General features: G+C 42.4%; 1 protein-coding gene across 1 annotated transcript; it reads left to right on the plus strand.

Annotated features, from left to right (window-relative positions):
* Positions 1-2,166: 2,166 nt before the first annotated feature.
* Positions 2,167-41,906, plus strand: GPR139 (G protein-coupled receptor 139). The gene is made up of 2 exons (XM_042921936.1): positions 2,167-2,290; positions 40,972-41,906. Exons 1-2 carry the CDS (start codon positions 2,167-2,169, stop codon positions 41,904-41,906), a joined length of 1,059 nt encoding a protein of 352 aa, XP_042777870.1.
* The last annotated feature ends 30,183 nt before the right edge of the window (positions 41,907-72,089 follow it).

Genomic DNA, 72,089 nt, shown 5'->3' on the forward strand with positions numbered 1-72,089 from the left:
CAGAGGAAGTGAGCATTTGGGAGGGTAGGAGCGGAGATTTCAATTTTAAATAGGACTGATTGGGAAAGACTTGAAGAAAGTGAAGAAGCTGCTTAATACAGCTTTCTGGAGAAAGAGCATTGCAGGCAGAAGGAACAGACAGTGCAAAGCCCTGAGGCATTATCCCTGACTCATAATGTTGAGAGATACCTGAATAGACTGGAGCACTTAGCCAAACCATACACACTCCCCCTCCCAGCCCCAGCTTCTCATCTCAGTTTTGTTGCCTATAGACAAATCTAATCTATAGGGTTTTGAACCATTAGGTATTGAATTTCTGCAATAGTACTACTTTGTTTATCAACACAGTGGGGTTTTCATTTTGTTTTTGTTTGGGGTAGTCACATTTAAATGAAAGAGTTCACAACAAAATTTCAATATCCAACTTGGCTTGAAATATCAGACCTGTGCTCACTGGGCCCACATGACTCTTTGTAATAATCTGTCCCTTCAGGGGGCATAAGCCCCCCTATTCACCACAAACCCACCCAGAATGCCTCCCTTATGCAGAATGCCTGGCCCTGAATGCATTGTGGTTTACCACCAGCCCCACCCCCAACGCCTGCCTTGGAAAGCCCCTAACAATGATGGAGATTGGACACATGCCCCTTGCTGGGCATGAGAAGCAGGGGTCTCCTCCATCTTGGGAGACTGAAAGAGGCTGGGGAGATCCCTGTCAGTTCCTTCTCCCCAGGAATAGATAGATGTGAGTGGGGAGGGGCTGGGAAGCCAAGAGAGAGGTCTAAGGCTTCTCTGAGCTCATCACATGCTCTTGCATTGATCCCCCTGGAAATGCTTCTCCTCCTATTTCTGCAGAACCTAATTCTCACACATGCTGTCTTGAGCCCTGATTTCTCCCCCTGCCCAAATCTGTTGTGGCCTCTAGAAGAGCTACACTAGGAACTCTCCACCCTCCTACACTCAAGAAAAAGGGGGGTGTCTATGCACCAAAAATTTCCAAGATTGCCTAGGTCCCACCTGTTTACCTCTCCTATACTTCACTCAACTTTCAAACTAGACCACCCTCAAATGACACCCACGTGAATTTGTATGTGTTTGAGTTGTCACCTGAGTGTGGTCTTTGTGCATGTTGATTAGGGTGCTCCTGTGTTTTCACGTGTCTTGCTGAGGGATGAGAGGGCCTCCGCGTGCCTGTGAGTGTGTGTGTGTGTGCACCCTCATAACCGGGTATTGTGTGTCTTTGTGTGAGCGCGGGTGAGTCTGTGTGTGAGTGGTTGCAACATCTTTACTCCCGACAGAAGGTCTTTGCGGCACACTTCTCTCAGCCAGCCTGCATCCTCTTCAAAGGCACTCCAGCTCAGGGACAGTCCACCTCTGGCCTTCCCCAAAATCAACACACGCATTGAGACGCACGCACACTTCCTTTCAAGCGCTGTTCCTTTGGCCCAAGAGAACCGACAAACCTTGAGCATCCTTGCTCCGACAGCCTCCTCCCCACCCCCCAACCCCACCCTCCGATGCCCTGGCTGAAGGATCCTCTACATGGAGATGGACTCGGAGCACTGACAACGGGGAAAAAAAGTGACTGGAAGGAGAATCGAGCAAGGCAAACTGAGGACACGCTGAAGGATTACGGAGCCAGAGCCGCTGCGGGGAAGCAGGTCCCACCCACACCACGCCCCTCCCGCAGAGGGATAGCTTGTTCCCACCCCGGTCTTCCTCTGGGGCTTCCAGGTCTCACTCTTCTCCTCAAACTGGAGCTGTGAGAGGCAGCTGGGACCCCCTCCTCCCATGCATCCCCCTCGCCCCACCATCCGCGTCCAGGCAGCTGCTGATTGGCTGCGGGGAGCAGCGCCCCAGCTCCCCGTCTCCGAGGCGGGAGCGGAGCGGGTCCGAGGTGGGAGGCGCACGAACCGGCTCTGGGAGCCCCTCCCAAGTCCCTGTGCCCAGCGCCCTGTGCCCTACGCGACGGCCGTGCCAGGACTCCAGGAGGGCAGGTGTAGAGTGAGCAAAGGGGACCACGGCCAAAGGTAGAAGCAAGTCCTGCAGAAAGAAAGGCGCTGCTGCTCCGGCTGCTGCCTCCGCCACTGCCGCCACCACCGAACCAGCGTCCAGAGCGGGGCTGGCAGGCCAGGCGCGGAGACGAGGGGAGCGAGGGGCGAGCTCATGGAGCACACGCACGCCCACCTCGTAGCCAACAGCTCGTTGTCCTGGTCCCCCGGCTCGACCTGCGGCTTGGGCTTCGTGCCCGTGGTTTATTACAGCCTCTTGCTGTGCCTCGGTTTACCAGGTGAGGAGCGTGGGGGAGAGGGAGGAAGCCGGGACCCCCGAATGCGGAGAGACCCTGTCTAGAACCCCCAGGCCTAGACATCCTCGGCGCGTGATCCCTGGCGCCCCTTCTGAAAAAGTTTAAGCCTAAGGGCAACAGCGGACATTTCCAGACTGGGGAGAAAGGAAGTTGCTGTGCCTGTCAGGGACTCGTGTGTGTGTGTGTGTGTGTGTGTGTGTGTGTGTGTGTGTGTGTGCGCGCGCGCGCGTGCGCGTCTCGAGCGTGCGTGGCAGGTGATGGGCATGGTGAAGGTGTTGGTGTGAGTGTGCGTGTGGACTCGAGTATTTGCATGAGCAACTGAAGCGATGCTCCCTGATCCGCGTCCCTGAAGGTGTCCAGTGGGGGCTGTGTGTGTGACTTGACCGCACTTCCCCACGGCTTTCTGGGGTTTCACTTCTCTTGTGGCCCCCCCACATCCACTCCAGCCTGAGAAAACCTCTGTCCCCTCCCCCACCGCGCGTGTCACCCCTGATTGGAGGTGAAGCCAGAGGTTCTGATGCCCAGCACTCTTTCTCTGGGGCTGCTGGGATGGAGAAAAGGATGAGCCCCTGTGACCCCTAAGCAAGGAAGGGGTCTCCAGGGAGGCTAGGAAGAGTCTGGGTGGGTCTGGGACCATGCCTTGGCCAGGGTAAGGGTCCAGAGACACCCACAGGCTTCAGAAGCCACCACTTCAGGGGGTCACAGTCTCCTTGAGGACATGCCTTGCCCCCTGGCTTTGCTTCCCTGTCCATCCATTCTGGGCAGCTGATGACCACTGCGGATGTCTGGCTGGTCCCACATCTTAACGTCCTCTCCAAAGTGTGACTGAGACTTGTGCTGAATTCCTGAAGAGAGCTGGGCTGCTGGGGGCTGGGGGTGCTTGCTGTTTGTGAGAGAGGGGGAGGGGGTTCCTGGGGCTCCAGCTTGAGATAACCCCTTCTTCCAGATAGTCTCTGAGATGGTCTGTGTGGCAGAAAGATTCCTAAAGATCACTTGCAAGCAGACAAGAGAGGGACAAAAGGAAACAGAAAGAAAAAAATCCAGCATACAGCCTAGAATCACAACATCATCTACCCTGCCATTCCGCATCCTGGGAACTTGGGAGCTGGATTTCTGAAAGCCTTGTTGACATTTCCTTTTCAAAACATTCAACTTGGTGGTCAGGGCCCCTGATAAGGTTGTTTATATAAATTCCCCCTCCCAAATTTTGGAAGGGATGAGAAAGCATAAGTTTACAATCACCAAGCCTCTCTCCCAGCGAGTGATGAGGTTTTTATTACTAACTAATCGTTCTGGCTGCCCTGGGAGAGACGCTCAGCCTCTGATTCACCCTGCTGGGGCAGCAGCACGTGTCCTATAATTACCTTGAGCAGGAATTGATTTGTCCAGTCCCCACCTCCCCATCAGCCCCCCTGAGCCTCTCCCAGAGCTCTCTTTTAGGGAGTGAGTTTTTGAGGAGGTTGGTTATTGGTGACACTTGCTGAACCAGAGAAGTGATAGCCGCCCCTTTTCCCTTCGGCTCTCACATCAGAATGTCTGACCCCTCTGCCTTCAACCCTCCATCTCCTCTGCTGACTAAAGAAGCTACTCTCTCAGGCTTTCCTTCTGAAAACCCTTTAAGGGACAGAGACATAAAGACGGGGAGGCTCCAAGGGCCCAGAGCAGGGATATGAAGATGAGTAGAACAGGGGAAAGCTCAGACCTTCAAACACCTCAAGGTGGAAAACAAGATACCTCACATCTTTACAGCGTAACTCCTATGCCAGACATGGCCTTCCTGACCCATAGCATTGGCACCTATTGTGTGCCAAGCAGTCCTAGGCACAGGCTCATCATGGCTGAGCCCAGGGTTAGGAGACAAAGAGAGAGGGATTAGGATGAAAACTTGGAAGGCACTAATAGGTTCTTATGCTCCACTAAAAGCTGTGACCACCTACTGTGTGTCAAGTGCTAAAGAGGTGCCTACAGGATTCAAGGAGCTCACAAGTGGAGCTTGTGGTGGATGCAGAAGGACCAAGCATTCTGGAAAAGGATGATTGAAGAGGGCAGGCTTGCAGGAAGATGATAGGTTGATAAGTGTTTTGTTAATTGCTTGCAAGGTGGTTCAGAAGGTGAAATCCTTAAGTCATTCTCTTAGAACCATAAGGGCAGGCAAGTATGTCCTAGTGACTAAGAATGCAGACTGTAGAATGAAGCAGAGCTGGTTGTTAACATGTGGACCTTCTGTGTTTCTGTGCCTCAGTTTCCACATCTGTAAAACAGGCATTAGGACAGCAGCCACCTCCCGGAATGATGGCAAGAAGGAAAGACGTTGATGGAGATGATGGTGCAGGTTAAGCGCTCAGCTCAGTGCCTGACACACCACACACTGACTGATTGCTGCTGTGACACTGCAGTTGTGGTCATCATGAAGCTGATCTGGTTGTAAGGAGGGGGACTGCGTGGCATGGGAGTCAGAGAAGGGACTGGGAGCACACAAGAAAAGCACTTAGCTCAGCGCCTGAGCTCACTACAGTATTCCCCTCCCCACCCCCAGCTACCGGCAATTAGCAAACCCTCATTACCCTGCTACTGACCAGGATGCACAGCTATGCTGAGTGTGAAGTAACAGACCACAGAGCTTGGTCATATTGTTGAAAACTGAGATTTTAATTGAATCACTTTTCCTGGCAGTGAACTCACCCCCATTTCCAAATTCTCACAGTGATTGGAAACTGAGGGGTGGATGAGGAGTGGCTGTTTGGCAACAAGGGAGCTAGTGACTAGGAGAAAGCACAGATGTTTCTTACCTCCTTCAGTATCTAAACTAAAAGGAAGAGCTTGGGAAAAGCCATGTGGTCCAATCCCCTGCCTCTAGGAATCACCTCAGTCTAACTTAACTGCTTTGGAGTGGGACCCGGGGGTCCTAATGTGAAGTATGGTAACAGCTCTGCCACTTAAGAATTCTTAACATTTCTGTACCACAAATTACCCCACTTGTAAAATGGGGGTAACAGCACTACCTACTACCCACACAGATAATGTATATTAAATAAGATCATCCATATAAAAATGGCTAAGCACAGTGCCTGGACTGAGGAAAACACTTATTAGTGCTTTCTCTGCACGGGATCTTTTTCTATGCTAAATGCTTAGATTATTGCACTTAATCTTCACCACATCCCTGTGACCTGTACATGTCCCTGAACCCATTTTACAGATGAGCAAACTGAGATTCTGAGCAATGGAGCATCCTGTCCACAGTCACACAATCCAACCAGTATGTAAACACCTGCTCTTTCCATTGTACCACGGTGCCTTCATTATTGCCAGGAAGTTCTTCTAACTAACCCCAGTCCTTTATGCTGTGTACTCAGTGGAGAACATTGGTGTGTCCCAGCTGTTCCTAAAACTATGTCTCTTTTCTCTTCCTTTTAAGTAAGCAAGATGTTTCTAGCTTTTCCAAATGCATACAATAAGCCAGTAAAGCTAACAAGGTGCAGTTGGGGACCCTGATGGGGCCAAATGGGACAAGATAGTCCAAAGCAGAAGGCAGTACAGGAAGAAGAGATGAGCCTGATGCCTGAGGGAAGAGAGTGGCAGGGAGGACGGGTGAGCCTGGCTGATAAGGAAGGAGCAGCACGAAATTAAACTGAGATATGAAAGATATTTTTTTAAATTTTACCTTCTAAAAGGCACCAGGGATGTTACGGGAGACAAGGTAAGGAAGACGATAGCCTGACACCACACACAGCCCAGCAGATAGGAGCATTTCTGTAACTGCCATGTGAGGATGGTAATACCTGCCTGTGAGGATCGGTGCACAATGAAGGAGATGATGAGTCTGTCACCTGTCAGATAGTGCTTTGACACATGGTGGTTACAGTTGCTGCTAACAAGAGGTGAGAAAATGGTGCCTAGCAAGCTGGACTGAGCCCTCAGATGCATTCTCTTTTGAGAACCGGTAAACATCTTTTGAGAAAATATAGTAAACAGGTTAACAGTACAAGGTCTGGAGTTAGACCTCTGGGGTTTGAGTCCTGGCTTTGCTATTTATATGCTGTGTAACCTTAGGCAAGTGACTTTACTCTCTGCCTCAGTTTCCCCATCTGTAAAATTGGATGATGATAATAATGGCACATACCTCATAGAGTTGCTGTGAAAATTCAGTGGGTTATATATTTAACACAATGTCTGCCACACAGTAAGCACTCCATAAGTCATATTTTTCATCATTTAAAAATTAGGAAAATTAGGGGCGCCTGGGTGGCTCAGTCGGTTAAGCGTCTGACTTCAGCTCAGGTCACGATCTCACGGTCGTGAGTTCGAGCCCCGCGTCGGGCTCTGGGCTGATGGCTCAGAGCCTGGAGCCTGCTTCAATTCTGTGTCTCCCTCTCTCTCTGCCCCTCCCCCGTTCATGCTCTGTCTCTCTCTGTCTCAAAAATAAATAAAAACGGTAAAAAAAAAATTAGGAAAATTAAGGAAAAATTCTCAACTTGTCTTATGACACCAGCTTTACACTAATACCAAAGCAGACAAAGATATTACAAGAAAACTACCAATCAATATTCCCCATGAACATAGACACAAAAGATCCTCAACAAAATATTACCAAATCTAACTCAGGAATATATAAGAATGATAACAAATCAAGATAAAGTTGGGTTTATCCCAGGAATGTAAGGCTGGCTCAACATCTGAAAATCATTCAGTGTGATCCACCATAATAAAAAACCTAAAAAAGGAAATCCATATGATCTTCTCAATAGATATAAAAAAGTATTTGACAAAATTCAACATCCATTCATGATAAAAATTCATCACACTAGAGAACTTCTTTAGCCTGATAAAGGTTATCAATAGGTAACCTATAGCTAACATCACATGTGATGATAAAAGATGGAATGTTTCCCCTCTAAGATCTAGAACAAGGCAAGGAGATCTGTTCTTGCTACTCCAATTCAACATCATACTGGAAGTTCTAGCCAGGAAAGAAAACGAAATAAAAGGTACACTGGAAAGGGGCACCTGGGTGGCTCAGTCAACTGAGGGTCTGGTTCTTGATTTCAGCTCAGGTCATGATCTCACAGTTTGTGAGTTTGAGCCCCAAGTTAGGCTCTGCACTGATGGTGCAGAGCCTGCTTGGGATTCTCTCTCTCTGCCCCTCACCCACTTGCACTCTCTCTCAAAATAAATAAACATAAAAAGTTGTTTAAAAAAAGGTATACTAGAAGGAAGAAATTAAACTGTTTCTATTCACAAATGATACAATTACCTTCATAGAAAATCACAAAGACTCCACACAAAAAAAGCTCCTCAGAATAAGTGAGTTCACCATGTTTGCACATGTTGCACCATGTTCACACTGTTAATATGCAAAAACCTACTGTATTTCTATGCATTAGCAATGAACAATTTAAAACTAAAAATTGGAATTAAAAAAATAGATTTCCAAGTTTCCTTGAAAAGCCAGAGGAACTAACATTAGGCACATATTCCTGGAAGGTTGGCTGCAGATGAGGAATGGACTGCTTTCCTATGTAGCTGCTTTTTGGAAAGAGAGAGAGAGAGAGAGAGACAGAGAGAGAGAGAGAGAGAGAGAGAGACAGAGAGAGAGAGAGAGAGAGAGAGAGTGCGTGCGCATGCGCCTTAAATAGGCAATGACATTCATATTATTCAAAAACCTAGTAATATAAAAAGGCACACATTGCGAAATCTCCCTCCCATCCATTTCCCCCGCTCACCAATTCCTAAATCCACCCCATCATCACTACTACACAGATAACAAGGGCATCAGTATCTTGGTTTCTTATTTGTTCTTTCAGAATGTTTTAGTTTATATACAAGCAAGTATGAATAGAGGATCTCAACTCTTCATTTTTTTTTTTTACTGTTCTCAAAATGAGCACATTATACACACTGTCCTCCATTTTGCTCTTTTTCACTTAATATATTAATCATCCATCATGGTATATTGAAGCTTTTTCATTCTTTTATGAAGCTGCATAGTATTCCATTGTATATTTGTACCATAATTTAATGGGTGCCCCTTTCAAAATCACATGGGCACTCTTATGTGAAAGTCCCTATATGCGACACCTCACTGTTCTCTGTAACATGTATGGCCCCTCTTTATGCACATTTGGCCCTAGGATCCCTGTTATAACAGTGGGAGAAAGAGCACTGCATGAGGAGTCCTGGATTCCAGGCTATTCTCTAGCAATAACTCACAGTGTGGGTCTGTCAGAGGCCTGAGAGAGCTGGGCTCTGCTTGTATAGCTCAGTTGGAGACATGGCCCATAAATGGGACACAAGCGCTGACCAGTGAAGTAGCTATGCTGGAGGCTGGCCGGGTTGGCCTTGGGCTGGGGTCCAGAACAGTAGCTTTGTTGTCCTTGCCCCTGCACAATTTCTGTCGTGATCCCATGTGTAATTTCTGCTTTTGAGGTTGTGTATAAAATGCATTGCACTGGAACTGAATGGACATGGATTTGGATCCTGTATCCTACCCGTGTTTGTTGTGTGATCTCAGATATGATACTGTACCTCTGAGTCCCAGTTTTCATTTGTAATAAAATAATCAGCCAAGTTCAGCATTTAAGGAAGAGGTCTCTGATGTTAGACTGAATGGGTTTGAATCCTAGCTTCCCTACTTACCAGTCTGTGACCTTGAGCCAATTTCTCACCCTCTATGAGTCGCAGCCTCATCAATGAGGTGGGGCCATACTAATACCTATCTCATAGGGTTGTTGTGAGGATTAAATGAAAATGTAAAAATACTTAGCACCATTCTTGGCACATGTTTGCTCTTGTATAGAGTAAGAGTTCAGTAAGTGTTATTAACCTTCTGTGCCCTGCATTGTTACTGTGGTGATCCAAAATAAAATATGCAAAGGCTTCTCACAATCCCTCAAACATTGTAGGGGCTCAATAAAGAGTACCTGGTGTTGTTTTTATTGTTTAACATGTCAACAAGCCTTGTTGACCAAGGTCTTTCCCATACAATTCCACTCAGAGTGCACCCACCAGGAATGAAACTCCTTGCCCTGGAAAACTAAGAAAGAATTATCCAATGGATTAAACAATCAATTCCATCATAAGCCTAAGGAATTTGTACCTCTCAAAGAGTTGCCTGTGGTTCAGTGAAACCTCCAGAAATACCATCAGTCCAGAACATGAAACCTTCTTCAGCTAAAGTTGATAAAGGGACTGACAAGCACCAGAAGAGTGCCCTGCATGCTGCAGCCAGGATCATAAACAGAAGTGATGCAGGGAGGTGAACACAGATCCTGCCACTGAACCTCCATGTGATCTGAACTGTGTGGGCAATGCTGATAGGGGATGCTAGCCCTGCACAGGGTGCCATGAAACGCTGGGGGCAGGGAAGGGCAGGTGTCTTGAATTCAAATACTTGCTAGAGGCAGTCAGATAGCATAAATAAACAAAGTGGCCCAGTTTTAAGAAATATTTCACTTACCCAAAGAATCATCCTTCCCTGCTGTTTTTCTGAAAACATGTGGCCCTTTTGGTCTCTCTAATCTTCCCTCAGTGATAGACGTATGTACCAAAACCACTGCACTCTCTTAACAACTGCTAGCACGTTTGTTGCACTTACTATGTACTAGGGATTCTTCAAAGCATTTACAGGCACTAGCTCATTTAATTCCCACAACGACCCTTTGAGGTGTGCATACTTATCATGCCCATTTTTCAGAAGAGAATGATGAGATGCCCATGGTCACATAGCTAGAAATCAACAGAGTGATACTCATTACTGCTATCCAGCTTTATGATAGGAAAATGGCAACACACACACAATGACAGCTGACAAGCAACACTTGGACTAGATCACTAGGGACAGGGGTAACAAACAATAGGGAGGAGTGGGGAGGAGTAGGGACTGGAGGAGGTTACAAAGTACCATCACCACTCAGCTCTCTAGCCAATGCAGTGTTGCCAAATTCTTCCAAAAATCTACAAATCTAGATTTTTATATGAAATATCCTAATGTTTCAATGTTGGCAACTAATTCAAAAATTTTAAAAAACACTGTGCGAGCTAGCACTGCATGAGCCAAACCAAACATATCTTCAGGCTTGATACAGCCCACCAGGCTGCCAATTCACAAACTCCAGAGTGGGTAAAGCTTTAAGAGGTACAAAGAAATGCCAACACAGTGCACAGTGTGTGGAGAATAAAAACAAGAAGCTAGGGGGAGGAGTAAGGAATAAAAGAGAGGGAGACCCAAAGAAACACATGACTAAAAAAAAAAAACAAGCATGCCAACTCAGGAAACCAGGGGTTTGGCATGACTAGAAGAAAGGGCTCCAAGTAGTACCACAAATTGCATGTTGACAATGTCCTGGAACACAAATCCACCATTTTTTTTTGTAAATGGGAAGAGCCCTTAGAACCTGACAGCACGGTGGATTAGGATGTGGGCTCATGGTCTCCCACTGACCTGGATTCAAGTTCCAGCCTCGTGACTTCCTAGTGGCAGGGCTCTGGCAAGTTGCTTAAACCTCTCTGAGCGTCAGTGATCGTCTCTGCAGAATGGGTATAACAGTGCCTTTTTCACAGGGTGTATGTACAGACAAAATGAAGCAATTCATGGCTAGCAGGGGTCCCAATGTCTGCCACTCCATGGCTGCTGTTTTTTAATCAATGTCAGCACCATCATTTTATAACATGAGGAAACTGACACCTTAGCCAATGTCACAGAGCTAGGAATGGCAGAATCTAAACCAGAACTTAACTTTCCCAACTTTAATTTAGTTCCCTTTTTATAAAATCACACCGCTAGTGATTTCTTGAGGAAGCAAAGTGATAGGAGTAAAGGAGAAACAGGCTGTGGAATTTTAGAACTCAGAGTAATCATCTAGATTTGGGGGCATTTTGTTGTTGTTATTGTTGTTTTATGTAGGATTATTTTAGGTGGCACAAGACTGCATCATCATTTAATCCCTTTTCAGTTTTCTCAACCTTTCTGATTCTATCAAAGGGAAAGTCTCATCTTGGTGCTAGTATGTCTTTAACACCTTTTCACGCATGCTAAACCTCCCTTATTAACAGACACAGAGCAGGCCTAGAGCTCGGCCTTGGGAAGCAGCAGTATCTACCTAAAATTTAATGTCACCCTTGCACTGTCATTATATTTATGTTTAAGGCTATCTTCTGTTTACAACAGGGAGGTGGGTTTGGGATTCAGGGTTGCTATATATGCTGTCCAATATAGTAACCACCAGCCTCACATGGCTATTGAGCACTTGACATTTGAGTAGCACAACTGAGGAACTGATTTTTTCATTCAATTTCATTTCAATTCATTTACAATTAAGACCTGATACTTGATTCAGTTATTGGACAATAACTGTATATTGGAACAACTTGGGTATGTGAATCTACTCTGAAATTTTCAACTGTATATTTTATGACATCTAAACAGAAATCAGGATTTCCACTGAAAAATTTAGCATCCTTAGAGAAATGTGCTCAGAATGTAAAATACATGCCAGACTTTGGACATTTAGTATGAAAAAAAATTAAATATCTCATTAATAATTTATATTGATTACATTTTTGGATGAACACAGTTAAATAAAATATATTTTTAAAATTAATTTCACCCGTTTCTTATTTTGTTAATGTGGCTGCTAGAAAAATCAAGATTGCATATGTGGTTCACATTACATTTATATTGGACAGCAGTATTGTATAAAGTATAAATTCAGGGGGAAAAAGACAAGTCACTTTAAAACAAAATGTTAATAGCACAGGGGACACAAGAATATGGCAAAAAATCATAATATTGGTGGCCAATCACTAAAATCTGGGGAGCCCTGATATAGTACAATGCTCTTAATACAAAAACTGAAGCCCTGGAGAGGACAAGAAATTTCCCCAAGGTTACACAGCTAATCAGGTGTGATCTTGACCCCAAATCTTCCAGATTCTGAATCCAGTGTGCTTTGGCCATTGCAACAGCCCTACCATCTGACCCCCACCAAGAGAAATGTAAGGAAAGGGGTTTGGGGCATGGGGAGGATGTGGCTACCTTGAATCCCATTGGTATTCAAACGGAGAGGACTTCTAAGTATGGATAGCCCAGGATCTTTGCTTTTCTATCAAGTGAAGCTGAATGACTTGGGCTCCTCTTGAGTAAAAGTCATGACCAGCTGAACTACAGTGAGAGTTGTGACTTTCAACCCAAATACATGTTTTCATTTTGCCCCATGGCAAAGAAGGATGAGACAAGAAACCAGAAAGCACAATTAGGCAAATGAATCTGCATTTTTTTAAAATTTTTTTTAACATTTATGTATTATTGAGAGACAGAAAGAGACAGAGCATGAGCATGGAGGGGCAGAGAGAGGGGAAAACACAGAATGTGAAGCAGGCTCCAGGCTCCGAGCTGTCAGCACAGAGCCCAACGCGGGGCTCGATCTCACAAACCATGAGATCATGACCTAAGCCGAAGTCAGACACTTAACCGACTGAGCCACCCAGGAGCCCCTGAATCTGCATTTATTGATTCACTTATCCCTCCCTCTCTCCTTCCATCCATCTATCCATGTGCCTGGCACTGCCAAGTAGGCTCATGGCAAGTCTGTGGTAGGCTCAAGGCAAGTCTAAAAAGACCCATTCGATGTCTGCATGTTCGTGTGGGGAAGACCAGCATGACCAGAAGCCTGAATAAATGTAAATAGTCCCATGTGAGAAGAACATGAAGGAGAGACACAGGGTGATAAGAGAGCTTTTTGTGGGGGGACTTGCCCAGTGGGGAAGACCTAGAACCTGAAGACTGAGGAAGGAAAGAATGGAAAGAAGAGGCAAGGGGGACAGGCTTCACGAAGACTCTTAGGCAAGAGAGGACTGGTGCACCATATAGGAACAAAAAGAGGACAAGTCTGGAGTGCCAAAAGGTGGTCTGAGGACAGGAGGAAAACAAGGCATGAGATGTAAGCAGAGGAAACAGGAAATCAGAGCTTTACAGAAACCACACAAAGTGACCCTGAATTGGGAGAACACATTCTACAGTGTTGACTCCTTTTGACTTCTGGTATTAACCAATGATTTCTTTTCTTTCCCCCTTTGTTTACCAGAATATTTGGCAGTTGAAGACCTGGGGCAATTGCTTTTCCACCACAGACATTTCTTATCATTTACAGCTAGGTGCAGGGAAAACTATCTACCACATGACTTCACAGGAGGGACTATCCACAGACCCACACAGAGAGACGTGCGCGCGCGCGCGCACACACACACACACACACACACACAGAGATGCATGCATGCGCATGTGCACACACACACACAGATGTGTGCACACAAACATACACAGGCATATACACAGACACCACATAGACACACAGATGCACAGACATGCAAACACACAGACATACACCCACAGGGATACACACACAGAGACATGCATACACATACATACACACACACACACACACACACACACACACACACACACACTCCTCCCACAGTCAAAGGTATAGAATGGTCTGGTCCTTGCTATAGCCTTTTGCTGTTAGCATTCTGGACCTCACCACCATGGTTTAGCTCCATAGAGCTGCTGACAAGAACCATCATCTGCCTCTTGAACGAAAAGCAGTGGCCTCCCTGGAAGGTAGCAGAATGGAGCAGTAACTGGAGAGAGAACTCAAGAGGGGCTGGTGCTATGAAAAGGGTAGGGATGGGCATTCCTTAAAGGAATCACAGGCCCACATTCTTAATACTCAGAGAGCCTGGCTTCCACATCATGTCCACCCTCCACACCCAGGACCCTTCCAGAACACCACCTGTCCTGGCTGAAAGGCTGAACACCACCTTTCCTATCAGGAAAGTAACACTGGCTTAGGAATTAGGCACACCTGGGGGTTTGAATCCCAGCACTGCAACTTTGCTAACTGTGAGGTCTTGAGCAGGTAATTTACCCTTCTTGGAGCCTCAGTTTCCTCATCTGAGAATGGGGGTGATAACAACTTTATTTATTTGGCATATATGTGGCACTCCTTTCATATGCCAGGCACCTATGTAGGCACTGGAGGAAAAATAAAGAAAGTCTGCACAGGTGTACACTCTACCAGGGAGACAAGTGGTAAACAAACAAATGCATACACAACACTCTTTGAGATATTGATACATGCTATCAAGAAAACAACGTGGTAAGGAGATAGGGAACTATATTAGATAGGGTGGTCAGGAAGGGGCTCTCCAAAGAGTTGATGTCCAGAATGACACTGGAATGATGAGAAGGAGCCAGCCACAGGAAATACAGGGGAAGGACATGCCAGGCAGAGGGACCCCACAGGGTAAAGGCTCAGAGGTGGGAAGGAAGTGGAGTGAGGGCAGACTTGTGTGGCTGGAATACAATGAACAAGAGGGAGAGTGGCAGGAGATGAGGGGAAGAGGCGGACACTGGCTGGATTGTGGGGCCTTTTGGTCCACAGTGAGGAATCTGGATTTGCAAGAAGAGACCAGAGCCTTTTAAGCAGGTGATATGACCTAATTTGAGTTTTTCAAAGGTCTCTCTGGCTGCTGTGAAAAAAACAAATGGAAGGTGGTTTAGGAGGAAAGCTCCTTTTCTTAGGAAAGAAGAGGAAGCTGTTGCAGTGTGAACGATCTCTGGTTTCCAGTAGGAGAGAGTGCGCAATACCTGTAGAGTGGCCAACACAGTGCCTGGCACACAGCAGGAGTGTGGGTCAAGGGTCATGTTCACAGACGCTCCAATCCTACTCCCACCCCATCCACCATCACCTCAGTCTCCAAGTGAAACAGCATCAGACATGTGAAGTGAGCAAACTAACAACGTCCTCAGACATCAAGGACATCTGTGCCTGGCTCTCCAGGCACCATGGCAAAGCGCCCGCAGCACAACAGAGAGCTATCATCTTGGTTGTGGCAGTGGGCAAGTCCTGCTAATGATCCAGCTGTCAATTGCGAGAGTCCTGAACAGAGAGAAAGCAAGTGTCTGGACAAGAAGAAAAGGGTCACCTTCAGCACTGTCATTTGACAAATGAACAGGATTGAGTTCTGGCTGGCATGGTAGAGAGACATTATCATCGTGACTGCATTCAGTTCTAATGACCCAAGGTATTACAGGAAGAAGGGAGTAATGCCCCCAGGATTGAGGTGGAGACTCCAAGGACGTCCTGAAAATGGGAAGAGAATGCTCATGGAAGAGGAAAGAAAATGGTAGTTTGCTTCTTGGATCTTCTCAGCGTTATACCTCCTGGCCAGAAGAGAATGGCTCTAAGAAATAAGAGGATTTTTTTTCCTTAATCACTATCAGTACTGAATAATTTCCTCAAAATGCTATTCAGATACATGCTGGTTAATACCTTTCTCAACCACCCTCATATAACCTCCTGAAGAGGCCTGGACTGGGGGTCATAGCCAGCCAACAGCCAACAACCAACCAGAAACTCAGACCCCTTGGAATGTGAAAGAAGCCTGTGAAAGGTTTTCTTAAAAGGCAGCACCATGCCTATTAACATTCAGAGGCAATCTCTTAAAAATTCAGGTTTCTCATGAGTCTTGGAAAATTTCAAAGGCTGGAAAAACTGAGCTTTCCCTGTCACTAAGTGCCTAGAACCAAGTAGCCACAGCCTTCTTTAGATGGCACTTGTGCTACCCAGTTCATCAGAGTCATGGTGCCCCAGCACAAAGATTTTATACACACACACACACACACACACACACACACACACACACACACACCTGGCCTGTTTCTCTCACTTCTGTTCCCTACCTTGCTCCTATAGGATTTTAAATTTACTGTCTTACTCTCTAAAGCTTAACACACACGTACATATATCCCATATCCATTTATACCACCACACTTTTAGCCGCATCTATGCTTTCCAACCACACTATATGCTTTCCTGCAAGAAGGGAAGTTGGTGAAAACCTGGGTTTGAGATCCACTGGACTTTCCAGCTGTGTGCAATTAGCTTCCCTGAATGTCTATTTCCATATCTGTAAAATGAGGATAACAAGGATGCACCCCTTGTTGAGGGGAATACACAAGACAATGTACCTGGCACATGGTAGGTTTTTAATAGAGGATTTTTTTTCTCAAGACTGACAAGGATTTCCTATCAAATCCTCACCTGGACTCCTTAGGCTATGTTAAAGATCCGGCTCCATTACATGAGGCCAGATTTCTTTTCATTTCATACTTTGTGCCAGGAATTCTAGGGGATAAAAATGAGCGAAAGACAAAGATAAACATGGCATGGCCCTTGCCCTTAAAGAATTCACAGTCTAGATGGGTAGAAAAGCAAGTCAATAATCATAATGTGATATGACAAGTTCTACAACAGGGGTGAGGGTGAAGCATTTAAATTCCTGTGGGACCTCAAACTTATCTTTGCCTAAGGGCATCGAAAAATGCAGACTTAGGCTTTGAACTAACTATGCCAATAGGCATGGGATCTGAGTCATCTCCATGATGCCAGTACCTCTGGGGGGCCTTGGCACATGATAGGGGGCTTAGCAATACTGAATGGATAGGTGGGTGGATGCATCACATGAATAGGTGACTGCCTTCTTTATCCCATTAATGTCATGTCCACACTAACCTTGAAGAGACTGAAGAAAACATCTTGATCACCACTATCATCATCACCACCACCACCCTTTATCAAGCACTTAATCCAAGCCAAGCACTGAATCAAACACATTATTCCACACTGCCTCATTAAACCCCAAAGTAATGCCTGTGAGGTGGTACTTCTATCATCCCCATCTGGTAGATGGGGGAACTGAGGCTCTGAGAAGTAAAATAACCCGCCCAAGGCAATTCAGCTCCTGAGGAGCAGAGCTAAGACAGAGTAGGCCAATGAATACATTGGTATTCAGAGCATCAGAAAAGACAAATGCTGTGTCTACAGACCTCTGTCTTGGTTCACCCTCCCAGCCTGGTCTTTGCAGGCATTTAAAGGAACTATGTCCTCCTTCCTGATTGAAGACTCTCCCAGTGTCCCCGTTGCCCTCTCCCCAAGCAGATGGTTTAATTACTTGAAATTATTTTTGAGCAAGGACAGGCAGGTGAATTCCCTCTCCACCTCATACCTAACCTACAAAATGGAAATTGAGCTGCCTTTTTTTTTTAAGAAGCATATTGAAACAATTTCTGTGAAAACTCTGTGGTCTTCCAAATCCTTCCAAGGTTTCTGTTATCAGCCATAAATGCGCTTAGTTTCAGTCAAGCACTCAAAATTTCAAATCCAGTTCATGTGGTGAATGTTTATTGACCACCTATCATGTGCCAGGCTCTATTCCTCATGCTTAAAAAGAATCATCGATAACAGCCATTAATGTTAATATAGTGCTGGCCAATATGCAAAATGAATTAAAATTTACAAAGGGCTTTCTCATCCATTATGAAACTGAAGCTCGGAGGAGTTAAATAGCTTTCTCAAGTTACTACTGGTAGGCCAGGCTGAAAAGCAAAGCTAGATCCTATACAAAGCTGTCAGAAGTAGGAATGATCCCCAAAATGGAGCCTCCCCTATGAATTCTGCCAGGACTTTCCATTATTCATTCATTCATTCGCAAATTATGTGTTAGCTATTAGTGACACAAAGACAAACAGATCTGGGTTCCTGCTCTCAGGGAGGACTCAATCTAGCTGAAGAGATGAAGAAGCAACTCACAGCAGCATGAAAATTGGTAAGATATGAGCAAGAGGGAAGCCCATGTACCATGGGACAAAGAAGAAGAAATCAACCCCAGTCTTGGGTTGGGTTGCTGGGAATGCAGCAGGGTCACAGGGCAGACTTTTTTTGCTCCTACTATCTGGAACTCACCTTCCTCTTATCTGGTACCCAATACGCAATGTGAATTCTGACCACAAATCTCTTTCTTCATCATACACATGTATGGAGCATCTCCTTCACATGAGAATCTGTTAAGAACTGGGAATGAGAGAGACAAATGAACTTTGCCCATACTTTTAAGATGTGTACTGTCCAGTGGGCAAAACAAGTAAATTGAAAATTGTAAGGTTGTACTATATGAAATTATCAGCATTTGGCCATTTTTTACCTTTTAAAATGCGTATGTTCATTTTTTACCTTTTAAAATGTATACCTTATAGTGTAATAGTTTGCTGTTCAGAAAAATAAGCTCAGGATGATGTCGAAGCCCCAAACCAGTGATCTGACACCATACTCATGCATCTACCACCGCATCCCCCATGTAGCAGTATCCATGGCTGAAGCTTGGAGGGCACAGTTACTGAAGACCTGATGGTAGAAACTAAACTAACAGCTATTTACCATAATTGTAACTAACATGAATGGAATGCCTATGACCTGTTGGGCACTGTTTCAAGCACTTCCCATGAATTAACTAACTTAATTCTAACCCATGAAGTCGGTATTATTCGATAATACCTAATATTCTATAATACCTAATATTCTATAATAATAATAGCTATTATTACCCCATTCTACATATGGGGTACAAGAAACTGAGACACATGGTAGGTTGTGAGGTGGCTCAAAGTCATGCAGTTAGTGCTATGACAAAGCCAGGCTTCTAACCCAGACATCAGGAGTGATGTCATCTGCTCAGCTGAAGCACTAATTGTGCTTTTGGTCAGAACAGTTCTTTGGTTCCAGGATCATCCAAGTGGGGCTTTCATTAAAGCCATGATCTCTTCCACTGAAATGGATATGGGGAGTTGAGGCACCTAACCTCTGGGGTATAGAATTGTAAAGGCTGTCTGTGTTGGAGGTAGAATCAGGTAGGAATCAGGAATCAGGTAGAAAATCTTCCCTGAGGGGATATTGGCAAGATAATTGGGGTGGCATCTAACTCCCCCATCAGGCCAACTGGATTTAAGCCTTATTTTTTATACTGTTAAGAACCAGAGCCAACAGAACAGTCTGGTGAGAGATGCTGAAAGACTTTGGACTCAAGCAGGACTGGTTGGGGATGCAGGAGACAAAGTGCAACCCAAGGTTGAAAAGGAAGCCATTCTCTTCACCTCTGCTAGGAATATATAGCCTCTGAGGGTGTTGGCACTTAGAGGCTTGCGAATGGAATCTTCTTCCCATTCCATTGTGTAAGCAACAATTGCTATTACTTTTGGGCTTTGGTTCTCTTGAGGATTCTCTTGCTGGTTCTAATAACATTCCAGCTAATTCTCTTGAGTTCTCTAAGCATACCATTATACTATCAATAAATAATGATGATGATGCCTTCTTAAATAGTTACATAGTTATCCTCCTTATTTTAGTTTCCCACTTTACCATTTTGGCTACACTGTAGATTTGGATTCTTTGTTAGCAGCTTTAATATTTAATATTAAATTAGTTTTACCAATAATATTTTATCAGAATGAAGAGAATGGATTGAGTTTTGCATCAAATGCAGACAGATTGCTTTGGGAACAGAACTAAGTTCCCTCAGTAACTCAGGTGTAATATGATGACATCTAGGCTCAATGCTGCACTAAACATTTATCAAATACCCACTATGTACCATCATGTATCAGGTACTGTACTAGTGACTGGGAATATGGCCCAAAATGAGACAGGCCTTCCCAGGGCTCCCAGGATCAGGATGACCAAGGAAAGAGAAAAGACAAGGTGCCTCTAAAGGTATTTGGACCAAGAATTAGCTGATGTGGTTTTTAGATGGGCAACAAAAACATTACTGCAAGTCTCAAAACCTGGCAGTATCATTGATAATAACCAAGAAATTGACTGAATTTTTATTAGCTTCTGAAATCTTTTACAATCTATTCAGCTGAAAAAAGGAGATGAGAGCAGTGACATTAGAATTTTTCATTTATGAATGCTTTTGAGAACGTGGATTCAAGAGAAATTACCAGATATTTTAATTTTCTGCTATCTCGCCCCTGATACCAATCAGGCTACCTGTGAAACAATTTGTGATAATTAACATTTGTCTAACGCTTTTCCAGTTTGCAAAGCCACTTCCCATGTGTTGTCTTCTTCAGTCCCCACAACAACCTTGGGAGTCCGCAGAGCAATTTCACTGAGGTTATCACCCTGGATTCTTGAATTCTTATCCCTCATTTCCCTCTGGTCCACACGCCAGCCAAGCCTGGCATTTTTTACAGTGCTGCAAACAAAGCATGCTTTCACACTTCCTTGATTCTGCACTTGTGGTTCCCTTCTGCCAAGAAAGCAGCCCATCCTTTCCTTGTTCAAACAAGGAGTATCCTATTCATTCTGGGAAACCATGGGCAGGCAGGGAAAGGCCTTTTTTCCCTAGGGCAGCGAGGAAAGCCCAGCATCCTAGAGTATAAAGCACCCAATGATGGTGCCCATGTCAGAGGAGACCAGAAGACCAGTAGGGCACAAGTTGTCCTGCAGGTGATTTAGGTGTCATTGGAAGCAATGGCCCTCAGGCTTTCTGCCTTCTTAAAAAGTGCAGCAGTTAACACTTTGCAATTAGACAGACTTGAGTTCAAATCCTGGCTGTGTGACTTACTAGCTGTGTAACCTTGGGCAAATCTCTAAACCTAATTCTAAATTCCCTCCTCTATAGAAAGGATCTAACAATACCCACCTTTAAAATGACGGGAGTAGCAGTAACTAAGTGCAAACCACCCACCACAGTTTCTAACATACAATAAGGGATTGCGAAGTGGAAGCTATTATTCATTAGTAAGACCACTTCCCTTGTGGCAGAAAAAGGCACACATTTATCATCATCATCATCATCATCATCATCATTACTGCTACTGCTATTATTATTTACATTTCTCTCATTTCTAAAAACCCACTTGCTTTTCCTAGTAACATTCTCCCTGTTCTCTCTTAGAAATGATATTTCTGCTCAGAGGAGAAAGGGAGGCAGTTTGTTTTGTTACAGGCAAGGGGTACAGCAAAGCATAGGGGGTATCAGTGTGGGGGCTGGACAAGCTGGCTCATGAAGAGTCAAGAACAAGAGTCATCCAAGACAAAGCGGATGGGGGAAGTGTTATAGAAAAGGGAAACTGCATAGGCAAAGGTCAAAGTCTGGAGAGAATGTGGCTTGTTGGGGGGCTTCACGTGCAGTAGTTCCTCTCAGCTGGGACATCCCCTCAGCAGGGATGATGAGTGAGATGGGATGCAGAGAGGAGCAGAGGGCACAATTCCAGTGGTGTCTACTAGGCAGCCTATATTCTTCTAAGCACTTTCTATGCATTAACTTACTTAGTCCTCACAATCAGATCCATTTTACAGATGAGCAAATATAGGCACAGAGAAGTTAGGTAACCTGCCCAATGTCACACAGCAAGAACATGTCAGATCTATATCCAGCGCCCAGGCTCATCACCAGCATACCAGAAGGCAACGATTCTTTTTCTCTATGACACTCCGGCATGTGTCCCAAAGCCAGAAAAGAAACAGACCCCTCCAAAGTCATGAGAAAGTAAGGCATCCTTCACCTGCTGAACTCAGCTTGGGCAGAGGGGAAGCTACTCTCTCTCTGGCACCTCCCAGTGTGCAGAGGTGGGTTTTTAGAAGTTCCCAAACATAAAACCATTTCCATATAATTATGCCTCCTTGACCTACATGTCATTCGGCTGTGTGCATGGGCTTGAAGCACAAAACAATTTCTCCAGCCAGAGAAAATTGCTTCCCGAGGCCCCAGGGTAATTAGACATTGTCTTCTGGGCATGGCCTGTTCCCTGTCCATCCACATCCTCTGACATAGGTGCTGCCACTTCAACCCGGCATCCACTGGGAGAATGCAGGTCCCATGGTGGAACAGAATGTCCATTAGGACAGCGGCCTTGGAAAGCGTGCAGCAGGGCTGTGTGCATCAGGAAATTTTCCAATGTTCTTGAACATTCAGATCCCGTGGAACTTTCCTCTGTTAGCCCAAGCAGGGAAAGGGGGACACATCACATGGGAAGATGTTACTTCTCAAGCATTTGGTCTATGAGGTCTATGAGGAAGCTACAATACCAATACCCATGTCTGGAAGTTTCAATGAGGTTTATAAAGGACCTTCTGTTCTTTACTCCCCCACCCACCCACCCCATCCCCACCTGGATATCTGTAGTTTCATACAGAAATAACAACCATCTTTTAAAAAAAATTTTTTTAAGTTTATTTATTTACTTTTGAGAAAGACAGAGACAGTGCAAGTGAGGGAAGGGCAGAGAGAGAAGGAGAGAGAGAATCCTAAGCAGGCTCCATGCTGTGAGCTCACAGCACAGAGCCCAGGGTGGTGCTCAAACTCACGAAACTGTGAAATTATTACCTGAGCCAAAACCAAGAGTCGGATGCTTAACCGACCGAGCCACCCAGGCACCCCACAACTGTCTTACCTAGTAAAACCCCTTAAGGCTGAAAGCCCTTCAATGACTCTCCATTTCCTCAGGACAAATTCAACTCAACCACGACTGCAAAACTGTCTGAATCATTAGAGTCGGGTGCTACTACTTCTCTACCACTTCTCCAACCAGGCCTCTCTCCCAGCTCTCTTTCCAGCAAGGGCAGGCAGATAACATAAATGAGTGAGGTCTGGTGGGGACTGGTTCAGCTGGAGAACACCCCCGCCCCCATGAAAATGTCACCCAGGGTGCCCTCTCCTTCTGATTTTCAAAAGAAGCTCAAATCTTCCATTGGCCATGAAATACTCCAATTTGTAGATATGACAAACTGATTCAGAAATCCTAAAGACACATCTGCAGCCTGGAATCTACCCCACAAGCCTCTGGTCTGTGACCTCCATTCTATGCTGAACTTTCAGCTTCTCCAACAGCCATTCTCTTTTTCTTGTCTCTTGACCTTTGCACATTCTGTTCTCTCTTATTGGCATACTTTACTCCCCACCCAACTGGTTCTTACTCCTCCACGTCACTGCACATACATGCCACTTCCTCCCAGAAGCCTTCCGTGATCCTCTAGTTTAGATGGTTACCCACTCTCAAGTGCTCCCAATAACATGCTGTCATCTGCTGTTATGGAGCTTCTTTCTGGGTATCTATCTGGCTTCTGCCAGGCTAGAAGCTCCAGGAAGGAAGAAACCATTTCTTCGGGTTTACTATGACATCCACAGCTGTGGCACAGTGCCTGAACACAGCAGGGAGTCAGTATCGGTGATAGAAGAAAGGGGAGGGAGGCTGGCCTGAGTTGTCTGTGATAATGCAAAATCCTTCTCACTCCAGAATCTCTTGGGTTGGGCTGTGAGCAACAAAAATAACATCTGTTGAGCACTCACTATGTACGAGGTATTCTTCTAAGCATTTGATGTAGTTCCTACAAGAACCCTATGAGACAGGTAATACTATCCCCTTTTTACAGATAAGGAACATTAAGGCACAGAGTTTTTAAGAAACTTAAGATCACAAAACAAGGAACTGGCAAACTTGGGGTCCAAGCCCATGAAGCCTGGTTTCAGAATCAGTGCCCTTAACCTCTCCACCTTTCAACAAGGGAAAGGGTTAGTGCTCTATGGAAGAAACTGTCTATCACACTCGGTGGATAAATGAATAATATTTGAGAACCGACTACATGCAAGGCGTGGTATAAATGCTCAGTCTTCTATGGGAAAATGTTATTGTCTGCCTTGCAGAGATGAGAAAACTGAGTTAAGTGCCATGTTCAGGCAAGGAAATGGGGAACTCAGATCCATCATCCATCATAGGAGGTAAGAGAAATAAATTCCTAAGAAGCTACCTAGAGAGACTGGGTTTAGACAGAAAAAAACAGAGGGAAGGGATATGATCAAGTTATCATGTGTGTAATGGAATACCACAAAATTGACAGCAAGCAGATAAATGTTCCACAAAGAATGCCATGGGGAATCCATCCACCCATCCATCCATCCGTCACTCTTATTCTACAAATGTTGATAGAGTACATACTCTTTGACTGCCCTGCAAACCCTCAAGGTTCAGAGAAAAGAGATACAGTCCCCACCTCCCAGGGCTCTCAGTGAATGGGTAATAAAGATTTTGAAGAAGATCATTACAAAAATGTGTTAAATACTCTAGCCAATGAGATGCTTGACTCAGCATACTGAGATCAGGGAAGGCTTTAAAAATAAAAAATCTACCAGGCAAAGAGCTACAGGCAAGGAAGGCATTCTAGGCAGAAGAAATAGCCCATTCAGTGCTATGAAGGAAAGAAAGAGTGCTGTGCATTTAGGCAAAAGCTCATAAAGTGAAGAGCAAGGTTCATTTGCATGAGTTACAGAAGGGAGCTGATGGTGTGAGAGGTGTCTTGTTGGTCATGCAAAAATCCTGGATTTTGGCTACCGAGCAGAGGTCTCAAACTAGTTGCCCACAGGCCACACTGTGTGTGTGTGTGTGTGTGTGTGTGTGTGTGTGTGTGTGTGTGTGTTGTTTGAAAGCCTCTCCTAAAGCACTGGAAGACCTGGCCAGTTGGCTGTCATTCCCTCATGGAAAACCACCAGGAAGAACTAAATAGTGGCTGCTCTCTTGAAGGAGGGCATGAACTACTCAGTTCATTAAAGGTCCCTGCATGCCCACCTCACATATTGATATTACCTGCCTGGCCCTGTTGCCATTTGAATTTTCAAACCTTGGCATAGAGCCATTGACAGGAGCAGCAAATTTGGAATGACTCCTCATGCTGCCTTGGTATGATTGATTCAGTAAGTTCTGAGCACCCTGAGCCCAAGGAATGGGTCTTGTACTCCCAAGAGCCTATTCCAGGCTTGGCACATAGGTGGGCATCACTAAATTTATGTTGAACGAAATTGGATTCACGTGGAAGATTCTGGCACAAATCCTCTTCAGAGAAGAATGATAATCTCTCTCTCACACTGAACACTAAATTAATTTCCAGTTGCCTTTGATCATATCACCTGACTCATTTTCTGCAGTAAACCCTTGGTAAGCTCCCAGTCTACTCAAAATTGTTAACCAGAACTTCTGTGTGTCTGTGATGTTGTGTTAATCTATATTTGTAGTTAGTCATTCATTCAACAGTATTTATTAAGCAGCTACTGCATGTCAGAAACTGTGTAAGAGGTTGGAAATGTATTAGTAATAATAAGCAAAACAGACACACTTCCTGCCCTTCTAGAGTTCTAACCCCTCTAATAGTAATGATGGTGAAATTTATATAGCATGCATGGTACAAGTATGCATCGTACTTGTTCTAGGCATCTTCCCTATATTTATTTATTTAATGCTCACAGAAGCCTGTGATAGGTGCCAAATCATCATTCTTTTTATAGATAAGTAAACTGAGGCACATTATTAAGTAAATTGCCCAGGATGACACAGCTAAAAAGTGGCAAAGGCAGATTTGAACCCTAGCAGTCTGGCTCTGGAATCTGTTCTCTGTGCCCTTGTCTTTCTGGAATAACAGTGGGAGCCCCCGAAATGCCTCCTGAATCATCAAACTAGCAGACTTTAAAGTTGTGGTCAGTTCCAGTAGTGTTTATAGCAATGGAACCATAAGTAGACAGATTAATCGTAGCAATGTGCTCTGGAACCTAGTGAATGTTCAAGTTTTTCCTGACATCATGTTACTGCTTTTCTTTTTTCTTTTTTTTTTTAAGTTGGAGACCCTTGATGCAGACCTAATACTGGAAAGCAGCTGGAGGTACAAAGTCGCCAGCTAATTGTCGCCATTTATACACAGTCTTAGCTCCAGGGCAACCAGCTGTCCCTAAGAAGTAGCCCCTTAGAAGAAAAGCCTTCAGGCTAGAAAGACAGCATGCGTCACTGGCTGAAGAATTATTTGTTTAATTTATCTCTTATATCTATTAGATTCTTAGTTCTTGACTGTGCTGCCCACAGGCCTGCCGCCCTAGCTCATACCATTCCTGGATGTTGGAGTGCCCAGTCTCCCCGGTCTCCTCTTTCATGCCTCTGTGTAGCGTTCCCTGGCCCCACTGGGGGGCTTTGTTGCCGCTCTCTCCCCATAGACCTGAGAAAATGCCTGGGGCAGCCTGAGTCACTCTTGCTGCTTGGTCATGCAAACTCTTTGCCAGTCTTGCTAGCAGAGAGATCTACCTCCCCTCATCAGCAGCCTCAGCACTGTGAATGGCACACAGCACATGTCCAGCACATGCCTTTTGAGTGCAAGAAGGCCCAGAGAAATACGTGACTTACCCAAGGCCACAAAGCTAGTAGGTAGCAGAACAGAATTCTACTTGGTCAACATACATTGTAAGCTCTGTGTGGACTTGATCTGCTTGTGTGTTTCCACATTACTGCATCACCCATGTCTGGCAAAGGGCCTAGTAATGGTGGGGCTCAGTAAATGTTTGTTGAATGAATAAGTGAGCACCAACTTCATTTAATTCTTCCTTTTTCCTTGCCTGCACTGAAGAAGACAGGCAACGGAAAACAAGGCTTTTTGTGTTGACTTTGTGTTGACTGTGTTTTGTATGCACAATTGATAAGCTATTTGCCCGAAGCTAAAAATACCTACCCCTGGCAGCCATTGGGAGGCAGATGGATGGTGCTTAGCACAAGATGTTTAATCAAACAGTGACAACCCGAGCAGAGCCACAATTAGCCTCTGACACCCCAGTGAACTCTAGATGAAGAGACCGGAAGCCTCTGACTTCCTGTTGGTCCCCTGGCACCCACTGACCATCACCCTGGGTCCACAAAACAGCACAAACAAATGAGCATCCTGTGTGCAAGGCAGTCACCAGCTGGAAGTCAGAGGATGGGCAGTGTGGGCTGAAACTGAGCACCCGGGACAAATACGAGGGAGAATTAGCCAGTGGGGAGCATCATTCAATATTGGAAAGGGCAATGGAGAGTGCCAGCTGATACACATATTTAAAAAAAAAAAAAAAAAAAGGAAAGAAAGAGAAAGAACAAACTGGCCTATTTCTATATAATGGTCAGTTCACTAGAGCTAATTACGGAAGCATCTGGACAAGCACGTGCATCAAATGGACTCTAAGTCTAATAAATTGTTTTTGAATCCTAAGTCCAGGACACACTTGATGTCTGTTCGGGCCAGTTTCTTAACCCACTGAGCCTCAGTGTTTTCATCCCTATAATGGGGATATTAATAGTACATATCTCCCAACATCATGTGAGGATTCAATTTAATGTTAAGTAAAACCTCTAACAAGTGAGCCACATGGGGTAAATGTTTTAAAAAGGGAACTGTCATTAATACATGCATTAGTTATTACTAAATGTGCTCAGCTCTAATATAACAGGTATCCATAAACAGGAGAACTGGAAGAGGCATTTGATTCCTTAACAGCCAACTTCTTAACCCTTCAGTCTTTCTTATCAGTAAAGGGATGGAAAGAGTGCCTAGTTTATTCGTAAGGATTAAATGTTAGATATTTAATATTAGATACTATGATATTAGATGACATTTGATCTGAAACGTGCTTCATGTATATGAAGGGATGGGTTTTAGGGCCTAAAACACAGTAAGTGCTCATAACTTCCAGGGGCCCTGAAAAAATGGTAATGGGTCTTCTGTCTCATGCCTCTTTGCCTTGGGACATGGCAGTTCACTCTCCCTGGAGAGTCCTTCCTTGTCTTGTGTACCTGTCAAACTACCACTCACCCTAACTAGATGCAAGCTATGATACTATCTTTATTATTATTGCTTTATTGGTAACTGGCTCATTTTTGCAGCTCTGGAAGCTGAAGCCCTGAGAAGGGAAATGGCTTGTCCACGGGCACACACAGATCTATGTCAGAACCTAATTGAAGCCTGAGGCATCTCCCAACAAAATTGGGATGCCTAGGCACACTTTTTCCCCCATCTTAATGAGATATAATTGACCTACATCGCAGTATAAGTTTAAGGTATAGAGCATAATGGTTTGGCTTACATATATTATGAAATTATGGCCACAAGAAGCTTATCATCCATCACCTCAAACAGCTACAATTAAAAGAGAAAGCAAAGAGAGAAAAGGATTTTTTTTTCCTTACGATGAGAACTCTTAGGGTTTACTCTGCATTAACAACTTGCACATGTATCTCAGAAAGTAGTGTTAAGGACACTTTCATTGACCGAGTATAATGAGTCAGAGGTCTTTTCTACAGCCAATTCTCCCATCCTCAAGAAATACAGCAGGAGAATCCCCTGCCTAGACTTGCCAGTGATTCTTCCTCCATGTCAAGCCTTCACCTAGTTCAGATCATCTCCTTCACAGGACTAGTCATCACACTCATGCATACTAACTAATCGTGGCCACTTACTGTCCACTCTGCCCATGCCAGGCTCTGTGCCAAGATCTTTATGCATGTTACCTCCTCTGATTCCCCAACAATCTTCTGGGAAACACATGTCACTGGTTCTCCTACTTTACTGAGAAGGATGCTGAAGCTTCTGGTGTTACTTGTCCAAGAATGACAGCTAGAAAGGAACAGATCTGAGTGCAGTTCATCTATACTCCAAAATATATGCCTGTCATTTTAAGGAGTCTATCCCTTCTGGTAACTCTTACATTCTATGTTTGCTGGAAATACAGCTCAAGCTCTGCCCCTATCTGTGTTTGCAACAAACCCTGGAGCCATAAAAACACAGCTGCATCTATCACTTGACCCAGGATGGTACCACTGAGTGCTTTCAAGATACTTCTTCGACTTACCAGCTGTGCCATGTTGGACAGGTGCCTAACCCTCCCTTCATCAGTTTCCTTCTTTGTAAATGGAGACCAGAGCCTACATTCTCCTTGCACTGTTATGCCCTTACATCTTTCTTTAAATCAACTCATTTTCTTAATAAACTGAACTTATTTTATAAGCATGTTTTTAATCACTACCGTAAATGAAAAAATAACATTCCTCTAATTCCATTTAAACTAAACACATAACTTTTAAAGTAAAATTATTCACTGAGGAGGGCACCTTTTGGGATGAGCACTGGGTGTTGTATGGAAACCAATCTGACAATAAATTTCATATATTGAAAAAAAAAGTAAAATTATTCATCAGTGAATCACATAAAATCACCTCATCTCTACAGAGCCAGCAGGCTCATAGTAGGTGCTCAATGTATAGTAGTCATAAGAAAATAAACTTTGGTACCAAGCAGTATGATTTGGAAACTTTTGAGTCTATTGGCCAACTTGAGACCTAGCAGTTGTCATGGTTACCCGAAGCCGGTGCTCCTGGTCAAAAAGTCAGAAGGAATTTTGCAGTCAAGAGAAGGCCAAATGATTGGCCCAGATGAATGTGATGACCAGTCCAGGTACTAATTCACTTTCCCCATTGTCTTGAGTCAGACTACCCTGGCAACCATCTTAGCTCTTGCCGACTATTCATCTGCAAGGGTCAGCCTTGCTAGATCTCAACTAGTTCTGGTCTACAATGGAAACCGCTGCTTTGTTAGATTCTAGGAAAAGCCAGGAAGACTGCATCCTGTATCCAGGGCTCAAACCCCCAGGGCAAATCCACAGCATTTGTTCCACCACGGCAAATATCACTAACCCAACACAGCACTACTAAACTCAGGCATGGTTTTAGAACAGGGAACATGGTAGCCACTACCAAAAGACTGAAGATGGACCGTGTTTTGCCAATCCTGTCTCAGGCTGTGCAATCACCCTTCACATGAGACTGTAGAAATAGAGGAAATACTACCCTTAGCTTTGAAAATAATCCACTCCAGTGCTAAATGCGGTGACAAATAGGGGTCTCCACAAGAAAATAGAGAAGAACATGATAGTAAAGCTACAAAGAAAATTAAAGAGCTATCAAAATAAAAACTAAAATTTTAAAAGAACAAAGGCTATTTCAGAGAAAGCAAGAGACAACTGAGTCATCGTGTAACAATGCCTCTTCAGGGCCCTAGAAAACAGCCAGCGTTCCTCTCCACCAAGCAGAGAAACAAAGTGAGGAGTAGCCAGTGGAATACCACTGCAGCTAGAGGGATTAAGTTAGAGGCAATAAAGAATTTCAGGATAGGGTGACAGGATTATTAGTGCCTGGAATTATAGCTTAAGGGAAACTAGAATCTTCTCTGGGATTCCTGGAGAGCTCAGACTCTCTCTGACTCATCTCTGCTCCCAGCACAGTGTCTGGCCTCTAGCTCAATAATTGTCTGCTGAACTGCACTTTCCAGGTGTAAAAAGTAACAATAGGTAACATAGGTGTAAAAAGAAACAACAGGTAAAATTTACTGAGGGCTCATTATGTGCCAAAAACTATGCTAAGCATTACACACACGGTATTTCATGTATCTTTATAACAACCAACGGGGGTATGTTTATTATGATGCCCATTTCACAGGTGTAGGAACTGAGGCTCAGAGAGATTAACACTACACTTCACAAACTCTTCCAACTAGGATAGGTTCTTATGTACCTGGATATTTTGGGTGAGATTAAGCCTGCAAAGAACAACAACAACAAACCCAAATGGCTCTTTAGAGCCCTCCTGGGAATCTGGAAGCCATCCCTCAAGGACTGCCTTTCCCATAGGGTGAGGGTTGGGACCCACTGCCTGTCCTCACTAGTCCACAGTCAGTTTTGTGCCACTAATAACCAAAAGCAAGAAAGACTTTTGCATTCCCAAACTTCTGCCCTGGAGCAAGAGGAAAAATGAAGAGACAGGACGGCCACTGGCCAGCTAGTAGTGCCTGCGGTTGGAACCACATGGCAAGACTGCTACCCTCAATTCCTTCCCTGCTCCTCTCCTAGGAGCCCTCAGGGCAGAACCACCTGAAGACCTTCTAGTACCATCCATGGAGGCCAAAAAGACTGAACACCAAGTCATCAGCATCATGCTTTATTCCCTCTTCCTCCCTACCCTCCAAGATCCAGAGTGGAACAGGTAACAGTGAGGAAGATGACAACCTCCAAGAGTCAATGCCCATCACACAATTCAATCTCCACTCCCCAGCTGATCTAAACAAAGGCAGTGCTGACTTCTTGCCTGGGAGGCTTAAACATTGCTTCTCCTAAAAATCTATTCTTGGGGCATCTCCCAGGAACAGCTAAAATAACACCATTGAAATTGCTTACAATGTTAGGGGTCCTTGTACTTCTGTAGGACAACAGGCCTAACTCTTCCAGTGCAAAAAACAGACAACTTTAAGGAGGAGAGATGCATTTAAGTCACCAAGGATGGTGAAATTCACAAGAATATAATTTAGGATGCAGAAAAAGAGGATTTGCAGAAGGGAACCTCAGGAATCAGCCCAGATAAGAAATTCTCTGTCCTTTTCTGAAGACCTCCATGAACCAAGCAACTGTGGTGTCTGGCCTGCTCTCATTCACATAGCAGCCATTATAATCAAAAAGTTCTTCTTGGTGCCTAATCTAAATCCTTTTGTAGTTTCAACTTGAGTTCTTTTCCTTTTTCCAAATTTTTTTAGCTGCCTTTAGGAAGAAAGAGAGATATGGAAAGAGGGAGAGAGGGAGGAAGAAGGGGAAAAAACTGTGTTACCCTTTAAACCAGCATTTCTACTTTTGGGAATTTATTCTACAGATAAACAAAAAGATGCTTAATGAAGTTCTACAGTGGCCAAACAAAAAATAAGATAAAATAAATAATGTTCAGCCATAGGTGAATATTTCATGAATATTATTGACATGGGAAAAATCCACGATTTATTTCTAATTTCAAAAAAAATCAATTTGCACAACAGTTTTATTGTATGATCTCCTTGTGTAGCAGTAATTATTACTAATTACATTTATAATTTATAATAACTGCTGTCACTTGGGGTTCCACTGAGCTGGACATCAAAGATGGCACACTCAAATGGCTGACAATTAATGTTGGATTCGGCTATGAGATCACCTGGGGCTTTCAACCAGAGTCCTGCACACCTTTCCATCTGACTTGGGCTTCTCATAGCTGGGTTCCAAACTGGAACATCCCAAGACCAAGTATTCAGAAGGCCCACATATTACCTGTACATACAAAGTCACCCCTGTATGTACAGACCCATAGTCTATTGCTCAAAAGTATATCACAGGACCAGCTCCAATTCAAGGGGAGGAGACTACCCAAAGGCATGAATATTCAGACATGTGGTTCATCAAGGGCTATCTATGAGACTAGGCACTACAATACCTTTGGAAAATGGGATTTGGACAGACTTTCACATTCCAATGTCTAATGTAGTAGTTAAATATATAAACTGGGAGGCAGAACGCCTGGTTTAATGTCCTAGATCACCACTTGCTTGCTGTGTGACCTCGAACAAGTTTCTTAACCTCTCTCGAGCCTTAATGCTCTCAAATCATAGTTCCAACCTCATAGGTGGTTGTGAAGATTAAATGATATATGGTCTGTTAAGATGCTTACAAGTAAATGCTCAATAAAAATGAGCTAATAATAATATAATTACATGTCAATATAATGTTTAAGTTTTTATAAGTATATGTTTTACTTTTGTAATTGAAAAAACTAATTTTCAATGACAAAAAAAAAAAAAAAAAAAGAAATCCAGCAGAAATGAGAGAGATAAACTCAAAACTCCCAGTCAATGCTCTGTTCCACCTACTTCTTCCAAGGAACCTACAGGAACCATATACTCCTCACAGACACAGAAAATACCTCTGGAAAACTTTGACCCTTTACCTCTGCACCAGTAGGCCATTCGATGGTAGGGTCTGACAGCCAAACCCATGTTGTTCTTTCAGCCACTCCCCAAATCCTCTCAGGTTTGAGCATAGTAAGCTGCAAAGTACAGGAAATTAATTCCCCCAAGAATATAACCAAGAAGCTTTGCAATCACAAAACACGGGCTTTCTATTACCCAGGAGCTTAAAACTGCCCTGTGACACCATTGACAGAAAGGATTTGCTTTTTTGAAGCATTGACATTTTGATTGTGAAGTTCACTGGGGCTTGCTTAGGTTTCCACAACAACAGAGTCTTGGGCTGGTTAGTTTGAGAGAAAACCTGAGAAATAGAATATCAGGCGGTGATGACTTGGGTTTCTTTGGTTGTTTTGTTTGTTTGTTTGTTTGTTTGTTTGTTTCACCCATTATAAATACGCACAGACCCTGTCAACACCACTCCTTTTCTTTGGGGGAAAACGTGCCACCAAAGAAATGAAGGGATTTCTTGATGTAATTACAGCAAATGTGAAACCTTAAGAGTTGAAAACTCTACCTTCTCATTTCTTTTTCAGAAAATCAATACACAGGCATCTTTCCATTCCCCTCCAAGTTTCTGTGGCTCACACATGCTCTCTCATCCCAAGGATCTCCTAAGTGTGCTTGATGTTGCCTTGGGGGCAAATCTATCTGTACAAAAGAAACGGGAGACTCAGTGTCTGCGGGTTAGTTTCTCAAGAGAGACAATTACTAGAAACTTAAGGAAATGTCAAATAGGAATACGTAGCAATTTCGTTTGGACTCAATGACTTGCCTGACTTAAAGCATTAATTAGATGGGGCTGAAATATTTTTTAAAGAGCTTGGATATGGAGAATTTTTAGCACCACACTGCAAATAGCATTCATCTGGAGAGTAAGAGACAGTGGTGAAGAGTCATTCCCTGCCGAACATATAGTAAGTTTTTTTTTTTTTCCCTGGGGAGACCCCAGCATTTATCCATTCCTGCTTCCTTATAGGCTGGCAGGTGGGGCAGGAACATGGGAGAGAAATGACAGCACTTAGTTCTAAATCAGGGGCAACCCAGGAAACAGGAAATCACTTTCCTCCAGCTGAGAACCCTTTCCTGTGATCAAAAATAAACAACACAGAACTTGATATGCTATAAAGTCAGAAAGAACTAGAGTCACTTTCTGGCTCTCCCACTTACTCCGGATGTGGCTTTGGGCAAATAACCTAAAGATCCAATCCTCAGTTTCCTCATCTATAAAATGGGGATGATAATAGGACTGATAAGAGGCCTTCTTTCTGTTCCATGAATACCATATTCATTCCCACCTCAGGGCCTTTGCACTTGGCATTCCCACTGCCTAGAATTCTTTTCCCACAAGTCTTTTCATGGCAGATAACCTTCTTTTCACCCTTAATTAAACTCAAATGTCACTTCCTAACCTAAAGAATAATCTCCCATCAATTTGTCTCATCCCTGGGTTTTATTGTGGATAGTATGCTGTCTGAAATTTTCTTGTACATTTTTATATTTATTTATTGTCTGTCTTCCTCACCATACAATAAAGCAACTTGTGCATTTTGTTAACCCCTGCATCTCCAACACCTCATACAATGCCTGGCACATAGGAAATGCTCTGCTAAAATTTGCTAAAGGAGTGGACTCTCAGTCAATAGCTAACATTCATTGAAAACTTAACCACATGCCACGCACTGTTCTAAACACTTTGTAAAAATTATCTCACTTGATTCTCAAAACAACCCTCTCAAGGAGATATTCTTATTAACCCGATTTTATAAAGAAGGAAACTGAAATGCAGAGAGATTGAATAAATCTGCCCAAAGGCAAAGAGCCAATAAGCAGTAGGGCCAGGGCTAAACTCCAGCAGCCCAGCCCCAGACTCCACACACTTAATCCAGAGTCCTGACGCTCTTTGATACATAACCATCAGACCTGATTTTACAGCTTGAATTTATAAAGCCCTGAGTGTATATGATTAGATCAAAGTAGCCAGACTTTTGACCCACACCTTCCCCCAAATCATTCTATGTGTGTTCACCAATCCCTCTTAAATCACCTGTGTGTTCTCTCTCATTTATCTTTTTTTTTTAATTTATCTTTATTTATTTTTGAGAGACAGAATGAGACAGAGCATGAGCAGAGGAGGGGCAGAGAGAGGAGACACAGACTCTGAAGCAGGCTCCAAGCTCTGAGCAAGCATTCAGCACAGAGCCCGATGTGTAGCTCGAACCCACAAACCGTGAGATCATGACCTGAGCCGAAGTCAGACACCTAACCAACTGAGCCACCCAGGCGCCCCTCTCATTTATCTCTTTAATACTTAGTTACTTGTGGGTTTTTCTATACTTTCTGAGTGGAGACTCTGAATACCAATTTGTTTCTACCATGGGCCCATGCACACAAAAGGTAGATGCTAAATACTTTTTGAAAAGACTTCTAAATGAATAAAACATTTTGGAACATTTTTCAACACAATACAGCAAGAGTGTGTGGGTGCTTGGGTGGCTCAGTCGGTTGAGCATACGACTCTTGATTTCCAGAGTGGTCATGATCCCAGGGTCATTGGATTGAGCCCTGTCGGGCTCCACAGTGAGCATGTGGCTTTCTTGAGACACTCTCTCTCTCTCTCTCTCTCTCTCTGTCTCTCCCTCTCTCCCTCTGCCCCTCTCCCCAACTTGCTTTCTCTCTACAATAAAAATAAAATAAAATGTGCATTCTATTAAAAAAAGAGAAGGGACGCCAGGGTGGCTCAGTCAGTTAAGCCTCTGACTTCAGCTCAGGTCATGATTTTGCAGTCTGTGAGTTCAAGCCCCACATCTGGCTCTGGGCTGACGGCTCGGAGCCTGGAGCCTGCTTCAGATTCTGTGTCTCCCTCTCTCTCTGCCCCTCCCCACTCAGGCTCTGTCTCTCTCTCTCTCAAAAATAAATAAACATTAAAAATTTTTAAAAGAGAGAGAGAACAAAAATGTATACAAAGCAAGCAGAAAATTAACATTAGCATTCCTTGCCTTAATAAACCCAACTCTTCATGCTTTTGCCATCTCAGGGCCTTTGCATATGCCGTTTTCCTTGCCTGAAACACACTTTCTACTCTCACCCTTTTTGCCTATTTACTTCCTCCTGGTTCTCCAAATTTCAGCTTGAACATCATTTCCTCAGTAAATCTTTTATCACTCATACCACTTACAGCTTCCAGTTACATATTTTCTACTGTGGCTCTTCAGTTAACTTTTTGGTTTTTTGCCTAAAAGATTCTAAACTCCATGAAGGCAAGACCATCCATGTCTATTTTGGTCAACATCTCCTCCCAGGGCATAGCTCATAATCAATGCACAAAAACACTGCTGAATGCATGAATAAACTTTTGAAATTTCGTGTTTACAAATGCAAAAAAACTTTGCTTTAATGGGACTTTTTTTTTAATTTTTTTTAATGTTTATTTATTTTTGAGAGAGACCGACAGAGTGCAAGTCGGGGAGGGGCAGAGAGCAAGGGAGACACAGAATCTGAAGCAGGCTCCAGGCTCCGAGCTGTCAGCACAGAGCCTGATGTGGGGCTCAAACCCACGAACCATGAGATCATGACCTGAGCTGAAGTCGGACACTTAACCGGCTGAGCCACCCAGGCGCCCCAGGACCTCTTTTCTTAAGTAGAGACTTCAAATAGAATTTACTCATTATTTTTCTCTTTTGTATACACTGTAATATACCTGCATGGTACCCCCACCACTACCTGGAATTATTCATATCGCAGAGTGGTTTAGAGCATAGGCATTGGTCCTGGGTTTGAATTCTGGCTAATAAATATCATAAATGCTTAACTCTTCACTGCTTCAAGATATTATTTCAAAGTGCTTTGAAAAAGAGCAAGAATAGCACAGACTTAAAAACAAAAACTAACAGTAGGAAATACAGAGAGGATATGAGGAAACTAGAACTCTCATACCCTGCTGTTGGGAATGTAAGTTAGTAAAACCACTTTACAGACCAATTCAGCTGTAGATGGTAGAGATAAAGATGCACTTACTCTAGAACATAATAAATATACTTGTACATGTATATTACCCAAGAGAAACTCTCAAATATCAAGCTGTTAACTACAGCAGTTTTTAATACCAAAACCTTGGGACTAATTTAAATGTACATTGTTTTATTTTTTGTTTTAATTTTTTTTAATGTTTATTTTTGAGAGAGACAGAGTGTCAGCAGGGGTGGGTCCAAGAGAGAGAGAGAGAGGGAGACACCAAATCTGAAGCAGGCTTCAGGCTCTGGACTGTCAGCACAGAGCCTGATGCAGGGCTTGAACTCAAGAACTGTGAGATTATGACCTGAGCCGAAGTCGGAGGCTTAACCAACTGAGCCACCCAGGTGCCCCTAAATGTACATTGTTTCATACACGTGTGTGCACGCGCGCACACACACACACACACACACACACACACGTATGTCTATATGTGTATATATGCACATATTATGTAGACATACATGTGTGTACATGCCTATACATGCCTATTATACAGAAATATATACAGACATGTGTATATATGTACAGATTTGTCTCTGTACATATATGCAAACAAGTAAATTACAGTAATTTTATATAATGGAATCCTATATAGTCATTAAAATGAGTGAATGAGAGCTGCATGTATCAACAATATGGTCTCTAAAACATAATGTTGAGTGGAAACAGAAGCATATAGAATGGATGGTCCAATCAAAAGAAAAGTAAGGGTATGCAAATGTGGCCCTGAAGATTACAGCGGTTTGCCTCTAGAGACAGAGAAAGAAGGAGGGAAGGAAAAGAATGGGCCTGGGACAATTTCAAAGAGGACTTCAATTGTATCTACAGTGTCAGTTCTTTTTTTTTAAGAACTGAAACAAATATGTTAAAATGTTAAAATTTATTTAATCTGAGTGAAGAGTGCACCAGGATATGTATATTACAAGCTAATTTTACAAGTGAACTATTGTATAACATTTTAAAAAATGAGATTAAGAGAGATTCAGATGCCAACTCTACCACCAGACTTCAGAAAAGAGACATAAGTTCTCTGATACTCCTGTTTTCAAAATAGGATTAATAGTGTCGACTGAAAATTAATGAGATTCAATGTGCAGAATGACTTATAGATATTATCCACTGGAATATCATTTTAGATATCTGGGGGCTCGGGTATTTGGCGCATAGACATTTATAATAGTTAGCTCTTCCTGGTGGATAGACCCTGTGATTATTATATAATGCCCTTCTTCATCTCTTGTTACAGCCTTTAATTTAAAGTCTAGTTTGTCTGATATAAGTATGGCTACTCCAGCTTTCTTTTGGCTTCCAGGAGCATGATAAATAGTTCTCCATCCCCTCACTCTCAATCTAAAGGTGTCCTCAGATCTAAAATGAGTCTCTTGTAGACAGCAAATAGATGGGTCTTGTTTTTTTATCCATTCTGATACCCTATGTCTTTTAGTTGGCGCATTTAATCCATTTACATTCAGTGTTATTATAGAAAGATATGGGTTTAGAGTCATTGTGATGTCTGTATGTTTTATGCTTGTAGTGATGTCTCTGGTACTTTGTCTCACAGGATCCCCCTTAGGATCTCTTGTAGGGCTGGTTTCGTGGTGACAAATTCCTTCAGTTTTTGTTTGTTTGGGAAGACCTTTATCTCTTCTTCTATTCTAAATGACAGACTTGCTGGATAAAGGATTCTCAGCTGCATACTCTTTCTGTTTAGCACACTGTAGATATCGTGCCAAGCCTTTCTGGCCTGCCAAGTTTCAAAGGAGAGATCAGTCACGAGTCTTATAGGTCTCCCTTTATATGTGAGGGCACGTTTATCCCTTGCTGCTTTCAGAATTTTCTCTTTATCCTTGTATTTTGCCAGTTTCACTATGATATGTCGTGCAGAAGATCGATTCAAGTTACGTCTGAAGGGAGTTCTCTGTGCCTCTTGGATTTCAATGCCTTTTTCCTTCCCCAGTTCAGGGAAGTTCTCAGCTATAATTTGTTCAAGTACCCCTTCAGCACCCTTCCCTCTCTCTTCCTCCTCTGGGATACCAATTATGCGTATATTATTTTTTTTTAGTGTATCACTTAGTTCTCTAATTTTCCCCTCATACTCCTGGATTTTTTTATCTCTCTTTCTTTCAGCTTCCTCTTTCTCCATAACTTTATCTTCTAGTTCACCTATTCTCTCCTCTGCCTCTTCAAGCCGAGCCATCGTGGATTCCATTTTGTTTTGCATTTCGTTTAAAGCGTTTTTCAACTCCTCGTGACTGTTCCTTAGTCCCTCGATCTTTGTGGCAAGAGATTCTCTGCTGTCCTGTATACTGTTTTCAAGCCCAGCGATTAATTTTATGACTATTATTCTAAATTCACTTTCTGTTATATTATTTAAATCCTTTTTGATCAGTTCATTAGCTGTTGTTATTTCCTGGAGATTCTTCTGAGGGGAATTCTTCCGTTTGGTCATTTTGGAGAGTCCCTGGCGTGGTGAGGACCTGCAGTGCACTTCCCCTGTGCCTCTTCCGTGGGCCTCTCGTCTGCGCTTGACTCCGGAGACTCCCTTCTGCTAATCCTCTGGCGGTTTTCTGGGTTCTTTAGGCAGGTGTAGGTGGAATCTAAGTGATCGGCAGGACGCGCTGTGAGCCCCGCGTCCTCCTACGCCGCCATCTTCCGGAACCGCCGATAAGTCTGGAATATCATTTTAGAATGAGTCCCTAACAACTTTCCAGATGTGTCTTATTCAGAGAGACTTTTTTTTTAATTGATCAGAAATTATATGCATGCATGTCAAGGGGCACCTGGCTGGCTCAGTTGGAAGAGTATGTGACTCTTGATCTCAAAGTCATTCAAGCCCCATGTTAGGTACAGAAATTACTTTAAAAAAAAAAAAAAAAAAAACAACTTTAGAAGAAGAAATTATATGCATGCATTTTCAAAACAAATCACACACCAAGAAAAATAATGTATTGCTACTGTTTGTTCAAAAACTATATATATTATAAAGACATATATAAGGATAGACTATTTATTACTGTGACTGCCCTGAGGGAGGGGTATTTGGGTGGTTGGAGAACAAGAAGGGAAATTTACTTCTCCCTGCTATTATTTCTAATTATGTACCCTATTGTAGATTACAGCTCTTCCGTGATACGATGGGGTTACATCCTGATAAACCCATCATAAAAATTGAAAATGCATGGAATACACCTAATCTACTGAACATCATAGCTTAGCCTAGCCTACCTTAAATACTCTTAGAACATTTACATTAGCCTATGGTTGGGCAAAATCATCTAACACAAAGCTTTTTGAATACTGGACTGAAAGTGAGAAACAGAATGGTTATACAGGTACAGATGGTCGTTAAGTGTGTCAGTTTTAAGACCTCATGATCATGTGATTGACTGGGAGCTCTGACTTACTGCTGTTGCCCAGCATAACAAGAGTCTCATACCGCACATCACTAACCCAGGAAAAGATCCAAATTCAAAATCCCAAGTACAATTTCTACTGAATGCCTATAGCTTTTGCACCATAGTAAAGTCAGAAAATCGTAAGTTGAACCATCATAAATCAGAGACCATCGGCACCTACTCTAAAAATAAATATAATTTATCTTTAAATTAATCTGAAGGTCATGATCTTCTCCACTCCATCAATACTAAACCTACATAAAAAGGAAAGGTCCTAAAATCCAGGTTCCAAAAAGGTTCTTAAGAGGTTAGTCTCCTACCTGAACACATGAAGCAGGGAACACCCCATATTTTCCTGCATGCATGAGGACAAAAGAAAGAACATGGGATTTCGGATTAGGGGATCTAGGCTTGGTTCCTGTCGCCAGCACTTACTAACTGTGTGACTTTAAGTGAATTCCTTAAGCCCTCTGGGCCCCAGTTTCATTTCTGAAGTGAGGATAATGGCAACACCACCTCCAATGATTGTGAGGAATAGTTTATTTATTCCTACAATATTAAATTACGAGTATGTAATTTTGTCAAAATAGTATCCAGATGGCTGCATGAGCTATAATTTGCAGTGTAGAGACTGTCTTTCAAAAGCACTGGTTTGGTCCCTTTGGCTTCCATGGAAGTACCCATAAACATAAGCCTAGGGCCCTATATTAGCCAATGAAGTCATCTGACTTCAGAGATAAACCAGATTCTCTTCTCTCCACAGCCAATATCCTGACAGTGATCATTCTCTCTCAGCTGGTAGCTAGAAGGCAGAAGTCATCCTACAACTATCTCTTGGCACTTGCTGCTGCTGACATCTTGGTCCTCTTTTTCATTGTGTTTGTGGACTTCCTGTTGGAAGACTTCATCTTGAACATGCAGATGCCTCAGGTGCCCAATAAGATCATAGAAGTGCTGGAATTTTCATCCATCCACACTTCTATTTGGATTACTGTTCCATTAACCATTGATCGGTATATCGCGGTCTGCCACCCACTCAAGTACCACACGGTCTCCTACCCAGCCCGCACCCGGAAAGTCATTGTAAGTGTTTACATCACCTGCTTCCTGACCAGCATCCCCTACTACTGGTGGCCCAACATCTGGACTGAAGACTACATCAGCACCTCCATGCATCACGTCCTTATCTGGATTCACTGCTTCACCGTGTACTTGGTGCCCTGCTCCATTTTCTTCATCTTGAACTCAATCATTGTGTACAAGCTCAGGAGGAAAAGCAATTTTCGCCTCCGTGGCTATTCCACAGGGAAAACTACTGCCATCTTGTTCACCATTACCTCCATCTTTGCCACACTCTGGGCCCCCCGCATCATCATGATTCTCTACCACCTCTATGGGGCACCTATCCAAAACCGCTGGCTGGTGCACATCATGTCCGACATTGCCAACATGCTGGCCCTTCTGAACACAGCCATCAACTTCTTCCTCTACTGCTTCATCAGCAAGAGGTTCCGCACTATGGCAGCCGCCACGCTCAAGGCCTTCTTCAAGTGCCAAAAGCAACCTGTACAGTTCTACACCAACCATAACTTTTCCATAACAAGTAGCCCCTGGATCTCACCAGCCAACTCACACTGTATCAAGATGCTGGTGTACCAGTATGACAAAAATGGAAAACCTATAAAAGTATCCCCATGACCTCACAGGTTTGGCACCTAGTGCCTCTGTCTAATCTATTTCCAGATGGGAGGGTAGCCCACTTAAAAGTGCTAACCTGATTTCCTATCTCCACAGACTGAGCAACCCTCAGACTGGTAGATGAGAAAAGATGGAAGAGAAGAAAGAAAAGCATCAATCTTGTTTTCATTTGTGCATTTACTTTCACAATGTCACTTGACAGCAGAATTTCTACCAGTTTGAAGATGTCTTTAGAGGTTGTGTCATCATCCTGTGGCCAGAGAGGACACAGGAAAGAAATAGTCTATGACTTTGCCTTGGCACCATCCAGTCATTGGGAACCTCTCATTTATGTGACACACCAAGCCACAATAGCAGGTAGCTGAGTCCACACTCTTCCTCTAAGAGCTGAGGTCAACCATCGCTTCCCTGTGCCATCCCCAGCAGCTAATAATGCTGACCATTGGGATTTGGGATTTTTCCAAGGTGCCCTTTGTCCTAGAGAAGGTTGTGGTCTTGAAGTGGCCCTGGAACCCTAAGTTACAGGATGACACTGTAAGGGGACAAGCAAGTATTAATCCCATCCAAACTCTGGCCAGAGCTTCTTTGGAAAGGCTTCAAACCAACATAACTATGACCCTCAGACTTGGGTCTAAAATGCAGGCTTTCTATTTGTCATTATGTATAGATTTTATCTATCTCCTCCAAAACAAAGACCCCTGCCTGGTGCGTGGGGAGAAAGGAGGATCTCTTGAGCCCAGAAAAACAAAAAAATAAGCCCACTCTTGCCATTGTTCCAATCCATCCCGTGTCAGCTGTGTATGATCCCTTTACTCAAAATAGCTTATTGCGGTGCCACTTAAGCTTCCTGGAGAAGCCTTTTACATGTAGAGTTAACAACCCTGCCTCCTTGCTTGCTGAAGCCCTCACCAAATTGTTTTATCTGAAGTGACTTCCAAACTGGACTTAATTTTCAATGGTCAGGAACTGTAGCCTTCCAGGTGTGAAAGGAGACATTCTTAGCTCTGCCCCACAGTCTACCTGGTATTACTATTCAGCCACAAATGCAGATAAAATTCACACGGAAAGGTGCCCATGTTGTCTGCTTGTGTGCCCTTTGATGCATATGGCTCAAAAGGGTGGTACCAGTTTTCAGTGAAGCTACTTAATTCAGATCCTTTGCAAAATGATAAAATATGAATTTATTTAGCTGTTCTCCCCTTGCCTGTCCAAGGCAAGAAGAGCTCTCTGATGTAATTAATAGGGGCTTCCCTCGGATTTGCCACTCATGTGTGTACACACACATGCCCACACATGTTTGATTATATTAGGCTTATATGTATCCAGTAATGTATTTTAAAAGGGAAACCATGCTGGAGTTCCACTTATTTAGCTTTTTAAAAATTTCTCTTCCAGATTACCAGTATTTTAAATTATCTGTGTTCTGGAAGAAATCTCCCAAAATGATTTTGGAATTGTATGGTGTTTTTGGTGAGCAAACAAAAAGCAAACAGTCCTCCTGGAACACTTGGTTCCTCAGGCTGGATTCTTACTACATTTTTAGTCCTAAATTGGAAGACACGTCTACCCTTTTTAAGGAAATCTGCAATAAAATGAGTATGGTAGAAAAGGCCCCAGTGCAACACAAGCCCTAAACAATTAGTCAATGCCCTCAATACTAATTCAATATAATTTTAGGTCATGGTAGTCCTGATTATTCTAATTCCTACTCCTTTTAAATGACTGCAGTAGAGTCTCATCTTACCCAAAGATTAGATTCTAAAGTCAGTGCAAAAGAAAAAAATCTGGCAAAGCCGAAGTTACTTCTGCAAGGTCCTGAGGAAGGAACCGTATTGGAGACCATATTCTAATCCTTATAAAACCTAACTCAGCTAAGTTCTTCTCCAGCAATAGAACAGATTTCTTATATCAAGGATAAGACAAAGTTGGCATGCATTTAGAGACCTCCCTTCACTGTATGAATCTAATGTATCCAAGAACATTAAGATCGCACTGGTGCAGCAAGATGCTCCCACTAGAAGAGGTTCACAGAAGTTGTATGAGGGACAAACAGGTTAGTATGTCCCATATCACACTCTCCCCAGCGCATATGTGCATCAAATGGAATGGTGGGCAGACTCCCCCACAACCTTTAAATTGCATTTCTCTTTCAGTTTCTTTTTTGCCAAGCACATGTAGTCCAAATATGTCGTGTTCATTAAGTGTGTGTATGATGCAATTCCACCACACCCCCTTATGAATGAACATTGACCAAAGGCTACCTACACTGAATATATATATATATATATATATATATAATTTTTTTTTAAACACATGGCTCAAAAATGCTAGTTTGAGCTATATGTGGATGAGTCACAGTGCAATAGCTCTAAAGATTAAGCAATTCCTCTTTAAGAATGTATGCAAGATGGAAAATATGTGTGTAAATCTCAATGCTCCCTACTCCACATTTTTAATTACATGTAAAAACTGTTGATGTTTAAAAAGTAAAAAACTGGGTGTGCATTTGGAATGTTTTTCTCATACACTCATTTATTAATTCTCTTACCAGTAGAGGTTGTACCACGTTGTATTGTGATCTTTTTTCCTTCTGGCTATATTTTATATTTTGATAAATAATATTTAAAAGAGGTCTGATTCTTGAAGGCATTCCAATGAGTTGTTATCTTCTGGTTAAAATGCATAAGAGTGCTCACTGGGTTAGGTTAATACATATGTCCTAAAATTTGTTTCAGATAATCTATGGACTTTTAATTTATTATTATTATTTATAGTAATAATTATGGACAATAATGATAAGGTTTTTAAGAAAAAAAAACTTTTAAACCTTTTCTTTCAGGCCAGTTTTGGAAAGAGCCTTGAATTTTAAAGCCTGTCATGTAAAGAGCTGCTGTTGATGGCACTTAAGCAATTGCCTTATATTAGGTTTTTGTGAAAGACTGTTAACTAGCATTTCTCTTGTGTGATTTGTGTCCCTGGTTGGACATGCAGTGATGCTACACATGTACATGCTGTGTCTTTTTATCAGACAGCTCAAGGACTGAACTGTCTCATGGGGAAAGAAATGAGGAACATGAAAGACAAACCATAAAAGACAGACCATGAGAAGGTATGAACTTCCATTTTGCAAACATTCTGCAACTGGAAGATTACTTTGCACAGTTGGAGCCTACTGGTCCAACATGAGCCTATGTGAAGTGAATCAAAGACTCTAATGTTGGCTATTCCAGTTCAAAGAATGGAATAGAATATTACCAGAGAAGAATAGTAAATGTTCATATTTTCTTAATTAGATAATATATTGTGTTTGGACTTGTTTGTATTATAATAAATTCTAATATGGTGCACACTTGGTGTTTGGAATTTGCATATATGTTCATGCTATGGCAGAACTCTGGCTAAAAATTTTTAAATGAGCTTTTTACTTATCCTTTGTGCTGGTGCTACAATGAGACCTGAATCCCACCTATCCCTTGGTTAGCCAGATATATTTCAGAATTTAAGACCACTGAACTCTGCTTCCTATAATCCTAATTAGGTAGTTTACTGGGGATAAATCTGAATTCTCTTTTGACTTTATCCTTTACATGTCTTTAAGACAATGCTGGCTATAATCATAAGAGGAAATCTAGCATAATGACAAAGAGCTTGGACTTGTTTTTCCCTCATGACTTATCTATAACTGGAAGATTTTATCTTTTGACTCCCTTCACCCATTTTTCCCACGCCTACCCCCCATCTCTGGCAACCATCAATCTGTTCCCTGTATCTATGAGCTTAGCTTTTTGTCTTGTTTTTTAAATTCCACATATAAATGAGATCATACAGTATTTTCTTTTCTCTCTCTGACTTATTTCACTTAGGATAAAGCCCTCAAGGTCCATCCATATTGTTACAAATGGCAAGGTTTTATTCTTTTTATGGCTGAATAGTATTCTGTTGTGTATATATACCACATCTTCTCTGCTCATTCATCTATTAATGGCCACTTAAGTTGTTTCTGTATCTTGTAATAGCTTGGATGTTGAAGCCAGACAGTCATGGTTTCACATCCCAGCCCCACCATTTACTAAATGGGTGGCCTTCAACAATTCTTTGAAGATCTCTGAAAGATGGTCCTCACATAAAAAATGGTACAAAATTTAATTTTTTGGTTGCCTTCAAGGTAAACAGAAGCTCTCAAGGTCAGGAAACCAATATTTGGAGTCAATTTTGGCAGGCTATAACTTTGCAGGCTATTCCACTTCCTACCTGTGTGGCCTTGCACAATGTTCTCAATCTCTCTAAGTCTCAATTTCTTCTCCATAAAATATGGCTACTAGTAATTCCAATATATACCTCATAGGGTGATTATTAATAGTAGAGCTAAAAGGAGTCTCCAAGTGCACATCATTTTACGGGTAAGGATACTGGGTCAAAAGAGGTCAATGACTTTGTCCAAAGTAGTCACTACACACTTCATGCCTCCCACTTTACCTCATTGCCTTCTCTGAAAGATTCTGACTCATGCCCTTTTTAGATTTGAGTATATTGCATAGTTTTCCAACCTTTCAAGCCCAGGTCATCCAAGCATGAGATATATTATAACTGCATCGTAATTAAAACATTTTGCTTGACCTTTCCCTCTAAGGTAGATTTTTTTTAAGTTGACTCTCTGGAATCCTAACCACAGCTCTTAAACTAGCTATGCATTTCCCACACAAACCACTATCAATTCTGACAGCCACCCACAAACTATTGTCACAATCTATCTTTGTGTCAACTTGGATAATGAAAGTAACTTACAAGTTGAGAGGGAAGCACAAAAAAGCAAAGAATTTGCTGAGAAGGTTGCAAGCAGAAGCTGTTAGGCATGGCTACAGCATCCTCATTAATTTTGTTCACCAACTCAGGAAGGCAGGATAAAAGTAAGTTGATGAAGGTTGAACTGTTAAATAATAATCCATTTATTAGTGCACTCAGCTAAATGTGATGGTTCAGCTTCTATGGAGAGTATGCAATTAATCCACAAACTTGCCAGACACAACAAGGGGGATAAGAGGCTCATGTCTACTAGGATAAATAGAAACTGTGAATTTCCCAGGTTTATTGGGAGAATGTGTCACTGTAATGCCAGAAAAAGAAAACTTCTCTGATTAAAAAGGAGCAAAAGAGGGCCATAGGGAAGAGATTCCTTCCCATCAACTCCCTGCATGAGGAACTTACTATGTCCATAGAGCTTTGTTACCTAGTGAATGGTAATAATACAATATTTCTCTCTACTGGAGATGGAACAAAAAAGCACGTGAGACTGAAACTCAAGTATGAGAGATCCAGATCAAACCCAAAAGGGAAGTCTTCATAATGATGTCTACTCACTCCACAAATGGAGTTCTCAGAATCTGGGTATATTTTCAAATGGACTGTATATCAGAGTCTTGGAGGAAAACAAATCTCACTCAGACGGTTTCAATAAAAAGCTTTTAACCAAGGAGACCTTTAAAAATGTCCTCATCAAGATTAAGGGAACCAACAAGAGTTACTGAGATTCCTAGAAACTAGAAAAATTAGTGAAAACACTGTTACTGCAGCTCAGTGTGGCTGAACTTTGGAGGTAGGGCCCTCTAGCAAACAAGTGCCACACCATTACCAGAGATGTGAGGCCTGAGAGGAAATGGAAGATCCCCAACCTCTCTTTTCCTTCCCTCTGATAGCATGTCGATGCCCCCACCAGCAGAGCTCAAACAGAAGTCAGCCAAGAAGGGAGAGCTGGTGATGTAGTCCATAGTGGCCAGGCCTCAAGGCACAAACAGTGAAAAATAGATTAAGAGTGAAGTGAGACAAGCAGCAACTGCAGAATAACCAGCAAAGCTTGGATTCTTATTTTCCTATCACTGAATGCTGGAGAGGATCATGGAGGATACTTCACTCAAATAAAGAAGGAAGGAAGGAAGGAAGGAAGGAAGGAAGGAAGGAAAGAAAGAGAGAGACAGAAAGGGAAAATTAAGGCCTAAGAGATCGCCTTGCCCGAGGTCATATGACCTAGATGTTGGTAGGTCCGCCTTCTAATGATTTTCTAGCACAATCCCAGGAACATGTACTGTAGACCTTCACAAACTTGCTTTCCAACCATCATACTTAGAATTTTCTTTCATTAATCCTCAGCATCTCCAGTTGCCAACATGAATATGTTTGGGAGAGAAATGAGGAAGCTGGGCACTCATTTAGTAACCATTGTGTCTCAGGCACTCCTACGATCACTCACTTATTTGACTAATATGTGTTGAAACATATGATGTCTATTCATATTCCAAATCTATTGTAGGCATAGTGATTCTCTGGTGAACAAAACACATAGGGCTTCTGACTTTGTGGTACTTACATTCTATCAGGAGAGACAATATGCAAGAAAGCAAATAAGGTAATTTCAAGTAGTGGTAAGACTATGAAGACTTTCCTTTTAGGTAAAGGAAGCATAAAGTACAAACACTTTGAAATGAGAAAAACCCTGAGCACTCATAGTACAAATAGGAGACTAGCATTACCAAAACATAGTAATCCAGGGGAAGAGTGATACAGAACAAGGCATGGAGGGGCTGGCAGGAGCAAAATAATGCAGAGCTCTGTGGGGTCTGGTAAGGAACTTGGTGAAAAGCCAGTGAAGAATTTTAAGAAAGAAATTGATGTGATCTTCTTAAGTTCAATTATTTGTTTTGAGAGAGAAAGAGAGAATGCAAGTTGGGAAGGGGAAGAGAGAAAGGGAGAGAGAATCCCAAGCATGTTCCATGATATCAGTCCAATGCAGGGTCCAATGAAGGGCTCAATCCCATGAACAGTGAGATCACAATCCAAGCCGAAATCAAGAGTCAGACACTCAACTGATTGAGTCACCCACGCACCCCTGATGTGATCTTCTAACCACATCACCTAACCATCATAACAACTCTTGAAGAAGAGTATTGTTACCTCCATTCTTCAGATAAGAAAATGAAGTCTCATGGGGATTCTCACAGGGAAGCCTCAAGGTCACAGTAAGTAATTTATGAGTGGTATTTAAGCCTAGTCCTGTCTGGTTACAAGAGCCATTTCTTCAGGCCACCTTGACACAACTTCCTTCACATCCCATACTCTCTTCTGAATTAGCAGCTTGTTCCCATTAGCCTTTTCATCATCCAAAGCTGATATTTAGACTAAAGCTATCCTCTAATTCCAGTAATGAAGAGTCAGAAATCATCAGGTCATGATAGCATATGGTTCTATTTCATGACCTAATTCATGTGTCTGATGAAATCTGGCAGAGTAGAGAATCAGTCACACAAGTTCATGGAGAAAATAATATAGACTCTACTGGCAGGCAAAGCAAATATATATATTTATTTATTTACCTAAAAAATATATATATTTATTTATTTATTCATTTATATATTGTGTATTATGTATATGTATATGTGTATATTATATAATTATGTAATATGTATATGTATTGTGTAACATATAATTATATATTATAATATATATAATATATAATAAAATATATATTGTTATATTATATATTAAAATTTTTGAAAGCATATATTTTTTAAAACAAACCCCAATAATATTTTCAATGACATTGTTTTGCAAATGCTCTTATACACAGATTTCAATTCTTGGTCCTTCTCCAGCTTAGTGGCTGGCTCTTCAGAGCAAGGGCCTTTGCTTCTGTCCAAGGTGCTGAAATCATTTGACCACGACTTTCATTTGAATAAGAAATGCAAAATCTGCTAAGAAAATTTTATGTATAGGGGTGCCCAGATTGTTCAGTTGGTTAAGAATCCAACTGTTGATTTCGGCTCAGGTCATATCACAGTTCATGAGTTGAAGCTGCAACTCAGACTCTGTGCTGACAGATTCATTCATTCCCTCTCTCTCTCTCTCTCTCAATAAAAACTTTAAAAAAAAGAAAATTTCACTTTTAAAGATACATATTTGCTCCCTCTCATTAAAAAAGGAATTGGTTCTCCCAAAACAAAACAAAACAAAAAAACAAGAGTCCAGGACCAGATGGCTTTCCATGGGAATTCTACCAAACATCTAAAGAAGAGTTAACACCTATTCTCTTGAAGCTGTTCCAAAATATAGAAATGGAAGGAAAACTTCCAAACTCTTTCTATGAGGCCAGCATTACCTTGATTCCAAAACCAGACAGAGACCCCAATAAAAAGGAGAACTACAGACCAATTTCCCTGATGAACATGGATGCAAAAATACTCAACAACACGTTAGCCAACCAGATCCAACAATACGTTAAAAAAATTATTCACCACAACCAAGTGGGATTTATACCTGGGATGCAGGGCTGGTTCAATATCCGCAAAAACAATTAACCTGATTCATCACATCAATAAAAGAAAGGACAAGAACCAAATGATCCTCTCAATAGATGCAGAGAAAGCATTTGACAAAACACAGCATCCTTTCTTGATAAAAACCCTCAAGAAAGTAGGGATAGAAGGATCATACCTCGAGATCATAAAAGCCATATATGAATGACCCAATGCTAATATCATCCTCAATGGGGAAAAACTGAGAGCATTCCCTCTGCGGTCAGGAACAAGACAGGGATGTCCACTCTCACCACTGTCATTCAACATAGTATTGGAAGTCTTCACTTCTGCAATCAGACAACACAAAGAAATAAAAGGCATCCAAATCGGCCAGGAGGAAGTCAAACTTTCACTCTTCACAGATGACATGATACTCCATATGGAAAACCCAAAAGATTCCACCAAAAAACTGCTAGAATTGATTCATGAATTCAGCAAAGTTGCAGGATATAAAATCAACGCACAGAAATCGGTTGCATTCCTATACACCAACAATGAAGCAACAGAAAGAAAAATCAAGGAATCCATCCCATTTACAATTGCACCAAAAACCATAAAATACCTAGGAATAAATCTAACCAAAGAGGTGAAAAATCTATACACTGAAGACTATAGAAAGCTTGTGAAAGAAAGTTAAGAAGACACAAAAAAATGGAAAAAGATTCCATGCACCTGGATAGGAAGAACAAATATTGTTAAAATGTCGATACTACCCAAAGCAATCTACATATTCAATGCAATCCCTATCAAAATAACACCAGCATTCTTCACAGAGCTAGAACAAATAATCCTAAAATTTGTATGGAACCAGAAAAGATACTGAATAGCCAAAGCAATCTTGAAAAAGAAAACCAAAGCAGGAGGCATCACAGTCCCAGACTTCAAGATATACTACAAGGCTGTAATCATCAAGACAGTATGGTACTAGCACAAGAACAGACACTCAGATCAATGGAACAAAACAGAGAACCCAGAAATGGACCCAAAAATGTATGGCCAACTCATCTTTGACAAAGCAGGAAAGAACATCCAATGGAATAAAGACAGTCTCTTCAGCAAGTGGTACTGGGAAAACTGGAGAGCAACATGCAGAAGAATGAACCTGGACCACTTTCTTACACCAGACACAAAAATAAACTCAAAATGGATGAAAGACCTCAATGTAAGACAGGAAGCCATCAAAATCCTCGAGGAGAAAGCAGGCAAAAACCTCTCTGATCTTGGCCACAGCAATTTCTTACTCAACACGTCTCCAGAGGCAAGGGAAACAAAAGCAAAAATGAACTACTGGGACCTCATCAAAATAAAAAGCTTCTGCACAGCGAAGGAAACAATCAACAAAACTAAAAGGCAACTGACAGAATGGGAGAAGATATTTGCAAACGACATATCAGATAAAGGGTTAGTATCCAAAATCTATAAAGAACTTCTCAAACTCAACACCCAAAAAACAAATAATCCAGTGAAGAAATGGGCAAAAGACATGAATAGACACTTCTCCAAGGAAGACATCCAGATGGCCAACCGACACATGAAAAAAAATGTTCAACATCACTCATCATCAGGGAAATACAAATCAAAACCACAATGAGATACCACCTTACACCTGTCAGAATGGCTCACATTAACAACTCAGGCAACAACAGATGTTGGTGAGGATGCGGAGAAAGAGGATCTGTTTTGAATTGTTGGTGGGAATGCAAGCTGGTGCAGCCACTCTGGAAATCCCTAGGCATTTATCCAAGGGATACAGGTATGCTGTCTTGAAGGGACATATGCACCCCCATGTTTACAGCAACACTATCAACAACAGCCAAAATATGGAAAGAGACCAAATGTCCATCCATGGATGAATGGATAAAGAAAATGTGGTATATATATACAATAGAGTATTACTCGGCAATCAAAAAGAATGAAATCTTGCCATTTGCAACTACATAGATGGAACTGGAGGGTATTATGCTAAGCGAAATTAGTCAGAGAAAGACAAATATCATATGACTTCACTCATATGAGGACTTTAAGACACAAAACAGATGAACATAAGGGAAGGGAAACAAAAATAATATAAAAACAGGGAGGGGAACAAAACATAAGAGACTCTTAAATATGGAGAATAAACAGAGGGTAACTGGAGGGGTTTTGGGAGGTGGGATGGGCTAAATGGGTAAGGGGCACTAAGGAATCTACTCCTGAAATCATTGTCGCACTATATGGTAACTAATTTGGATGTAAATTTTAAAAAATAAAATTAAAATAAAAGGAACTGGTACAGCATTATTTACTTTATGAAACTATTTAAGAATTGGATTTCTTAGAACACGAGGTCCACTGGGGCCTTGCTCCTCAAACCATGGTCCACTAATGGCAGCATCACTTCAGTATCACCTGGGAATTTGTAAGAAGTATGGAATCACAGGCTCTACCCCAACGTGCTGAACCAGAATCTGAATTTTAACAAGATCCCAGGTGATTCATACACACATGAAATATTGAGAAGCACTGCACTGTTGGACTTTAAAACAGTGGTTTTACACCCTTGGGAAGCTTTTTGAAAATCCCAGTACCCAACATGAAACCCAGATGACAGTATTTTTTAAAGTTCCTTGGATAATTCTAATGTACAACCAAAATGGAGAACCACTGTTTTTTTTAAAGAAAACTTTAAATCACTATCATAAATGGAAAACCAGAATCACCTGCCATAATAGATAGAACCCATTTTAAAAAGGCCAAAGATGGGGCGCCTGGGTGGCGCAGTCGGTTAAGCGTCCGACTTCAGCCAGGTCACGATCTCGCGGTCTGTGAGTTCGAGCCCCGCGTCAGGCTCTGGGCTGATGGCTCGGAGCCTGGAGCCTGTTTCCGATTCTGTGTCTCCCTCTCTCTCTGCCCCTCCCCCGTTCATGCTCTGTCTCTCTCTGTCCCAAAAATAAAAAAATAAAAAAACGTTGAAAAAAAAAAAAATTAAAAAAAAAAAAAAAAGGCCAAAGATTGTTAATAATTCTTACTTTATACAACTGTCTGAAACTAACATCTATTCTCTTTTTGCTAAAAAACAAAAGACAGCATCTTTTGGGATGAGCACTGGGTGTTGTATGGAAACCAATTTGACAATAAATTTCATATATTTAAATAAATAAATAAATAAATAAATAAATAAATAAATAACAAAAGACAGGAATTAAGGGCCTACTACCACCATATTGAGACTTTCTCCTTAACCTAATCAGAAGGATTAATAACAAATTAGAAAGGGAAAAATTTTTTTGCAATGTGCTTCAATGTTACTGAAGCAAAGCCTTTGTCATCTAACTTGATTCACATACCCCTTGTTATAAGCACTGTACTTTAGAAGACATTGACCTATTAAAAAAGGAGCCTTCAGCACCTTCCTTTAGTGATTTCCAGCCTTAACTTAAACCTATGGCCTGACTCTACACCCAAATGAATTAAATCAGAACCAAGGGCAATGGGCTCAAGACATCAAAATTTTCTAAAGCCTTCCCATGTGATTCTGATACAGAGCCAGGCTTGAGAACCACTTGCCTACTTGGTAACACTTGGTTGCCTGTAAGAACTGGCCAATTACAATACAGCTTTCCCAAATAATCTTTCATTTGGCTATTTCCCAATTCAGACTTTCCAGAATTGGTTGAGGTTTCACGGTGTGTGTACTTGTCACCGTTGAAGATTAAGGAAACTGACAAATCACACCCTATACCCCCTTACTCTGAGTGTGGAGCCTGCTGAGAAACAGATTCAAGAAACAGACTAGTGGAGATCAATGATCAGTTCTATTACTAGAAGGGTGGGTTGGAAAACCTGGTTGAATTGAGAGCCAATGGACTTCCTACCCAATCAGTTTATATTTTGGCTCAGACACTCACGAGAGTCTGGAACTGTATAGAAGACAGTTGCAAGCATAATATCTGTCCCCCAAGGAGAGTCCTATCAGTGAGGACAATTACAGACGGACCTCTAGACCCTCCTCTGCAAGCCACACCTGGACCACAACCCAGTTAGGATTCCTGTGTGGAAGGCAGGAGCATGGAAACAATTCCTCCTTTCTGGAGGCCTGAGAAATAGAAAGATAAGGTGGCTTTCTCACATATATGGTGTTCCTTCTTCCTCTGCTACAAATCAGTCAAGGCCTTCCCTCTCCTTTGGGGGCAGAGTGAAAAAGAAGGGTTGAGAAAAGTTACCTTCCAAGTACCTCTGAGAGTAAAATCAACACTTCCTAAACTACGGGTTAAGATAGAACTAACAGATGGAATCTACTCCTGAAATCATTATTGCAAAATATGCTAACGTGGATGTAAATTAAAAAAATAAAAAATAATTAATTGGATTAGGGGAAAAAAAGAACTATTAGAAAGAAAAAATGGGTCTCCCCTATACTCACATCCTCATGACCCAGGGAATTTTACAAATGTGGCTCAGTATTTCACAACCCACAAGGAGAAAAACAGTCAGGTGTGCTGCACTGTTAAAATACTTAGATAAAAGGCAAGAAAAGATCCTTCTAATCCTCCAGAGCCTCATGTCCTCAAATTAGGGCTATTGGGTGCCTCCAAAGGCATAATTCTATCTTCAAGGCCTCAGCCCTGGTCTATCTATCTCTCACTGCTAGCACACAGTTCTCTAAAAGCTCTGAAATCAAAAATAATTTTTTTAGTTTTTTTAATATTTATTTTTGAAAGAGAGATACAGAGTGTGAGCAGGGGAGGGGCAGAGAGAGAGAGAGAGAGAGAGAGAGAGAGAGAGAGAGAATCTGAAGCAGGCTCCAGGCTCTGAACTGTCAGCACAGAGTCCGGCACGGGGTTCGAACTTGTGAACCATGAGATCATGACCTGAACCAAAGTCAGATGCTTAACTGACTGAGCCACCCAGGTGCCCCTGACATCAAAAATAATTTTAATTGACTTTGATTAAAATAAGGATGCCAAATAGCACTTTTAGGAGTGAACAAAAGTGGTGCCAGTATCAGACACCTTCACAGCACTGCAACCCTCAAAGGCAGCTTCCTGGTGTGCAAGGATGTGGGTCATGCAGATCTAGGTTCAAATCCTGACTCCACCACTTGCCAGCGACATGACACTGGAAAAGTTACTCCAGTCTCTGAGCTACTGTTACATCATAAGGAAAGTAGGAATAACAATAGTACTGACTTGAAAAGGTGGGTGGTGGGAGTTATTTGCATGATTTTTTTAAGTGTTTGGAACACCCCTGTATTCTGATAAATAGTGCTATGATTATTTAGTTCCCCATGATAGGGACAAGAGAACACTGCATATTCCAGAACTTCTCTGGGAAACTGGGTCACCTTTGCAATGACAAGGCCACTCTTGAGAAGAAAGGTTTAGTTATGTCATGTTCCAGCTTTCTGTCTTTTTCAAAGTGGAGAAAGCACATCATTCATTGCAATCATCTAGTGACAGTCCCTGGAAAAGACAGAGCATCAGGGATTTGGAAGACTAGGGGTAGGCCATCAGTCACTCCACAGTCAATTTCAATACCACGAAATGTGGCCTCCAGTTACACCCTAATTCTTTCTCTCAAACCATATGCATCGAACACTAATTGCTGGAGTGAAACTTCAGCCTTCAGGATGATGTGATGGCGGCTGCATAAAGGCCACTTGCCCATCTCGTTAGGGTTGCTATCATTTCACACCAGTGATGAGAAAAATGGAAATAGTTCCTGCTGGTGGGTGAAGGTTGATACAGGTGACCTGTCCCCAAGATGTCAAGTATGTCTCCAGGGCTCTGAGAGAGGACACAAATATTCCTCAGCTAGAGACAAGGGCTTCTTGTTATTGCATATTAATCTTATAAATATCTGATTTTTAAGAGGCTGTAAGGAAATGACTCCCTGTGGTTATATGTGTGTCCCTCTTAGTGTATCTGATTTCTGGGGCATGGTGATGTGTTCTGACATCGCTGTCCCTGTGAAGTCTGCAAGGGAAAGGCCACAGCCATGAGAAGAAAGGACAGGGTTTTCCCCAAGAATGAGGTCATCATAGCATCTGTCATCTGGGGAAGAAGCAGGCCATTGGACAAGGCAAAAGGAATGGGCTTGGAAAAGTAGGAGAAAGAGTTCAGCTTCTTTGTCTTAACTTGGACAATTTATATGTTTACAAGATGTTTCCTGGGAAGATGCTAAATGTGGGGCTTGAAGCCAGAAGAAAGAGAACTGGGATGGTTCATCTTTCCTGAAATTTCTATCAATGAGATAGGTCTACCTAGAGGCAATTCTACTTCAAGTTTGACTGCTTCCTTAAGGTTCTCTTTGCTGGTTTTCTGCTACATCCCATACCTTTAAAATATTCCATCTTATCTTGGTGGAACTGAAATATTAAATGAGACTATATCTCCAACCAAGTCCAGCACAGCTGTAGGTAGATGTGTAAGCCCCTTCCAAAGAGAAAGGATCATACCTTACAGTGAGAGAGACCCTGCTTAAGGAAACAGCAATACTTTTGGGAGGTTAACCTCTCCCTTTGGTTTATACATGTGCTGCTAAGGTTATAAAAGGATTTAACTGATGCCATATTATCTCAATCAGAAAAGGCTAAATGTGTAATAATGCAAACGTGCCCCTGCCTCACCATCCTGTAGACATACAAAGAGCTACATTAAAAATGTTCTAGGGCACCTGGATGGCTCAGTTGGTTAAGCATCCGACTTCGGCTCAGGTCACGATCTCATGGTTTATGGGTTCGAGCCCCGCATCGGGCTCTGTGCTGACAGCTTGGAGCCTGGTGCCTGCTTCAGATTCTGTCTCCCTCTCTCTGTGCCCTTCCCCCACTTGCACTCTGTCTCTATCAAAAATGAATAAACGTCAAAAAAATTGTTTTTAAAGTTCTATTAATTATAATCTACCTAAATTTTTCTGTCTTGCCTCTGTGTGTTCCCTTGGGTCCCCCTTTCAATATTTCGTGGAGTCTCTGTGGTCACTTCACATGTCCTCAATCTATTAGCTAGTGTGTCCACATGGAGGCCTCCCTGTTCTTCTTCCTCTATTGTCCCAGGTTCTTCTTGTTGATGTCTCCCAAACATGAAGAACTTCAGAGGACCTCACTGTTGCCATTACTGACAGAGGCCACCATGAAAAGGCCAACAAAAGCTAGAGCAGGGCCACATTCCAAGCAGAAGTGGGAAATGGTCTCTCTTCCAGATCAAGTCACCTTGGCATATATTTGGGAAAAAATCATGAAGATTCTAACTATGAGTAGGCAGTAAGCAGTTCACAGAAGAGGAAATCTGGAAGGTGAATGAATTAATGAATGAATGATGCATATATACATACATACCATGTCCAACTTCACTAAAAATCAGGACTGTGGACATTAAAACATCAACAATTTTCATACCTATTGGACTGCCAATAATTAAAAGAAACAGCCTCAAGTGTTGGATGGATATGGAAAAGACAAATGCCTGTGAAAAGAGAAGAAATGGATATAAGCACTTTGAGGAGAAGCTGGGCAACACAGAGAACAACTGGTGAGCGAGGCATCACCTTACCATCAAATAATTCTATTTCCAGCTGCACACTTCAGGGGAAAAAATCTCATGCATATGCTCAAAGATATGGGTACCAGCATGTGTATGGCAGCATTGTGGCATTAGCAACAACTTGGAAATAGCCTACATGTCCACCAAGAAAATGTTCAAATAAATAGGATGCTACATCACAAAGCAAATGAATGAACTAAAGCTACAGGTGTCAAAAATAAACCTCAAAAGAGAATGTTAAAAACTGACATGTATATAAAATATGATTCCATTTATTTAAGTCTCCTTGGGTACATACATACATTTAGAGAAACAGTAAAAATATGAATGGAGATGCTGAATCCCAAATTTTTGATAGTGAATACTTCTTGGACAAGAGAAAGGAAATCTGAAGGAAACAGACACAAAACAGACTGCAACTGAATGGACTGATGTTTCATTCCTTTAAATAACTCTGAAACAAACAAGGAAAAATGCCAAGATATTATACAGATGAGTATACATACTCTGCATTTACTGTATTTTATAAGAATGTGGAAGGCAAAGTAATCCCCAATGAGTCAAGTCCTTGAAGATATAATCTCCTCTCTATGAGTGCAGACAAAACCTGTGACCTGATTCTAACCTACAGAATATGACAAAGGTGATAGGATATCACTCTCATTATTATGTTACATTACATGAGGCTTTGCCTTAGCAGACTAGTCTTGCTGGCTTTGACAAATAAGCTGTCATGTTGTGAGAGAGCCACATGGCAAGGAACTGTGGGTGGCCCTCTAGGACCTAGGCATTGCCCCAAGCTGACACCAAATGAGAAGCATGGCCCTCAGTCATAGAGCCACAAGGAAATGAATTCTAGCAGCAGCTTGATGAGCTTAGGACTGAATTTTCCCTCAGTCAAGACTCTTGATGTAAATGCCTTCTTAGACCCTAGCAGAAGAGCCAGGTAAGCTGTACCTGCACTCTTAACCCTCAGAAACTGAGATCATAAATATGTGTTGTTTTAAGCCACTAAATTTTTGGTAATTTGTTACACATAAGTAGAAAACTAATACAAATAAAATATTCATGAAAAGAAACAGTCAGGAGTTCAAAGGAAAATCATAAAATTGTGATGTCATGATGTTTCAAGAAGAAGGAAGTAATTAGCTAGACAAATGCCCTCAAGGCTAAGTAGGGGACAACCAAGACATTTCCTTACACATAGCAGCTTCAGAGCAGCAGGCAGGTCAGAAGTCAAGGAGAAGGTGAGGAACTGGAGACAGCTGGCCAAGAAGTTTGTCAGGGAGGAAGACCGAGAGGGAGGGGGTTGCTCACTGCATGGAGGCGTGATGCTGAAGGAAACTGGTTGGTTTTATTTTTTATAAACTAGGAGAAATTTAAACATGTTGACCTGGTGTCTCACAGGTTTTTTTTAATTCATAATCAGATGGCTGAATGGATACATCAAGTCTGCACATTAGAATCACCTAGGATAGCCCATAGCCAGTATATACCCATACAACAGAATACTACCCAACAACAGAAAGGAACAAAATACCATTACATTACAAACTGTCCAGTTTCCCAATACCATTTGCGGAAACTTTCTTTTTTCCATTGGATATCCTTCCTTGCTTTGTCAAAGATTAGTTGGCCATACATTTGTGGGTCTATTTCTGGGTTCTCTATTCTGTTCCATTGATGTATGTGTCTGTTTTTGTGTCAGGACAATACTGTCTTGAGACTACAGCTTTGTAATACAGCGTGAAGTCTGGAATTGTGAGGCCTCCAGCATTGGTTTTCTTTTTCAACATTACTGGTTCCATACAAATTTTAGAATTGTTTGCTCTAGATCTGTGAAGAATGCTGGTGTTATTTTGATAGAGGTTGTACTGAATATGTAGATTGCTTTGGGTAGTATCGGCTACAAAAAATGCCCATAACCACTGTATATCCATGCAACAGAATACTACTCAACAATAGAAAGGAACAAAATACCAATACCTGCTACAACATGGATGTACTTCACAAACATGCTAATAAGTGCAGGAAACCAGACACAAAAGACTACATACTGTGTGATTTCATTTACATAAAATGTTTTTCTAAAGAACAAAGTCTATAGAGAGAGAAAGTAGATTAATGGTTACCTGAGACTGAAGGTAGGAATACAGACTAATTGTAAACTTTTTTTCTTACCACTGTTCCATTAAACAAACTTTCTCATCTTCTATGTCCCAGGTGTTGGCTTCTGGCAGTCCACCCATCTGCTGAAGTAACCTTCTCTCTCCAGATGATCCTCATGGGTGCATACCTTTTAGGATGACCCCTAGCCAGCTCCCTTCCATGGTAAGGTTAAGAGCAACCTTGCCTGTGTGACTCTGGGCAATGCAAAGGCAGCCTTATCTCCTCCTCGACTTCCAGCTTGGCTTGGATTGGAGCTTGTCTTGGATATTTATGCGTACAACAGGTAACAATTACTTTATTCCTTGAGTTTCAGGGGATATTATTCAACCTTTCCAAGCAGATATCTTTAAGTCCACTGCCACCACCCCCTTCTCCCTCATGGTGGGAAGAGGATGCAGAAATTCATCAATAATCTAAAAACTCTCTCTCTAAAGACACTTCCACTCTTTGGTTTATTCACTCTATACTTTCTTCAGCTCCTGGATCAATCTTTAGCCTTCTCCCCATAGTCTGAAGTCTGGGGATGGGCTAATTCTAGAAGATCCAACCTGGGGGCCTGCCAAAGTCCTCTCAAAAGAATTTAACACCTCACTTTAGAATACGGGGATCCCTTGCCCCTCCCTATTCCTATCAGCTTTGAGAACTCACCCAAAACTCTGAGACATGAAGACAAGCTTCAACCATTCATTTCATCTCACACTGGCCAACCACAGGATCCAGAATGTATGACGACCAAATTGTGATTTGAGTGCATGTGTTTCTTCCAGATAAAAAGCACACATAAATGAATGTGTTACATTGAAGGGAAAGGTGTGCTCAAGGTGTAGACAGGTAGCATTAAGGCACTGGATTTTCACCTGGATATCATTCCACATGGCAGTGCTGTGCTTATCATGCTGAATGGATGTGTGCTGTTATGAAATATCATCATTGCCCAGCTTGCTCATCTAAACACACACTACTCCAATGAGACAATGCCCTCACTCACCGAGATCTTTTAATGCAAGCAAAAATCTAAGAGGTAGATGGATCAAAGTGTGCCACATCCAGTGTGCAATCCAGACCTTGAACCATCACTCTATGGTCTGTTCTGGCCTGTGGCCACATTTCTATTCAGACAATGGTTTTAAACATGTGTCAGTTTTAAGCAGCTCATCATTAATACTTATCTTGAAATATGAACTGGTTCTTCTCTAGCATGGAGTCAGCAAATTTTTTCTGCAAAGGGCCAGATGATAAATAATGCTTTAAAGTAATCTCTACCCTCACCATGGGGCTCAAACTCACAATTCCAAGATCAGAGTCACATGCTTACCGAATGAACCGGCCAAGAACCCCCTTTTTTTCAAGTAAAGGATAATAAATAATATTAACTTTAAGGCCAAACCATCTGTGTCACAGTTACTCAACTCTGCCATTATAGTGCAAAAGCAGACACAGACAATGCATAAACAAATGAACATGCCTATGTTCCAATAACACTTTATTTGTAAAATCAAGCAGAAGCACAGGGCACCTGGGTGGCTCATGCAGTTAAGTGGCAAACTTGCGGTTTCGGCTCAGGTCAGGATCTCACAGTTCATGGGTTCGAGCCCACAGTGGGCTCTGTGCTCACAGGGTGGATCCTGCTTCAGATCCTGTCTCCCTCTCCCTGCCCCTCCTCCTCCTTCTCACTCTCTCAAAAATAAATAAATGTTTTAAAACATTAAAAAAAAAAAAAAACAAGCAGGGCTAGAGGCTATCTATAGTTTGCCAAATGCCTGCTTTACCAGATTGAACCATTTGTCAAAAGACAGGTAATCACTCTCAACAAGTATGGGAGGTATTTTTTTCAAACAATCTTGTTTCCTTGCAGTCTTCCTTATCACCCAATAAACTGTCCATCTGTAGGAAAGAACTTCTGAGATACCCAAACAAATGTTGGTGAGGAGTCACTAGAGGAGAGAAACTGAAAATGCTGAAAAGACTAGGGATAATTGATGGAGTGAAGACCCTGAGAACCCAGGAGGGGATCCAGAGAACAGGTAAGATACCTCTTGAACCATAAAATAAGAAAAGGAGAGGCTGGATTGGAAAGGGGGACCTCCCCTTTGAATTATGGCTTCCATCACCATCTAGTCAGAGGATAGTAGCTGGCAGGAGGCATGGGAATGGAGAAGGTCTGAAATTGCCAATTACAGATCCCAAACATGAAAGCTGAGCAGGGACATGGAAGGCCTGGGACCAACCACATTAAGGCCTTAATTAACTCATTAAAAAAATGAAACAATTCCACCTGCCTCACCAGGCAGCAAGAAGTGTTAAAACAGCTGGAGAATCTAGGTATTTAAGAGTCCCAAAATGTCCAAGCAAGAAGGGACCTTAGAAAACAGAGCACCTGGGTGGCTCAGTCGGTCAAGCATCTGACCTTGGCTCAGGTCATGATCTCATGGTTCATGATTTCAAGCCCCACAACAGGCTCTGTGCTGACAGCCCAGAGCCTGGAACCTGCTTCAGATTCTCTCTCTCTCTGCCCCTCCCCTGCTCACACACTCTGTTTCTGAAAAATAAATAAACATTTTTAAAAGATTTTTTTAAAGAAATCATGGAGGTTTTCCAAAATGAGGGGTAATTATCACTCATAAGAGACTGGCTTTTATGTGGTACCCAGACATGAAAGTAAATAACATCAACTTATACAACATTCTATCTTCACTGTTCTCTATCTTTCTAATTACAAGTCTCTATGTGGTGCTGGCACATCTAGAACACCTTTCTAAAACATGCCATATTTCCTATTTAACAAATCATGTCAGGCCCCAAACTCAAAGCTTCTAATGCGCAATAGTATCTGAGCAGAACTTAGTATTGTGGGTTTGTTTTCCCCCTATTTATTTTCATGGTTGTCTCTTATTTATGGAAATTGATTGATAATTGGATTTTCATTCATGATATAAATATAGGACATAAATATTACATAAATTTTCCTTTTAAAGTAAATTTAAGGTAAGTCATTTTAAAGAAAAACAACTAAGTAAGTCTAGAGGTAATACACTGATATGGCAAAACAGTGAAAGTGCTATAAGAATCAGACATCACAGACAGGAAGAGTGATGCCAGAGAAGGAAAGGCACTTCCCCTAGATCACATGGCATGCTACAGGCTGAGCTGGAATCAAACGCCAGGTCTCTCCATTCCCAGTTTTTTAGTCTTTCTGGAAACCAGGACTCACTCTCACCAAATAAGTCCCCTTATATGTACTATATAGCCCAAGCTGAAACCCCATCTGTGACCCTTTTTTCTCCGTCTTCACAGAGGGGCATGTTGTTAATAGTCGCCAGTCAGCATGGTAGGAAGCCTAGTCCATCAGCTCTGGCCTCTTATGCAGAAAAGTGAAGCAGAGTCCTGACATGCCTGAGAAAACAGCCAGTCAGGAGCCAGGGCTCAGGATGCTGTGTACCTGCTCTATCCCAAAACTTCGTGAAGAATCAGGAAGCTCTAGTAGCCACTGGTGATGACGAGAATATGTAAGGAGTCCAGGGAGGATGCTGAGGTTGAGAAGAGGGCAGCAGAACTCTATCCCAGGAGTAGGGGTTTCTGGAGGCCAAGGGGCCAGGTCTTCTCAGAACCAAGATCAGAGCCTGCACTGCCCATACCCTAAATTAAAACTGCTGCTGTGCCATTGGGCATGAGTGGTACTTGTGTTGTTCACTACTATATCCCCATGTGCTGGCACATAGCAGACACTCAATGAAAACATGTTAAATGTCTAATGAAGGTGGGTCTTGACTAACAGAGAAAGGAAAAGGGGGTGTTAGGGGTAGAGGAGAGACAGAAAGAAACACAAAGGGGAGGAGAAGGGGAAAGGAAGAGAAAGACTCATCTCTGTGTAGACAGAGATTGTCTAACATCTTCCCTGATATTTCTTCAACTGGTAAAATAGTACATGGCACATGACAAGACTCTCATGAATACTTTTGAATAAATGAATGAATGGAAGGGAAATATGAAACACTCATAAATAACCATAATATAATTAAAAAGTGGTAACAGTCAAAACCATTCTAATAGTATTTATTGAGCACCTCATCTAAACATTCAATGAATAATAATGATGTCAAACATTGCTACTATCACTAGTCTTGCTGAGAGCTTTACATGGATTATCTTATGTAGTCCTCATTATCCCTCAAGGCAGGACCCTCTTATCAACCTCATTTTACAGGTGAGATACCCGAACCTCAGAGAGGCCAAGTATCTTGTTCAAAATCACTCAGCTAATAAAGAGAATGGTGGAGCCAAGACCATCATCAGGTCTGTGTGTCCCCAAAGTCTGGGATCTGTCCCTTATATGACTATAATTAATAATATGACCTCCCCCAAGACTAAGAGTACACTTATCATGATGAGCACTGAGTAAAGTATACAATTGTTGAATCACTGTACTGTACACTTGAAACTAATATAACATAGTATGTTAACTTTACTGGAATTAATTTTTTAATTATATAATAATAATAATAATAATATGACCCCCAAAAGGCTGGATAGACTTGACAGGTGTTTGAGAAGAGTCCATCAGACACAGAAAGTAGAAGGGGAAGAGAAAGGGAACAGATCATTATGGAGATACTATAGGGATTCATCAAGACCCTGAGGCTCTCTAATCTTTGTAAGCATACACCATCTTAAGGTGAGGCATAGACATATGGTTTTTTGGCCAATGGAATGTGAGCACCAGAGACCTAAACCACTTTGTGGCATTTGAGTGTCACTAAGTGATTGTCTGTGTTTCTTTCCCTGCCAAGAAATTGTTGAAAGAATCTAGGTTAAGCCAATACATGGAGGTCAGCCACCCAAACCCACAGTGAATTTTAAATGAGAAATGAATGTGTGTTAAGTAACTGTATTTTTGTGATGTTTGTTACTGCATTTCACTTTGCCTACCCTGAATAATATAGTGATAACTATGAAAAAGTAACAAACTAGCGGCACCTATAAAAATGAAATGGAGGAAAAATTGTATGCATAAAAGAATCTATTAATGGATGTCAAATCAAAGAGAGATGTTTTCAGTCTGCTTAAAAACAGACAAGCAACATCAACCTTATTGAAAAGGTGATGCAATGTGCTAGATAAGTGGAGTCTGATCAGCCTAGATTTAAATCCTGTCTCAGACTCTCACCACCTGGATGGAGTCAGTCCTTCTACATCTATTTTCTCATTGGTAACATGGGATTAACAGTAACACTAACCTCACAGAGTGGTTAGGAGTTTTAAATGACACTACACACATAATGTGTTTGACACAGTACTCAGCACAGGGTAAGTCATTAAGAAATGTAACTATTATTACTGAAAAAAGAAGCAAGGTTCACTGGCAGAAATGAAAAGCTCCAGTTTCTCCATTCCCAACAATACCCTGTGAATCTTGAAGGGGTTAACCCAAGACACACGTGCATATGGGCACACTCATACACAGTCACACGCACAGGCACCCAAAGCCCACGCACTGCCCTTTGATTCTTCTCCCAAGGCAGGAATGGAGATGAAGTCTGACAACTGTGCAGCCCTAATTGCATTTTCTTCCTGAAAGAGGGTCTGGTGCAGAACACCTGCGGTCCAGCGCTACGTGACAGCAAGGCTGTCGTGCAGGCAGTGGTGGCACAGGCAGCATGCAAATCCGGGGGCTCTGGGACCTGAGACACAGCCAGACCTGGCAGATCCCTGGGTGCCTCTCCCAAGTGCTGCCCTCAACCCCAAAAATGTTGCTTCCTGTGCAAGGAGAGGGACAGTCTGGAATTTGCAATTAATCCCCTCCTCAAAGGCCCCCAGGGACTGGGAGCACAGAAAAGAGGGGTCCAGACATTTTCCTGATGCCCTGGGAGGCAGAATACATAGCATGGTGTTGAGAGCAGAGGGTTTTGAAAAGCAGGAACCAGGCCCAGAATCAAGCTCTGACATCACTAGCTGTGTAACTTAAGCAGGTGCCACACACTCTATGAAAATCAGTTTCCTCAACTATCTAACAGGGTACATCTTCATGAAATAAAAAACAATACCAATATGGTGAGGTAAGTACAACAGTTAAGTACATGTATGGCTACAAATTAGCAAAGAGAAAGGAGCAATAAACTCTATCTGGTCATAAAACTTTCATATAAGACTCCTGGAGGAGAGGACACCCAAGATGGGGTTTGAAGGATGAATAGAAGTTTTTCCTGTTGGATATGGGATGGCTTTATGGGCAAAGAAGGAAAGTCAGCAAAATGGTGTGGTGGAAATCCTAATCTAGAAGAGATTATTGAAGGAAAAAGTTTAAGGAGGGAAAAAGCAAGAACAAACACTAGGAAAATAACATCAAGGCAGATGTTGGAGATCTCAAGCTTAGATTTATCCTACAGTCAATAAGGGGTCATAAAGGATTTGGAGTGGGAGTGAAACATAGTGAGATTTTCATTTTACAAGGACCACCCATGGTAGCTTTGTGCAGGGGGGCATGGAGGTCTGTGAGGCTACTCCTCTATAGGTAAGTGGTGATGGGGGCCTGGACTTTAGCTGAGTTAGAGCAGAATTTAAGTGATACCTCTATCACTCTGTGAACAGGAATCAGAACCTACAGCAGTGGCCCAAAGGTAAAGGAAATATTTGGAAACAAAGACCCTGGAATCACACGGAGTGGTCATTCCACCTGCTGTCCTGGCTTGCTGCAGTCCATTGTACCTTCTCTATTTGAAGGACAGAATCATTCCCTAAAACTAACTGTTCCCAACTTCTTTTATTCACTCAGTCATTCACTCATTCATTCATTCCATGAACAGCATCTACTCTTCATGTAGCACCGTCATTGGCATTGGCATTGAGGGTCCACAGCAAACCAGATAGACATGGCTCCTGACCTCCTATCACTCTCAGTCTAGTGGGGACATAGGTACAAAACTATCAAACACTATTAACTAAAAAATTCTGAATTGCCAGAAACTATAAAGGAAATCAGTAGGGCACTAAGGGAGAGAATAGTACCAGTTCAAACCAGGAAACAGGAAAATCCTCCCTGATCTAAACAATGATCAGCAGTTAGCCAGCTATCAGATTAGTGAGCATTAGAGGCAGAAGGAACTGTGTGTGCAAAGAGCCTGAGGTAGGAAAATGCTTGGCATGTACCAGGAACTCCAAGAAGATATGTGTTGCTGAAACAAGTGATCAAGCTGGGGAGAAACACAGAATGCACTGGAGAGAGGGCCATGTAGGCCTTGGTAAAGAGTCTGGATTTCATTCTAAGTGCAAAGGGAAAAGCCATTGAAGTGCCTAGTTAAGAGAATAAATGATCAAGTTCACATTTTATAAAGATCTCTCTGGCTGCTGGATGCCAAATGGCTCACAGTCGTGCAAAAGTGGCCTCAGGCACGCAGTGAAGGAGTGATTACAGTGGTCTGGGCAACAGATGATGTGGACCTGGGCCAGGCTGGTGAACATGGACATAGGCAAGTGGTTGCAATGAAAAATCATTTGGGGAAAGGGAGAATCTACATATTTCTGAAACTCACTTTGAAAGGAGTAAGTTTACAAATGGCACCACCATCTACCCAGTTTCTTAAGCAGCAACTTAAGAGTTATCTTCTTCTAGAGAGGTGGCTCTCCATTCATTAGGAATTAATCACTGCTCATGGTCCCCTGTGGCCCTAATTTCTGATGGAAAAGCAAACAACACTGATCTTCCTTTCCTCTGTAGTGGGTTGAATTGTGTCTCCCCCAAAAAATATGTTCAAGCCCTGAACCCCAGGACCTATGAATGTGACCTTCTTTGGAAATAGGATCTTTGCAGACATAATCAGGATTTAAGTTGAAATGAAGTTAAACTGAATCAGAACAGACTCTAAATCCAATCATGGTGTCCTTCTAAGAGACTCAGACAAAGGGAGATTGCCATATGACTACAGAGGCAGAGATGTACTTACAAGCCAAGGAACACCAAGGATCACCTATAACCACTAGAGGCCAGAAGGGACTTCTCCTTCACTGTTAGTTTGCAAACTGGTTCCTGTATGGGGAGGGCAAGCAGAGACCAAAGAAAGAGGCAGACCACTTCAGATGGGTAGGAGGCAGGGTTAATAAGTGAAGGAATTTACAAAGCTTGTCTTTGGCACCTCAAGGTGAGTAGATCTCTATATACCTGCCAGAATCTTAAAAGTTTATACACAGGCCTTAACAGGGTTCAACGACATTGACCATCCACATGGTCTCAACCACACCTCACTCTCTAAAGGCTGCATCTTTGCAACAGCTCTTAATGGGTAGAACATATATTCGAAGGACAGGGGAGGATGTAAGGAGCCTCCAATTGCCCAATGCCAGCTCTTGAGTCAACCCGCAGTCACATCCTCTAGATGACCTCCTCCAACACTTTCCCAGGGATTCTACATCTTAGCATCCCAATCAAGCTTTGTCACAGCATTTGGACTTTAATCCATGGCAGCCTATACTCTCCCAGCTTTGCAAAATGCTAGGGTCTCCAACTTATCCTGCTCTCCCACCTGAGTCTACCAGCTCCAAAGCCCACAAAATTAGTAGACACTGCTTGTTCCTCTCTAACCTCGGCTTTTCTAACTTTCTCACTTGAGCTTCAGCCTCTAGTTGGGCATCAGTGGCCGTCTGATGTGCCCACAGTAGATGCCAGCCCACTGTGCAGCCACGCTCTTTGCTTCTCTGCCACAAGACACTCTGTGCAGTTCCTCAAACAAGTGCATCAGGCCCGCAGCATTTTCAGCTCATCCCTATACTCACACAATGGTCCACAAGCATGTGACATAAAGGCCCTCTTCACACAGAGGCGATAGCCAACTCATGATATTCCCCATGGATACATCCTTCCCAAAGCTTGTTTCCTCCTTCTCATGGCTGGCTCACCAAGCACTGGTTTGCAAACCAGCCCCTATACCCAGACAGCAAGAAGAGAGGGAAGAAAGAGGCAGGCCAGTCCAGGTGGGTAGGGGGCAGAATTAATAATCAGGGAACTTACTTATGAGGCTTGTTCTGCATAGCATAATCTTAAGAGTTTATAAAGAGGTTTCAACAGGGTTCAGTCACATCTGCCATCTACATGGTCTCAACACCTCACTCTCTCAAGGCCTCCTTGAAATGGCTATGGGAACAGTGGGCAGAGTGTACATTCCAAAGACAGGGGAGGGTGTTAGGAACTTCCAATTGCCCAGAGCTAGCTCATGGGTCAACCTGCAGTCACTTCCTCTCACTGACCTCTTCCTATACCCTTCAGAGCTCATAAGGGATATCGCCCACATCTTAAATATTAAGAAACTGAAGCAGAGAAAAGTTATCATTAGACATCTTAATGTCTCTGAAGACACTAGGATATACTATAATAGTTGCTACCAGTAACAGTAAGGGGCTAGCAAACTATAGCCAAATTTGCCTGCCTGTTTTTGTAAACAAAGTTCTATTGGCACATAGCCAGGGGAAATGTTGATACAAACCTGTAACTTGTAGATAAATAAGTTCTGAAGATCTAATGCACAGGATAGTGATTATACTATCCTGTACTGTATTATAAACTTCAAAGTTGCTAAGAGACTAGATCTTAAGTGTTCTCACCACGAAAAATAAATGATAATTATGTGGTGTGATAGGTGTTAGCTAGTACTATGGTAGTAATAATACTGCAATATATATCAAATCAGCACATTGCATATCTTAACTGACACAATGTTATATATCAATTTTATCTCAATAAAAAGTAAATCTATAAATTTAAAAAATACACAGAAAAGTCCTTATTTTCCCTCTTTCCTGAGAGAAAACTGCTATTAAGTTTCTCATAGGACCCAAATTACTTCCTATGCATAAATATCCTTTTACATATACACACACACACACATGCAAATGGTATCATATCTGCTGACATAAACCTGCATTTTTCACAGAAAATGTTCTGGATATATTTCCTTCTTTAAATTTATTTTTAGTGTTTATTTATTTTGAGACAGAGAGAGAAAGAGAGCACATGAGCAGGGGAGGGGCAGAGAAAGAGACACAGACACAGAATCTGAAGCAGGCTCCAGGCTCTGAGCTGTCAGCACAGAGCCCAATGAGGGGCTTGAACCCACAAACCGCAAGATCATGACCTGAGCCAAAGTCAGATGCTTAACTCACTGAGCCACCCAGCACCCCACCCACCCGGATATATATCTATGTCAGCACATGTGGGGTAATCTCGGTTTGGGTTTTTTTTTTTTAATGTTTATTTACTTATTTTGAGAGACAGTGTGAGTGCGGGAAAAGAAGAGAGAGAGAGATGGAGAGAGAGAATCCTAAGCAGGCTCCATGCTCAGTGCAAAGCCCTATACAGGGCTCAATCTTACAAACCTTGAGATCATGACCTGAACCGAAACCAAGAATCAGATACTTAACCGACTAAGTAACCCTGGCACCCCTAATCTCAATTGTTTTTAATCACTATAAAATACTCTCTATATTAAGGAGGTACCATAATTTATTGCTGGGATTTTGGTGGTTTTCAGGATTTTACTCTCCAAATGAATGTTGCAATGAACATCCTTATATATATAAATTTTGATACTTAGGATACACTGGTTTTTTTACATGGCCTTCATTCAATGGCATTCAAAAAAGTAACTTACCACTTGATATAAGGTAGGCACTGTGTTAGGTTTATCCAGTGGTGAATAAACCATGGCCCCTATCATCAAAGAGCTCACAGTATCATCTAATGATGATTTTGATGAATTTAATGAGCATCTACTATGGGCCATTCATAGTATGATGATATTTACATGTATTTTCTCACCCAATGTTCACAACAGACGTACCTTATAAGGTAGGTACTATTATTAGCTCCACTTTACAAATGAGATTGGAGCTCAGAGAGGTTAAGTGACTTACCCAAGGTCACACAGCTAGCAGTAGATTGAGCTGGAATTCAATCTCAGACTCTTAAGCACCCTGCCTACACTCAGGAGACAGGATTAAAATTTGTGTAAGTGGGAACTCAGAGACGGAAAGAAGGATTCAGCTGGGAGAACAGGGAAGGCTCCGTGAAGAAGTGACAACTGAGTGGCACTGAAAAGAACACGTTTTTTTCCAGATGACAAGGAGGGAGAGGGAATTCCAAGCAAATAGCAGAATGCACAAAGCCATGGGGCCATGAAGGCATGGAATTTCAGGGAACTGGTGTATATACAGCATGATTTGGGTGCAGAGTAAGGGAGATTAGGCTGAAGAAAAGAACAACAGGATCACAGACATTCTAGCTGAGGACTGAACTTTATCCAAAAAGTTATGAGGAGCCATTGAAGAGTTTTTAATGCAGGAAGGTCAAGATCAAAGTTTCATCTTTGAAAAAACATGCTGGCTATAGCGTGGAAGATGGATTCAGGGCTGGGGATGGGTGGTAGGGGTAGGTTCAGGGCAGGGACAAGGAGACAGATTAGGAAGCAGTCACCCAAGCCACACTTGGAAAGTTTGTCTTCTCGAGGCCAGCTTTTGCCATGTAATAAAAGACAGCAGGATGATATCAAGGGCAGGACACGCCAATCCAGTGAAAGCAGGAGTTCAAGGGCTCTGCAAATGCCAAAGGCAGACTCAGTCCCTGCTTTTCCCCAGGATGTGAGAGCTGATGGCTGACTGCCCAGTGAGGGAACCTGACGCAACCCCAGACCACTGCACTCCAAATCCAGAAAGCTTCCGGCAGCTGAGAGATGTCCTCAGGTTGCCCCACCCTGGTGAGGGGAGGACATCTTGAGCAGTGGCCTCTCCCCTTCCACCACCCCCTCAACCGGCACCAAGAGGCTGTGGGCCTGCAGAGAACCAAGCCGCGTGGCCACTGTATCATGAGTCATCCCAGCTGGTTCCGGCTATTTTCCCTGGGAGGCAGAGGAACTGGCGGAAGTGTGTCCTGGAGAGGCCAGGCAGGAGATCAGTAGCCACCCTGCCAGGCATGGCCATGTCCAACAGGCAGAATGGATGCCTACAGCCACCCCTCTGACCTTGTGGAGAGGCAGAGAGCTGCTGGCAGGCCTTGGTCACTTCCAGAAGGCGGAACAGCTAACAGGTCTGACACCCATTGTCAGAAGACACTGACCAGGGCAGAGTGGCATCAGGCATTAATAAAACACCTATTTACCAAGCCCAGACTCCAG

The sequence above is a fragment of the Panthera leo genome, chromosome E3 (genome assembly GCF_018350215.1).
Source record: "Panthera leo isolate Ple1 chromosome E3, P.leo_Ple1_pat1.1, whole genome shotgun sequence".
NCBI classification, from domain to species: Eukaryota; Metazoa; Chordata; class Mammalia; order Carnivora; family Felidae; genus Panthera; species Panthera leo.

What these genes read in the sequence shown, in the direction of transcription:
- GPR139 (XM_042921936.1), top strand. Translation starts at nt 2,167, where the DNA reads ATGGAGCACACGCACGCCCACCTCGTAGCCAACAGCTCGTTGTCCTGG. An exon ending in GCTGTGCCTCGGTTTACCAG is followed by an intron (nt 2,291 to 40,971) that starts GTGAGGAGCGTG and finishes TTCTCTCCACAG; the next exon opens with CCAATATCCTGACAGTGATC.